The sequence below is a fragment of the Sparus aurata genome, chromosome 10, assembly GCF_900880675.1.
Source record: "Sparus aurata chromosome 10, fSpaAur1.1, whole genome shotgun sequence".
NCBI classification, from domain to species: Eukaryota; Metazoa; Chordata; class Actinopteri; order Spariformes; family Sparidae; genus Sparus; species Sparus aurata.
In genome coordinates, this window is record NC_044196.1 from 2,241,342 (window position 1) to 2,311,070 (window position 69,729).

General features: G+C 42.8%; 3 protein-coding genes and 1 long non-coding RNA gene across 4 annotated transcripts; 1 reads left to right on the forward strand and 3 right to left on the reverse strand.

Annotated features, from left to right (window-relative positions):
- Positions 1–3,646: 3,646 nt before the first annotated feature.
- LOC115590099 (uncharacterized) lies at positions 3,647–5,389 on the reverse strand. The gene is made up of 4 exons (XR_003985661.1): positions 5,374–5,389; positions 4,526–4,594; positions 4,009–4,187; positions 3,647–3,849 (listed from the first exon to the last, which is right to left on the reverse strand). It is a non-coding gene; the product is annotated as an uncharacterized LOC115590099 (long non-coding RNA).
- A 2,873-nt stretch (positions 5,390–8,262) lies between these two features.
- Positions 8,263–8,899, forward strand: LOC115590347 (pinin-like; the record flags this gene model as incomplete). Its single annotated transcript, XM_030431697.1, has 2 exons — positions 8,263–8,341; positions 8,796–8,899. Coding segments are annotated over 2 exons (183 nt in total), but the record flags the coding sequence as incomplete, so codon positions are not given.
- Positions 8,900–15,310: 6,411 nt separating this feature from the next.
- On the reverse strand, positions 15,311–33,146 carry LOC115590348 (uncharacterized). Its single transcript, XM_030431698.1, has 5 exons — positions 33,077–33,146; positions 16,057–16,410; positions 15,865–15,975; positions 15,549–15,669; positions 15,311–15,389 (listed from the first exon to the last, which is right to left on the reverse strand). Exons 1-5 carry the CDS (start codon positions 33,144–33,146, stop codon positions 15,311–15,313), a joined length of 735 nt encoding a protein of 244 aa, XP_030287558.1.
- Positions 33,147–38,544: 5,398 nt separating this feature from the next.
- On the reverse strand, positions 38,545–60,178 carry LOC115590349 (zinc finger protein 701-like). The gene is made up of 4 exons (XM_030431699.1): positions 59,791–60,178; positions 57,856–58,048; positions 56,945–57,174; positions 38,545–39,239 (listed from the first exon to the last, which is right to left on the reverse strand). Exons 1-4 carry the CDS (start codon positions 59,981–59,983, stop codon positions 38,806–38,808), a joined length of 1,050 nt encoding a protein of 349 aa, XP_030287559.1. The 5' UTR covers positions 59,984–60,178; the 3' UTR covers positions 38,545–38,805.
- Positions 60,179–69,729: the final 9,551 nt, after the last annotated feature.

Sequence of the window (69,729 nt, forward strand, 5' to 3'; positions counted from 1 at the left end):
TTTAGAGGCAAAACATTTTCAGGTAACAAAGTAATTTTTTGGACAAAGTCTATATTTTGTTTAGTATTGATATGCATATGCATATTTTGTGGTGTGGTCTCAGTTTTTAGTTCTTCAATCTCACTGTTTTACTCCCCTGATCTAGAGGAATCAGAGATATAGCATGATGTGCTTCTCCTCATTCTTCCCACTCCCAAGAAGGCCAGTGTCACAGGAACTTATAAATTAAGGTAGCATTTTTATTTTTGCTTCAGAGGGAGAGAAGGCCAAAACAACAAACAAAAGTATATATCTCCCTGCATTCCCTATACAAATCAGAAGTATTAACAAAAAGACAAAATCTAACCTAACTCCCTAAATAAGGAAAAACAGGAAGAAAACATGGTCCTGCAGCTGAAACACACTGATGAAGTGAAGATGACACAGATCCACATTAAAGACATGACGTTGGACCGAGGTGACGATCAGATCAGAGGGAGGAAGGTTATCTTACCGTGCACGAGGATCACAAACACCACAAACATCTTCATCTTCCTGTCACAACTACAACAAGCACAAAGTCCTCTTTACTGAGCTTCACTTCAGAAACACATGGAGGACATCAGTTCACAGCCAGTCGTCACTTTGCTGCTGCTGACCGTCCACTGACACCAGGACTGAACTCAACTTTCACTTTGAGCTGTTTCCAGTAAATCACCTGTTGGACGCTGCTTCCTGTGACGCCCACCTGTTGTATCCAGCAACATAGACAGGTGTTTGAGAAGGTTTGACATGAGGGATGTAGCACTCTGCAGGTTGCAGGTGACTAGAGAGTCTGCTAGTGATACAGTCAGTGCTGTATGGACTCTACCAGCCTAGTTAATGTGGTCAGTCAGGGACGTAGTGCAGAAAACAAGACTGATAGCTGAGTTTATAACACTGAGACTGTCACCTTCCCTCGTCACTCTCTTACTGAATCATCCTCTAAATGTGTAAATCACAATAATCTAATGTTAATCTCCTCTGTCAGTGGGTAAATGTCTCAGCAAGCAGCGTCTTTAAAATTACTTCCAAAGTAAATATACTAAAGTATATTCAGCACTTTTCAGATTATTTGTATGAATATAAGAGTTGTTTTTAATCAGATTGTTGATCAAATAAATGAATTTCAAAAAGTGCTGATTCAGCTCTGAGGCAGCATGTAATCTGTAAAGTAACTAAAACAGTGTTTTCAACAAATGTAGTGGAGTAAAAAGTACATATTTGCAGAAGTAAAGTACAAATACCTCAGAAGTGTATTTAGTGCAGTTCTGAAAAGTAAACCTGGGCAGAGCTCATGTCGCCCTCTGGTGGTTGTTTACGAGAACATCACTGATAAACTGAGTGTCTGACAGGAATCTTTTAATATAAAGTGCTGAGTGTTTACATTCAGATGTTTCTCAGAGTTTTAAAGTTAGTTTTTACAGAATGATTTTCCTCGCTGGCTTCAGATGAACTGACGACCTGTTAGAGGCTCAAACTGATACTGAAATGATAAAATATCACAGAATAACAGAAGAAGTAAACATGAAATAATCTAATATTTGCTTTAAAGAGGAGTCCGTGATGATCGAAGCAGCGCTAGTTACTGAAAATGGTACGAGTTTGTGCAATTCCCAATTGTGGCAATAGAATGAAGAAATATAAGAATATAAGCTTCCACCATTTGCCTCTCTCACCAACATCACCGTTGTGGCTGATCGTGCAAACTCCGTTTGAACTGTGTGCGGGTGACACACTGTGCGCTATCCTGGGACACATTAGGCTGTATGATGTCCCACTCTTTACAGCATAGGCTTTCCTCTTCTGTATCCATTTGGACACAACATCCACAAGAGCACCACCAGGTCGCCGATGTCCTTGGCCGTGAAGCCGCCTCTGCCTGTTCCGCTCTCTGCGCCTCTCTCTCCGCTCTCTCGTTCTCTAGTGCTAGTAACTCCTCATCTGTGTACTCCGGTACGAACAAATATGGACTATCGTCAAATTCAAAAGGTTTATCGTCGATGTCTTCCACTTCGACATCAGACAAGCTCTCCATCGTGACAATTTCAGAAACAGCTTCGATCATCACGGTACAGTGCTGTGAGGTGCAACAGGAATTTATTTATTCATTCAAAAAAACACACACAAAAGGGCACTTTATAATACGAGGCAAAAAGGGCAGGGGCTGAAGCACCCCTTGGGCCTTATGTGTGCACGTGCCTGTTTTGATGTCATTATCGTGGTAATATGGAGGTAAATTCAAAATTGATAAATGTGTAACATCATCATTACTCACCTAGTCACCATTAAAGTGCTGGACCTGTAAAAACACTCCAGACCAATGAGGGATGTTTTAGTGTTTCTCTTTATTTTGTGACAATTGTGAATTTGTTCTCTTTTTACAACTTTTATCTTGTGTTCTTTAGCTCAGAGAGAAACTTCACATCTCGGTGGTTTGTACAAACAACAACACAGACTTTATTCTCACTGCACTCAGTTGAAATATGTTTATTTATGATACACAGCATGTTTCTGGAGAATACTAAGAAACATATAGATTTAATATAGCCTACTTATACTACTTATGTTTATAATATAAACATAATATGTGATTTAAATATGTGTTGATTATTTTCCTAATTGATTGATTAGTTGTCTGGTCCATGAAGAAGAATATAGATCAGTGTGTTCAGTGCAGATTTCATAAATGCGTCTCAGACTTTTATTTTGTAAAGTAGAAAGCGAGCCTTTCTCAAACCGGAAGTTCCGTGCATGCTCGTGCCTTTCAAAGCCGCCATCACAGCGAGAAGGGTCTAGCTGCAGCCGCAGCCAAGCCAGAGCCACTACAAACCACGCCCATTACAAATCACGCCCCCTACAAACCACGCCCATACGACACTACGGTGGCTGTGGAGGCCCAGAGCACTTAGAAAGCAAAGACAAAGGAAACAAAGCAATAACCAGATAATTTTTAACAACTTTAACCGTTGATTCGCAACATTAAATGCTTTCCAATGCAAACAATGTGCTTGAAACAATAAATATATACAAAAATATAAAGTTAAGTAATAAAAGATTGGGATAAAAGATTAATCTGATAAAAGATTATATAGGACTGCTAAATCTGGTGCATGCATCTTTTCATTTTTTATATAAGTGACTAATGTATCTGTACAAGGTTATTTTAAACTCGATAAAATAAAATATTTACAATAATAATAATAATTAGTAGTAGTCACACTGTCACAGAGCTTGGTCTCCTACATCAGATGCCATAAATATCACTCTAAGGTGATGATTTCCTCTGGGTTAACAGAAAAGATTGTTCGCCCTTTGACACAAATAAAATGTATTTATGTATTTATAAATATGACCATACACAGGTCTTTAAAATATGTACCTCAAAACACAAAAGTTGAGACAAATGAATTAGCCAGCAACAACTTTTATTGGCAATAAAATAAAACATTATCATTTCACAGACTATTTTTTAATTCATCCTACATAAATACTAAAGCGTCTTCAAAAGCTCCTCAGAGTCCAGAGCTCTTCTGAGTTTTTCAGCATATGTTTCTAGTTGCTGTAGAGCCTCCTTGCTCATGTTGTTTGTCATGTAATAAGCCAACAGCTGTTTCACTGATGAGACAAAATGGAAGAAAATAGCGATTAGTAAAAGGAAATTCACACGGAGAGGCTGTCATAAACAATGTAAAAAACAATACTTATAGGTATTAGCACTCTCCTTATGTATGTAGCATACCTCAAGTCGTACTGCAGTCCACATTTATACACTTCTGTGGCTCTGTCAATGGAAAATGCATGGACAGCTGAAAGGGCGTGGACTGTTGCCTGTGTCATGAGGTGAACAAAAGGACATCTTTCATTTAGACATTTAAGTTGTCTGTCATGTTGCAGTTAACAAGATATTAACCATGAATTAAAGACTGACAATAATAATAATAATACAAAATATGTTAATATAATAAATAAAAAAGTTTCATAGTTTACCTCTGGCAGAAGCACATCCATAACAAATGCCACGTGATTGTGACACCTGGTTGTCTGTGCTTTAACCAGGCTTGTCAAGAAGCCCAGCACTCTGTCCAGCTGCTCATCCTCCTCAAGAAAATGATCACCCTGCACTTTGATGTTGCCCAGGTGGATGCAACTTTTCATGTGATGACCGCCTGTAAATATATATATTTCTTAGGAGAATGCTCAAAATAAATGTACAAACACTAGGCTAACAGAAAATGTTTCACTTAAATCATTCATTTAACATGTTTTGACCAAAATTAGTTAAACTATGTGACTTAAATTCCATTTTCCTTTGCATCTCCTCACCACAAGCCTGTGGAAAGATGCGTCTTCACTCAGGATCCCAACGTCTCTGGTTGTGGTGACCACATCATGTTAGTACATGCTGTCATTATAGTCCTCAAGTAATCAAGACACACAAAGTCATGACTTAATGTACAGCTGTGAACACTGGATATGTTGTTCTCTTGTGATAATCTTCACTCACATTAACATGCTCTCTGGGTGAAAAGCTGTAAGGCCTCTTGCTGTACATGTGGTCGGTGTCCTGTGGACTCTGCAGAAAGCAAACTATAACTGTGTCAGTTTGTTTTATGGGGATCCAGGGAGGATTGACATTTGCACTTAAAATTATCGCACCCCCATTGCAAATTAGGTTTATTGACAAAATGTACAAATTTTCTGCTTTTTACAATAAACAAATCAAACATGAACAATTTAAATGGATTCAAGAATACAGCTGTCATTTTTGCAATAAATGTATTTGTATGTCACTCACGCACATTTCTGACATGCACTTAAACGTCACCGTTAACAAATCTCTAGCCAGTACAGTTATTTGAAGTGATATAAAACATGACCCTATTTTCTAATGTTTTTGTGTGTCAAAATCACGAATTGATATGTTGAGTTAAATGACAATATTCTGCGTCTACGTGCCGTGTTCCCTCAATACTTCTGTTGTCATCCCTTGCTCAGTCATTAATCTGATTTTCATAATGTAAAAGACGACACAAAATGGGTTTGCACACGGACATTTTCAGTGTATCGGTTTGACGAAATGTGTTTTTTTTTTACAAATAGTCCGGTGTCTTTGAAAAACAGTCATTAATGCTCTTTCTGCCTGGCGAAAGACGTCTCAAACATTAAATTAAACGTCAACATCTTCCCAAAATGTAAACGACCTAACGTTAACCTGAACCGGCATCGCCATCTTGTCTGCCTACAGGCGCTGCTGACAACTGCGGTTGGCGAACGTACGGTTAAAATGAAATTAAGTGTTAAATGTTTACACCTCCTAACCGGGAACTTAAAAATAATATAAATGCGTCTCACCTGAACTGGCATTGCCCTCTTGTCTTCGCTGCATTTGCCTTCTTCTTCTTCTTCTTTGACTGATTGCATTTGCTGCTGTGAGTTCAATCGTCCTTCCCGGCCACCGTAGCAACACGTAGGCGTAGTTTGTAGGGGCGTGGTTTGTATGGGGCGTGGTTTGTAGTGGCTTCGGGGGTCGCAGTGGCTGCAGTTGGGTATTATTGATCACAGCGGCCGTTAACTCAACAGACTGATCAGCTGTTTTAATCACTCTGATCTGCTCCGGCCGATGATGACGTGTGGTGACGAAACGCTCGTGATATCAGGATGAACATATCGATCAGGTCCGGATCGATGTGAGCCCGCGCGGAGACTGATCAGCCTGACGATAAATCGTAGTATTGATAATGATGAAAAAACAAAACGAACATCATGGATTCTCATGGCGGACGCACTGGCGTCTGATTGGCCCGAGGTGACGGACTGCGGGCCAATCAGAGATCGCGCTGCGGGAGGCTGCCGCTCCTAGCAACAAGAGAGTTCAGACTTGTTATTGATTGATTTACTGAGACAGGTGTGTCACCTTTAACACCTGAGACACATGTTTATATATCTGTAACAGATGTGTTTCATCAGGAGGTTTAAAGATGTTATTATTATAAAACACAATCTATCATAAAGAGGAACATGTGATCAGCTGTTTAACATCATCAGATCGATCCAGATGTGACTGTTTAATCAGAAATGTCTTTTATTTTCTTTCTTTTTATGGTTTATTATCTTTATTAATAAAGTGCTGCAGCCTGCTGGGCGACATTTTTAGTGTTATTCTCTATAACATGGTGTTAAAATGTCACCCAGAGAGACAGAATCCAATCTCAGCTAAATATACTAAAGTATATTCAGCACTTTCAGATTATTTGTATGAATATAAGAGTTGTTTTTAATCTGATTGTTCATCAAATAAATGAATTCAAAAAGTGCTGATTCAGCTCTGAGGCAGCATGTAATCTGTTTTCAATAAATGTAGTGGAGTAAAAAGCACATATTTGCAGAAATGAAAATACTCCAGTAAAGTACAAATACCTCAGAAGCAGTGTTGGTCAAGTTACTTGGAAATAGTAATTAGTTACTGATTACTGATTACTTCTCCAAGAAAGTAATCCAGTTACTTTACTGATTACTTATTTTCAAAAGTAATTAGTTACTTTTCTGGTTACTTTACTAAGTTACTTTTCAAAAACACGATGCACAACCTGAATACGTTATGAAGCAATAGACCTTTCAGCCTTGTTCTATTCATTCTGCATATTCCATCATCTAAAATTGAATCAAATGACCGCTTTTGGTTGGTATTTTTTCTACGATGCGTCGGAACGATTCAGAGTCTACAGTGGAAATGTCCTTGACAATATAACTTTAGCCAGCGACGAGCTTCTTCAGTTCAGCGGCACTAAAGGCCCCCACACACCGGCCCAACTGTTGGACGTCTGAAGCGTTTGGAGAGACTCGGACGAGGTCGGGAACAAAAATGTTTGGTGTGTTCAGGTGTCGGAAGCTTTCGGAGCCGCGCGGACTTTGTCGGATCCGACTGAGCATGCAAAGTCTGAGGAGGTGGGCCGTCGGATGTCTGAGCCATTGGAATCAACGTGGTGTGTGTCATTTCTTGTTTTCATGCTTTGCAGTACTGGCACGAGACTAGTTGTTATGTCCGTACAGTTCCGTTGTGTTCGTTTGGTAATGCCTCGTTGCATGTTTAGTATGCAGCTGCTTTTGTCTGAAATAGTTAAGTTTTGTTTTGATCGAAAGTAAAGAGAGTTGCGTGCATAAACCTCTAGTCTAGCGCCTTCAACACTAGAGCCACTGGCTTATTGCATATCGCGCAAGCGCAGAATGTACATGCTACTGTGGAGCTAGCAGAACATCGAAGCGGTGTGTTCAATACAACTTTTGTGCTGAACGGGTCAGACAAGAGGCAACAGAGTGGTCAGAGAGTGGTCGGATAAGGCAGCTGGACGTCTGGGCGGTATGTGGGGGCCTTTAAGAACGACAGGACTTAAGGCCCCCACACACCGCCCAGACATCCAACTGGACTGAGCTATTTCCGCCCCATTTTCAAATTTAATATAAAGTGGCATTAAAAAGTCTTAAATGTGATGTGTTTCTATCTGTAGACACTCTGTAAAGGCAATGATACATGTTGTTACTGCGGAGACCTGCTGTCTCTACATCTGAGGTTGTATTTACACTTTACTGTCAGAGTTCAAATGATCTAAACCACATGTTTCAGTCCAAACCACCATGTGACATCACTCTGACATCACTCTGACATCACTGATCAATAGTCATCAATAGTGAGTGTGTAGACTGTGTGTGAGAGTCACAGTGAAGAAGAAGCTGACGAAGCGTCCTCCTGTCTTCATCCGTCCTCCATCAGCTCCTTCACCTCCATTTAGTCTCTGATCCAAAGTCACATCAGGTCAATAATCAAAGATTGACCAACAGACCGATCACACAGGTTGATCAGCCATCAGAGATGTTGGATCAGTGGAGCTGCTTCTGTTCCTGATGTTCCCTGCAGAGGAGACAGAGGACAGTTAGACAGAGACAAGCAGCCAATCAGAGACAAGCAGCCAACCAGAGACAGGCAGCCAACCAGAGACAAGCAGCCAACCAGAGACAAGGAATCAACCAGAGAAAAGCAACCAACCAGAGACAAGCAACCAACCGGAGACAAGAAGCCAACCGGAGACAAGCAGCCAACCGGAGACATGCAGCCAACCGGAGACAGGCAGCCAACCGGAGACAAGCAGCCAACCGGAGACAAGCAGCCAACCAGACACAAATAGCCAACCAGAGACAAGCAGCCAAGCAGAGACAAGCAGCCAACCAGAGACAAGCAACCAACCAGAGACAAACAGCCAACCGGAGACAAGCAACCAACCGGAGACAAGCAGCCAACCGGAGACATGCAGCCAACCGGAGACAGGCAGCCAACCGGAGACAAGCAGCCAACCGGAGACAAGCAGCCAACCAGAGACAAATAGCCAACCAGAGACAAGCAGCCAACCAGAGACAAATAGCCAACCAGAGACAAGCAACCAACCAGAGACAAGCAGCCAACCAGAGACAAGCAACCAACCAGAGACAAACAGCCAACCAGAGACAAGCAACCAACCAGAGACAAGCAGCCAACCAGAGACAAGCAACCAACCAGAGACAAGCAGCCAACCAGAGACAAGCAACCAACCAGAGACAAGCAGCCAATCAGAGACAAGCAGCCAACCAGAGACAAGCAGCCAACCAGAGACAGGCAGCCAACCAGACACAAGCAACCGGAGACAAGCAGCCAACCAGAGACAAGCAGCCAACCAGAGACAAGCAGCCAACCAGAGACAGGCAGCCAACCAGAGACAGGCAGCCAACCAGAGACAAGCAACCAGAGACAAGGAGCCAAACAGAGACAAGCAGCCAACCAGAGACAAGCAGCCAACCAAAGACAAGCAGCCAACCAGAGACAAGCAACCAACCAGAGACAAGCAGCCAACCAAAGACAAGCAGCCAACCAGAGACAAGCAGCCAACCAGAGACAGGCAGCCAACAAGAGACAGGCAGCCAACCAGAGACAAGCAACCAGAGACAAGCAGCCAACCAGAGACAAGCAGCCAACCAGACACAAGCAGCCAACTAAAGACAAGCAGCCAACCAGAGACAAGCAGCCAACTAAAGACAAGCAGCCAACCAGAGACAAGCAGCCAACCAGAGACAAGCAGCCAACTAAAGACAGGCAGCCAACCAGAGACAGGCAGCCAACCAGAGACAAGCAACCAGAGACAAGGAGCCAAACAGAGACAAGCAGCCAACCATAGACAGGCAGCCAACCGGAGACAAGCGGCCAACCGGAGACAAGCAACCAACCAGAGACAAGCAGCGAACCAGAGACAAGCAACCAGAGACAAGCAGCCAACCAGAGACAAGCAACCAGAGACAAGGAGCCAAACAGAGACAAGCAGCCAACCATAGACAGGCAGCCAACCGGAGACAAGCGGCCAACCGGAGACAAGCAACCAACCAGAGACAAGCAGCGAACCAGAGACAAGCAACCAGAGACAAGCAGCCAACCAGAGACAAGCAACCAACCAGAGACAAGCAGCCAACCAGAGACAAGCAGCCAACCAGAGACAGGCAGCCAACCAGAGACAAGCAACCGGAGACAAGGAGCCAAACAGAGACAAGCAGCCAACCAGAGACAAGCAGCCAACCAAAGACAAGCAGCCAACCAGAGACAAGGAACCAAGCAGAGACAAGCAGCCAACCAGAGACAAGCAGCCAACCAAAGACAAGCAGCCAACCAGAGACAGGCAGCCAACCGGAGACAGGCAGCCAACCAGAGACAAGCAACCAGAGACAAGCAGCTAACCAGAGACAAGCAGCCAACCAGAGACAAGCAGCCAACGAAAGACAAGCAGCCAACGAAAGACAAGCAGCCAACCAGAGACAAGCAGCCAACCAGAGACAAGCAGCCAACCAAAGACAAGCAGCCAACCAGAGACAAGCAGCCAACCAAAGACAAGCAGCCAACCAGAGACAAGCAACCAACCAGAGACAAGCAGCCAACCAAAGACAAGCAGCCAACCAGAGACAAGCAGCCAACCAGAGACAGGCAGCCAACCAGAGACCGGCAGCCAACCAGAGACAAGCAACCAGAGAAAAGCAGCCAACCACAGACAAGCAGCCAACTAAAGACAAGCAGCCAACCAGAGACAAGCAGCCAACTAAAAACAAGCAGCCAACCAGAGACAAGCAGGCAACCAGAGAAAAGCAGCCAATCAGAGACAAGCAGCCAACCAGAGACAAGCAGCCAACCAGAGACAGGCAGCCAACCGGAGACAAGCAGCCAACCGGAGACAAGCAACCAACCAGAGACAAGCAGCCAACCAGAGACAAGCAACCAGAGACAAGCAACCAGAGACAAGGAGCCAAACAGAGACAAGCAGCCAACCAGAGACAAGCAGCCAACCAGAGACAAGCAGCCAACCAGAGACAAGGAACCAAGCAGAGACAAGCAGCCAACCAGAGACAAGCAGCCAACCAAAGACAAGCAGCCAACCAGAGACAAGCAGCCAACCAGAGACAAGCAGCCAACTAAAGACAAGCAGCCAACCAGAGACAAGCAGCCAACCAGAGACAAGCAGCCAACCAGAGACAAGCAGCCAACTAAAGACAAGCAGCCAACCAGAGACAAGCAGCCAACCGGAGACAAGCAGTCAACCGGAGACAAGCAGCCAATCGGACACAAGCAGCCAACCGGAGACAGGCAGCCAACCGGAGACAGGCAGCCAACCGGAGACAAGCAGCCAACCAGAGACAAGCAGCCAACCAGAGACAAGCAGCCAACCAGAGACAAGCAACCAATCAGAGACAAGCAGCCAACCAGAGACAAGCAGCCAGAGACAAGCAGCCAACCAGAGACAAGCAGCCAACCAGAGACAAGCAACCAATCAGAGACAAGCAGCCAGCCAGAGACAAGCAGCCAACCAGAGACAAGCAGCCAACCAGAGACAAGCAACCAATCAGAGACAAGCAGCCAACCAGAGACAAGCAGCCAGAGACAAGCAGCCAACCAGAGACAAGCAGCCAACCAGAGACAAGCAACCAATCAGAGACAAGCAGCCAACCAGAGACAAGCAGCCAACCAGAGACAAGCAACCAATAAGAGACAAGCAGCCAATCACAGACAGACACACAGACCTCTGTTCTGTATCTTCATACTGACCTTTGACTTTAAGCTCCACTATTTTCTCTCTCAGGATGTCTCTGTCCTTATTGTAGACTGTACACCAGTATTTTCCTGTGTCTGTCTTTTTGGGGTGTTTCAGGGTCAGACTGAGGTCTCCAGTCTCCAGCAGGCCTCTCTTCATCTCTGTTCGGTCTTTGTAATCCTGGTGCTGTTCTTCAGGCTGGTCAGATCTGTTCTCATACAGGTGGACTGTCCTGTATGTGCAGTCCCACACCACTTTAGCATCCTCAGGCAGGTCAGGTATAGTTCTGAAGGGCAGCTGGACAGACTCCTCCCCCTCCTCCACCTCCACCTGACAGACTGAGAGGAAACAAAGCACAACATCAGCTGTACAGACAGCAGCAGCAGTTTTGAATAACTTTATTGACTGATTACAAAGTAGTAGAGAAAGCTGAAGGACAGAACCAGATGAGACCAGCAGGTAACAGGGGACAGAAACACAGGAAGGAAAACCAGGTTTTCAAGGTGTTGGACATGATCAGAGTCCTGATGGTGTTGTGATGTTTTGTCCCTGTGGTCTTCACAGTAATGTCTCATCTCAGTGTTCAACTGCTGTTTGTTGCTTCTCTTTGTCACTTTCACATTTCTGGACGTCTAATTTAACATTTTCTTTGATCAACTTCTTCAACAGGAAGTGAAGATTTGTTGAATCAGCTGAGAACTGATCATCAATCAATAACTAATACAAACTATTAAAGCTGCATTTCGTCTCCTACCTTCAGGCCTGAGATACAGATCCCTCACTTTTAAAACAAAGAGAGCCATGACAAGCTTTGTCCCAGCATCAATCAGATTACTGAACAGCTGACCCGGTCTGGCTTGTGTGTGGGGGTGTGTGTTCGTGTGTGTGTGAGCGTGTGGATGAGTGTCCTTCCCTTTTAAACATTTGTTTTGTACTTCTTTTGTATTCACCTGTATGTATTTATTTGCTTATTTATCTTGTCTAAAATTTGCACTGCACTGACGCTTTTTACAAATGAAGTTCCTAACGGAAAAATAAAGTTCTTTGAATTGAATTGAATTGATTTGTTCTAAGTGATGAAAAGTTTCTGAAAACTTAAAAGTTGTTTCTTTCAGCTCGTTCCTTCAACTTTCTTCTGGATCAAATCAAAACATCACATTCAGATCAATACTGTCAACTCTGATTGGAAATCAATCAGCTGATTGATGTCAGTCAATCAAAAAACAACACGGTCAATAAATGAAGATTCACAGAATCTAAATCATGTCAGTCACATCCAAAGAACAGCTGGTCATCAACAACACAACAGAACACATGTTTATAACACCACACACTGGAACACTTTACACATCTTTCATCATTCTGTAATAATTAAAATCATCCACAGCTGTCTCTGTTCTGTTTCTTCTGCTCAGATACACCAACATCTTTGTCCTCCACACAATGAAATTAAGAAGCTGCTATTTGTCTTTATTTCTCTGAGAGGACCTGCAGCCCAGAATGAACTTCTGCTTCAAACAAACTCCCCAAATAGGCTGAAAACATGTTCCAACATCACAAACAGAGGCAGCAGTGGACAACACTCCATGAAACAATGAGAAACAGTCTCAGGATGAGACAACATGGACAGACAGGACTCACATCAGAGTTAATGACAGAGACAAACACAACACATGACAGGTGATGCCATAAAGTGGACCATACTAAATTGTTGGTGATGAGAGCTCGACCTCTGTAGGACATTTTTGTTTTAATCCACTTCCACCTCGCTAGACGACCTTTAACATTCTCCCAGTTATGAAGAACAAATGAAGGATCACCTAAAAACACTCCTCAGTATTTCAGCCCCCGTCTTCCAGATCAACCCTCCAGACACACTGAGCTTCTTCTCCACTCCACCAACACTGACAGCTTCACTTTGTGACCAACAAACTTTAACAGTCAACAGGTAGACGTCTCTTCCTGGAGCTTTCCCACTCTGATGCTCTGCAGAGCAGCATAGAGCTCATCAGAGGAGAGAGCTGCTTCCAGCTCTACATGACTCTGCTGCTCAGCCTGAGGAAGACCAGTGTAGAAGCTGAGAGACGCTGCCTGCTGCTCTCTGTGCTCACATTCAAACAGCTCACTGGAAAAGTTGACAGCATGTTTGTGGAATGCAGTGTGATCAGTCAGCAGCTGCCCAGTGTCAGACCTTAAACTGTGAATGAACCTCTTCTGTCCATTCTTACGCTCCAGACCAAAGAACAAGTGTGATGGAACATCCATCTGGGCTACAGTCTGGAATAGGGCTGCACAAAAAATCGTTAAAAAATCGCGATCTCGATTCACACATACACGTGATCTCATTTCTACACACAGCGATTCTGAAGCATTTTATATCTCGAGCCGAATCACAAACAAATGCTCCTATTTTCCTCCCGGACTTTTTGAAGCGCCCCCAAACGCATCACTGCCGCTGCCTCCTCCCTCAACCTGTGGTAAATCTTTACAACACGGGATTCAGTGGAGGAAGCCCGCCTGCAGTTGAGTGTTTGGAAGGAGTGAGTGAGAAGCCATTTTTAGACGGGGTAGCAAGCCGCCAATCTGCCCGTCCTTTTGACGGCTAGGTCCGCGGTTTTAGACAGAGGGCGGCAAATTGGGGGTCTGTTTTGGTCCGCCGATTTGCTGCCTCGGACGGTACACTTATTTCCGCCTCGACTGCTAGTTTGTTGTTGTAGCGACAAGCTAGGAATGGTCGCTACTTTCAAATTAAAAGCCCCCCGCTAAGAACCCAGTTCTAAACTCCGATGGGGTGCAATGCAAAGCTCTTATTTTGAAGACAAATTCGTTGTCAACTGTTCACTGCCCAACTTCGGGCTTCACGTCACGTCACATGTTTACGCCTACCTCTTAGGCGGCTTTTGGAAAAGGAGGAATATTACGCCTCCGTTTTAGAAAGCCGACCACAGCAGCTATCACATATCACCTAGCCAAGGATATGGCCCCAATAAACACTGTACAACATGAGGGATTAGAGGATGTCCTCTCATCTTGGAGACATTTTTTTCTTTTTTACTTTTGTAAAAATCATTTCTCATCCAATGATGGAACTAACAAAACAAAAAAAAATATTGCTTTGACAGAGGCATAGTAGCATGCCTCTGCCATACCACAATGTTTTTTTTGTTTTGTTCAAGTTCATCAGTGCAATAAACATTTTGTGAAAAAAATCGTGCCAGAGAATCGTGATCTCAATTCTAAGCAAAAAAATCGTGATTCACATTTTTTCCAGAATCGTGCAGCCCTAGTCTGGAAGCTGGACCGGACCAGAACCCCCTGAGCTGAGACACCCAGCAGGAAGCTAAAAGAGACTTTTTAACTTCAGTGTCTCAGTCTGGTTCTGGTCTCTGGTAGCCTCGCCTGGGTCTCAGAGTTCCTCCACTTCAGTCTCCAGAGATTTTACTGAACTTATCAGGTCTTTGTGACATTCTGAGTGTACTGCTGACAAAGTCAATAGGGTTGATAACACAACTTTTAAACATATTAAAATGATGTTTAAAACAATAAAGCGATCCAGCCTGGCCACAGACAGTGAGTTATGTTCAGGTGTGTCCAGGTGTTTTGTCTCTCCACACATCACACAACTCCTGAGCCTCCATGAGGTGAAGCAGACGAGTGTGAGAGGCAGCGTGAGGCTCTGCATGGTTCCTGTCTGACCTGCTGTCCTCAGTACTGTTACAACCTCCACCCATAAATACATATTCCTCATTATTACATTTATCAATCACTTCATTTAAAAGATGTAGAAACACCACTCTCTCCACTCCCACAGCCGGAGCATCAATATTAATAAACACCATCTTTACGTCTTCACACACTGCTCTCACTTTTAACAGACGGCCTTTAATAACTTCTTCACTTTCTACAGACTGAGGAAGAAAGTTTGTGGAAACAACAGGTCCAGCCCCACAACTGTTAATGGTTTATGTCTTCCATAGCATAGAAAAAAAGTGTGAAAAAAAAGAGTAAACTAAGCAGACTAAAGAAGGAATAACTATTTGACTCATTCATCATCATCTAACTGCTGTTTGACCTTTTGAAGCAGTTTGTTCAGGCGGTCAGTCTCCTGGTCAGTGAAAGCTTTCTCCTCCAAAACTCCAGGACTTCTCCTAAAAGCCTTCACTGAATCAATGAACAGATATAGTACTGACCTGAATCTACAGCACTGACCTGTATCTAGAGTACTGACCTTTGACTTTCAGCACCACATCTTTCTTCATCAGGATGTGTCCCTCCCTGTTGTAGACAGTGCAGGTGTAGGTGTTACTGTCTGTGTCTGTGGGGTATTTCAGGGTCAGACTGAGGTTTCCAGGTTTCTGCAGTTTTCTCTTCATCTCTGTTCGACCTCTGTAATATCTGTGCTGTTCTTCAGGCTGGTCAGAACCGTTCTGATACACATGGACCTTGTTGTTGACTCCGTCCCTCCACTCCACTTTAGCGTCGTCAGGCAGGTGAACTGTGGTTTTGCAGGGCAGCTGGACAGACTCCACCCCTGAATCCACCTTCACCTGGTAGACTGAGAGGACAACAAACCACAACATCAGCTGTACAGACAGCAGCAGGAACTGTGATGGTAACATGACCTCACTGTCTCATCTTTCTCTCATAATCCCAGACCTCACAGTTGACAGTCTGTCTTAACAGTCAGGGAGCTACTAGAGTAAAGATGGTGCCCAGGTGCATGATGGGTAGTGTAGTAGTAGCGACATACCTGACATGAAATAGTGTCTAAAATGTAGATAGAGAGCTCCAGAAACAAGAAGTCCAACAGCCAGGAGAACCAGGAGAACCAGGAGAGCTTTGGCCCAGGATGGGAATCGTTCTGTGGGAACCAGAAACATAAAGAACATGACCTCTGACCTCTGACCTGTATCTACAGGAGGTTTTAGGGTTAGTTGCTGACCTTTGACCTGCAGCTGTACGTCCGTCACTCTCCATTCTCTCTGTCTCCCCCTTCTGAACCCTCTGACGGTGCAGGTGTAAGAGCCGCTGTCAGAGAGGTGGAGTCTTGTCAGATTGAGGCTGAGGTCTCCAGTTTCCAGAGCGTCAGTCCTCATGTATGTTCGGCCGCTGTAAAGCTGGTTTTGGTCTTTAAGTTCGTCACCTTCCTGCTGACGCTGGTGGACGGTTGAAGGATTGAGATCGTAGCGGCTCCACACCACTGAGGGCTCGTCCAGTTCAAAAGTCTGGGACTCACAGGGCAGCAGGACAAACGGGTCCCAGTCATACACCTCCACAGCTGAGGCATGCTGGGAAACTGTGAGGTCACACAGACAGAGAGGGTCAATGACAGCAGCCTTATTTCATGTCATGAGTGAATGTGGTCCTCTGCAGTGTGTGCAGCCTGTAAACTGTGCTGCTAAAGCTCAACTCAGACTCTGTGTGAATGAAGGCCAACATTTACATCCACATGTGACGCTGCTGTCAGCAAAGCATCATTATTACATTTGTGAACAGAAGCCATCAGAATGTGAGCGAGCTGCAGGGATCTAATCCTGAAGAACAGAAGTGAGGACAGTGTGACTGTACAGTCTTCTACATTCATCAGGGTTTAAAGACACAGTGAACATCTGCTGCCTTTAATCTGTTCTTCATGTGTTTCTGTGAAGAAAACATGGTCCTGCAGCTGAAACACACTGATGAAGTGAAGATGACACAGATCCACATTAGAGACATGGGGCTCTATCTTAACGATCTGAAACGCAAGTATCAAACGCAAAGCGCAAGTAGCTTTGTGGGCGGATCTCAGGCGCTGTTGCTATTATGCCGGCGGGATAAATGACTCTTGCGCCCGGCGCAAATCTAAAATGGGTTGGTCTGAAGTAGCTACATTAGTCATAGGTGTGGTTTGGGCGTAACGTGCAATAAACCAATCAAAGCTTGATCTCACATTCCCTTTAAGAGGCGCATCGCCTCAAGTCTCCAAACGCACCACCTGCTCCTGTTGTGCCCCTTCCTCCACTCCCCCCAACTCCATCTCCGTCCACCCGCTCCACTAGGAGCACATCGCGCTTTGCCACTCCCGGACCCTCACAGCAACGGCCGGCGCGTCGCATATCAGAGGGGAAAAGAATTAGTTCTTTTGTTTAAGTCCTTTAAACTTTTTTTGTTTGGTTTGCAAAAACGGGAACTGCTTCCTTGTAGATGAGAGAAGCAAAGTGTATGCACGTTAAGCACACGCTACATTATGGCCAAGCATGCGCCCTTAAAATAGTATCTGAATAACTTTCTGAAATGGCAAAATAGCACAATTGAACGTTTGCGCCGGAACACGCCTCCTCTTTTCGCTGAACCGCCCCGGGAGCGCAAAGTCATTCCCTAATTTAGGGACGTGCGTCTGTGGAGGGAAAATTCCAATGTGCGCCGAGTGCAAAATAGGAATTACACAAGCGCCAGTGTACAAAGTCAATTGCGCTGAGTGCAAGATAGAGCCCATGATGTTGGACCGAGGTGACGATCAGATCAGAGGGAGGAAGGTTATCTTATCGTGCACGAGGATCACAAACACCACAAACATCTTCATCTTCCTGTCACAACTACAACAAGCACAAAGTCCTCTTTACTGAGCTTCACTTCAGAAACACATGGAGGACATCAGTTCACAGCCAGTCGTCACTTTGCTGCTGCTGACCGTCCACTGACACCAGGACTGAACTGAAGTTTGCCTGTGATCTGTTTACAGTAAATCACATGTTGGACGCTGACTTTTGTGAGCTCGACAGCTGTGGTTCACTGTGTCTCTCTCCTCGTCTCTCTGTTCTAGTTGTTTATTCTTGGATTTCTGAGTTGCTCATAGTCCCACTGGTTTTGTACCGCAGTAAACTTTAGACTTTATACTGTATTCTGTCGAACAGCTCTTCTGTTACTGGGTAGTCTGATGCTGCCTGGTTAGCTTTCCTCAACCTAGCCTAGCTCACTGGTTTTGCCTTTCACCACAGTAACACAGCCTCGATAAAGAAGTGTCATGATGGCTGTGTTGACTGTCCTGCAGTTGTCTCAGGTGTCTCTATTAGAGAGACGTGTCCGTGAGCTACAGCAGAATAGAAAGGTGTTTGAGAAGGTTTGACACGAGGGATGTAATGAGACAACAAGACAATATATTTTACTTCAGTGAACATCAAGAAGTTCATCAGGATCCAGTTGGAGTTCATCATGAGAATATCTTTATTAAGTCATGTTTGAATACATTTTGAGATAACTGGGGTAAAACTGAGAGAAATGACAAAAGATTGCTTTGTCTCTCAGTACGTTTACATGCACAGCTTAGTCAGATTACAGCCATAGTTCGACTATGCTACTCAATCAGACAACTTCAATTATCCGAGTATACATGCCGGTGAAAAAATCAAATTGGTCAGAGCATGTCATATCCTGGTACGATAGGTGGCGCTGTCCCCATTTCAACTACTGGTAACAGAAACACCTCCGGCTGACCTCTTTACGTCACCAGCAACAACAAACTCTGCCTCGACATTCGAGAAAGATGGCGTACGAAGAGCGAGACGATGCTACATCTTTGTACATTTCGTATGTGATGTACATGATAATTACACAAACTAGATGCACAATGGCGCTCTTGCTTGTGGTGATTTTGGAGGAAAGACGCCGCCGCTGTCGTTCTACTTCCGGCTCGCGGTCCCGGGAAATAAATCTCGAGCCTGCGCAGAACGTAAAGTCCAAATCCAATCTGATGGAACATATACATGCACGGGTAATGTGACTATCAATCGAATAATCAATAATTGAATCCGACTATAAGAAATCCAATCCGGGTCCAATTTTAGTCAGACTAAGGTGTATACATGCGTCTTAAAAATCCAATCATAGTCGGACTAACACAGTAATTTGGTTTTTTGAGTGTCATGTAAACGCACTGACTAACACCTCCTACATTTGGAGACCTGAAGTGAAGCGTGACCCTCAAGCCTCAAGTAAATATCCTAAAGCATAGTCAGCAGTTTTCAGATTATTTGTATAAATATAAGAGTTGTTTTTAATCAGATTGTTGATCAAGTAAATGAACTTAAAAAAGTGCTGATTCAGCTCCGACACAGCATGTAATCTGTACAGCAAGATTTTTGTGAGGAAGGAATTAAACGCCTGTTAAAGATCTATATATCCAAGGTACATTTTCAAACTTTCAACAACTGACAGAGAAATTTAAACTCCCCAAACATAATTTATTAAAATATCATCAAATTAGACACTGGATCCACAATAACTGATCAGACTTTCCTCATATCCCCCCCGGAATCCCCTTTTTAAAAACATATAATGTGTGAAACATTTAACACTAGTAAGGGGTTGATATCCGCTATTTGTGTTATTTCAAATAATAACCTTACAATATATGATAAGATTAATACAAAGAAGAAATGGGAGTCAGATCTTAACATAAGATACGATGACAATGACTGGTGTAAAATGCTTGAAATCTCTCAATCAGTACTAATCTCAACAATTCACAGACAAATACAGCTTAATATATCTAATAGAACATATTATATTCTATATAAACGACACAAAATACACCACAACTCCTCTCCAAATTGTCAGAGATGTAGAACCTGTGAGGGGGACTTGCTTCATCTGCTCTGGAAATGTCCTAGCTTGGAAAACTATTGGAAATGCATCATTAATATAGCTTCAAAAACTACAAATGTCAAGATTCCCCCCGACCCGAGGATATGGATCCTGGGTGATGTACAAACTCTAGATGCATGCTTTACTAAAAATATTTCATATTACTTGCAGGCACAGCTGGTAAAAAGTATATTTTGCAGAGTTGGAATCAGAGTTTCCACCATCGCAGAGACAATAGTTAAATGAATTAACATCCTACAGCACACCTGAAAAAATCCTGTTCAGTGTGAGGAGGAACCCAGAGAAGTAAGAACAGATACGGGGCTCTGTCTTGGTCTTACTACCATCATTACATCAGTTTAACTAGTACATCAGTATGTAACATGCTCCCCGGTTCTATATTGTCTACTAAACTTCTATCAACTTAAGAATATTTGGACCTCATACAGCACTGGACCCAGTATTCTATTTTGCTTTTCAGATGTAACCAAAGGTGAACACATGCAATTGTTTATTTATTCATTTAATTTTTTACCTTACCAGAGCTGAGGGTGGGGGTTGGTGAGGGGTTCTGATTGTGTATGTCTGTTCCTTTGTTTGTGAAATTATATGTATAAAAAAGACTTCAACATTTTGTTTTTTAAAAGAATGTAATTTTGTCACTAACAAAAACATTCCCCCAACAGAGGAAATCAGTAAAAAAAGTATCTTTCAGTGATCTGAACTTTAAAAAACTTTTATTTTCCTTAATTCTTTAATTTAACTAGAATTACAGCCTCGTGGTCGAGTTCATCCACGCTGCAGTCAAGCTGTTCCTGAGCGTTGGTGTTGGTGTGAATAATGAACAGAACGTTTTCTGCAGAATAATAATAATATGACTTTATACTTTTGTATATCAGGTATATTCCAGGTCCAGAGCGGACAGTCGTCCACAGTAACCGGCTCTGTAGCAGCCGTCTCTGGGCTGATCTCATCTCGAAGGATCGTCCCCGGTGCTGACCCGAACCGGCTGCCTTAAATTTGTCTGCATTCATCTCATCCAGTTTGTGTATTGCTCATTTACATGTCAAGTCAATGATGTCATGTTGCCAATATTATTATGACTGAAAATACTGATTGTATTAGTTGTGCACTATTAGTTTGCACCAGCTGGGCAGATTTAATACTCGTATTTATTATCCATTAATAACAACACACTGCCACACTGTTTGTATTTGTACATATTATGTTTATAAGATTCTATCTCTATTCCTGCTCTGGCTCTTCTTCTTACCTTTTTATTGTATGGTTTATTTTTTACTATTATTATTGTCTATTGTTATATTGAACTGTGCTTTGGCTGCTGTGATGCACACATTTCACTGTTTGCAGAACTAATAAAGGCATTTCTGATTCTGGTTTCTGGTTCTGGTTCCCCTCCCTCACCTCTCCCCAGCACCAGTAGGAGAGCTGCTCACTGCACGTTAGACGATCCGCCCTGGTCGGGGAGAGTGGGGTCATTTGTGCCAATTTGTACTTAAAGTGCCTTTAAAGCAAGGGGATTACAGTAATGCCTCCAACTAAATATGTACATATAGTTTGGGATGTTGTGCGTCCCTGGGAACAATCACTTTGGATCTTAAATAAACTGTTTGAGAAATATAGCTTTAGAAAAAAAAGTGGTTTTGTGGCACAACTCTCCCCCGATGTGGGGTAAGTTGTGGCATTAGACAGAATACACTGGGGTAAATTGTGCCATTGATAACTGAAGTAAAACAGATCATTTTAATCTCACAAACGATAATGCTATATAAAAGCAAGACAAATTTAATACAAAATTACTCTTTTAACGTTTATTTAAAGTTTTAACAACATCAAAGGCCACTTTTCTATAACAAGGCCTATACCGTCACATGAACACCTAACTGACTCTTACTCTTCACAGATCCAGCCTACCCTAACACTAACCCCAACTCAAAAGCCAGTTCACAGCATTTCATGACACCTATGCCTTGAAACATTGCTGCTATTGTCTTAATATAGCCAGCTAGCTCTTCCTCCATGTTCTCGTTGAAGACTTGTTTGGCGACTGCTGTTCTTTCATAGCCTGGCATTGTTACTTCTCCTATTCTTTTTCTTATTCATATTTCTATTTATGGTCATCCTTTAGATCTTCATCTCCTCTCCAACCTGATGTATGGTCTTCCCCTGTTGCACCTCTTTCACTGCTCTTTCCATCTCCTCAAGACGAGTTGAAACCCTGTCTGTCTTCCGTTTGTATTTGTGTGGCAGGTCCTTCGGCACAAATCACCCCAAGCCCACCATTTAGAAAAAAATGCATCCCCTAGCTGTTTTGAGTTAGCCATCCATCCATCCATCCATCCATTGTCAAACGCTTATCCAAAATCGGATCGCGGGGCAGCAGCTTCAGTGGCGAGCCCCAGACTTCCCTTTCCCCGGCCTCACCGGCTAACTCTGCCTGGGGAATCCCCAGGTGCTCCCAGGCCAGAGAAACGATATATTCCCTCCACCTGGTCCTGGGTCTACCCCTAGGTCTCCTCCCAGTTGGACATGCCAGGAACACCTCCCTAGGAAGGCGCCCTGGTAGCATCCTCATCAGATGCCCGAACCACCTCAACTGGCTCCTTTCCACGCAGAGGAGCAGCGGCTCTACTCCGAGTCCCTCCCTGATGGCTGAGCTTCTTACCCTATCTCTAAGGGAGACCCCAGCCACCCTGCGGAGAAAACCCATTTCGGCTGCTTGTACCTGTGATCTCATTCTTTCGGTCATGACCCATCGCTCATGACCATAGGTGAGGGAAGCGACAAAGATTGATCGGTAGATCGAGAGCTTTGCCTTCTGGCTCAGCTCCCTTTTCATCACAACCGTGCAGTGAAGCGTCTGCAACACTGCACCCGCTGCTCCAACTCTCCAGTTAATCTTGCGCCCCATCATCCCCTCACTCGTGAACAAAACCCAGAGGTACTTAAACTCCTTCACTTGGGGCAAGGACACATTCCCCAACTGGAGTAGGCAATCCACTGGTTTCCTACTGAGAACCATGGCCTCAGATTTAGAGGTGCTGTTCCTCATCCCTGCCGCTTCACACTCAGCCACGAACTGATCCAGTGAGCGTTGTAGATCTACAGCCGATGATGCCATCAAGACCACATCATCTGCAAAAAGCAATGATGCGATCTTCATGTCACTGACCTGTAACCCCTCCACACCACGACTGCGCCTTGAAATCCTGTCCATGTATATCACAAACAGGATTGGGGACAAGTCCGACTTACTTCAGAGTACACGCACGCAGCTCTCACTTTGAGAATATAGGGATTGGATGGCCCTGAGAAGGGACCCCGTCACCCCATACTCACGGTCGTACGCCTTCTCCAGATCCACAAAACACATGTGGACTGGGAGATTGTACTCCCAGGCCCCCTCCAAGACCCCTACCAGAGTAAAGAGCTGGTCCGTTGTTTCACGGCCAGGACGGAATACGCATTGTTCCTCTTCAATCCGAGGTTCGACAATTGGCCAGACCCTCCTTTCCAGCACCTTGGAGTAGACTTTCCCAAGGTGCTGGAAAGGAGGGTCTGGAGGAGGCAGGCTGAGTAGGGAGATACCTCTGTAATTGGCACACACCCTCTGGTCCCCCTTCTTAAAGAGAGTAAAGTTTTGAGGTGGCATCATGTTAATTGTATAGACTCATGGTGTAGCTTACTAAAGCACTAAAACATGTGTGAACTGTTGTCAAAGTTGTCTATAATTGTTCAAACACAGCAATCAAAAAACCATGATCATAGAAAAAAAAAATTACTTGGGAGGGAAAAAAAATTGAATTTTTTAATTTAAATGTGCTTATCTCTGAAGCCATGTGTCTCCCATCTTGGCAGGATGAGTGACATGGATAACTCTTCGAAAATATGTGATCACATGACCAACTTCTTCTATGGTTTTCTAGATAACAGGGGCGGCACTACTTGCCCCTTGGCACAAATTACCCCACTCTCCCCTACCGGGGGTGTGTCACATTTGTGTGTGTCACAACGGTCCTACATCTAACACAAATCATAAACCAGCTCCAGATAGTGACGTCTACACTCAAAGACGTAAACAACTGGAAATTCGGACGTCATACGTGAAGAGGAACACGCACGTGCTATCTTGCGTGCGTGCATGCGCGCACACACACACACACACACACACACACACAGTCATGCACTCCTCTTACCTTAACTAACAGCGATGATCCATGAACAGGTGAGGAGGAGCGTCAGTGGAGCAGATGTGAACCTGGACATGACTGAAGAGGAGCTGGTCTCTCTGCTGCAGGTCTCTCTGCTGCTGGTCTCTCTGCTGCAGGTCTCTCTGCTGCAGGTCTCTCTGCTGGTCTCTCTGCTACAGGTCTCTCTGCTGCTGGTCTCTCTGCTGCAGGTCTCTCTGCTGGTCTCTCTGCTACAGGTCTCTCTGCTGCTGGTCTCTCTGCTACAGGTCTCTCTGCTGCTGGTCTCTCTGCTGCAGGTCTCTCTGCTGGTCTCTCTGCTACAGGTCTCTCTGCTGCTGGTCTCTCTGCTACAGGTCTCTCTGCTACAGGTCTCTCTGCTGCTGGTCTCTCTGCTGCAGGTCTCTCTGCTGGTCTCTCTGCTACAGGTCTCTCTGCTGCTGGTCTCTCTGCTACAGGTCTCTCTGCTACAGGTCTCTCTGCTGCTGGTCTCTCTGCTGCAGGTCTCTCTGCTGCAGGTCTCTCTGCTACAGGTCTCTCTGCTGCTGGTCTCTCTGCTACGGGTCTCTCTGCTACAGGTCTCTCTGCTACAGGTCTCTCTGCTGGTCTCTCTGCTGGTCTCTCTGCTGCAGGTCTCTCTGCTACAGGTCTCTCTGCTGCAGGTCTCTCTGCTGCAGGTCTCTCTGCTACAGGTCTCTCTGCTGCTGGTCTCTCTGCTACAGGTCTCTCTGCTGCAGGTCTCTCTGCTACAGGTCTCTCTGCTACAGGTCTCTCTGCTGCAGGTCTCTCTGCTGCTGGTCTCTCTGCTGCTGCAGGTCTCTCTTCTGTTATCAGCGTCCTGCTTGTCTCAGTTTTAACTTCAGCATGTGGTCACGTGGTTCACAGAAATCAGCCCTGGTAGAGAAATGCTGCGTTCAGGTTGTCTGACTTTCTGCCACCGACAGATGTTTCATTGTCATAGAGGTTCTGAACCTGCACAAGTCCTAGGAAAACTAATAAAACTGAACTTAGATAAAAGTACAAAGTAGGTCAGTTCAAATATTATTACCTTTATTTAACTCAAACAATCACAAATCAGCTCAGGGGTAGAGCCAGCCTGTTGTTATCAGAAGGTTGCTGGTTCGATTCCCCTGGTCTGCATGTCGAAGTGCCCTTGGACAAAATACTGAACCTGACGTGCATGTCGGCACCATCAGTGTATGTACGAATTACTGTAAGTCACTTTGGGCAAAAGAGTCTTTTGTGAATGACTGCAGAGCCAGTTTGAAACAGCTCCAACATCATAGAGTCGATGTGTTTGTTGTTTTTGATGTGTCTGTTGTGGATGCAGTGCCGGACCGGTCCTGAGTAATTTGGTGCCCTATAAGATCTTAGCTGGCGCCCTCTTGCATCTCAGTCAGTTTCACAATCAGTGTTCATACATTCAGACAGAAACTGGATGTACATATTCAAGATTTTATTCCTTTTAAGTCAAAATATCTCACCAAATAAAAACTGAAGAAAGAAACAGGTGATAAATACAATACAAATAAGACATTGTGCAAACATATTATCTCTCAGCCTCAGAGTGTCATCTCTCTCTTATCTATTGTCAGCCACTTTGCAAAACGACATCCAACTCCTTCCATGTTGCCATGTGGGTATTGTGCTCCCGGCTGTCCTCATGAACCTTCAGGAAGTGGCTTGCATTGTTCCAGCCTTTTAGTCCTTCCTTATTAAGTCTGTAATCTTTTGGAGAAAGAAAGCAGCAGAAGCAGTGCAAGCTATCATTTCTGTTTGAGTACGTCAGCTAGCTTCTTTTGATTTTTTCAGCATTGACTAAGACTCTGTTACAAAAGTCATGTTGACACTCTCCCATCTTAGTTTTTTGGGAAATGTGTAACTGCTTTTTAAGAGATTAGAAGAGATGTCCAGTCAGCAGATCTGTTGGTGCCTTTAGTCCTGATGCTGTGTCACTCTGCTGTGCTGAGGTAGAGGACAGGAGCACCTGATGCTGTGTCACTCTGCTGTGCTGAGGTAGAGGACAGGAGCACCTGATGCTGTGTCTCTCTGCTGTGCTGAGTTAGAGGACAGGAGCACCTGATGCTGTGTCTCTCTGCTGTGCTGAGGTAGAGAACAGGAGCACCTGATGCTGTGTCACTCTGCTGAGCTGAGGTAGAGGACAGGAGCACCTGATGCTGTGTCTCTCTGCTGTGCTGAGGTAGAGGACAGGAGCACCTGATGCTGTGTCTCTCTGCTGTGCTGAGGTAGAGGACAGGAGCACCTGATGCTGTGTCACTCTGCTGTACTGAGGTAGAGGACAGGAGCACCTGATGCTGTGTCTCTCTGCTGTGCTGAGGTAGAGGACAGGAGCACCTGATGCTGTGTCTCTCTGCTGTGCTGAGGTAGAGGACAGGAGCACCTGATGCTGTGTCACTCTGCTGTGCTGAGGTAGAGGACAGGAGCACCTGATGCTGTGTCACTCTGCTGTGCTGAGGTAGAGGACAGGAGCACCTGATGCTGTGTCTCTCTGCTGTGCTGAGGTAGAGGACAGGAGCACCTGATGCTGTGTCTCTCTGCTGTGCTGAGGTAGAGAACAGGAGCACCTGATGCTGTGTCTCTCTGCTGTGCTGAGGTAGAGGACAGGAGCACCTGATGCTGTGTCACTCTGCTGTACTGAGGTAGAGGACAGGAGCACCTGATGCTGTGTCTCTCTGCTGTGCTGAGGTAGAGGGACAGGAGCACCTGATGCTGTGTCACTCTGCTGTACTGAGGTAGAGGACAGGAGCACCTGATGCTGTGTCTCTCTGCTGTGCTGAGGTAGAGGGACAGGAGCACCTGATGCTGTGTCACTCTGCTGTGCTGAGGTAGAGGACAGGAGCACCTGATGCTGTGTCACTCTGCTGTGCTGAGGTAGAGGACAGGAGCACCTGATGCTGTGTCACTCTGCTGTGCTGAGGTAGAGGACAGGAGCACCTGATGCTGTGTCACTCTGCTGTGCTGAGGTAGAGGGACAGGAGCACCTGATGCTGTGTCACTCTGCTGTGCTGAGGTAGAGGACAGGAGCACCTGATGCTGTGTCACTCTGCTGTGCTGAGGTAGAGGGGACAGGAGCACCTGATGCTGTGTCACTCTGCTGTGCTGAGGTAGAGGACAGGAGCACCTGATGCTGTGTCTCTCTGCTGTGCTGAGGTAGAGGACAGGAGCACCTGATGCTGTGTCTCTCTGCTGTGCTGAGGTAGAGGACAGGAGCACCTGATGCTGTGTCACTCTGCTGTGCTGAGGTAGAGGACAGGAGCACCTGATGCTGTGTCACTCTGCTGTGCTGAGGTAGAGGACAGGAGCACCTGATGCTGTGTCTCTCTGCTGTGCTGAGGTAGAGGACAGGAGCACCTGATGCTGTGTCTCTCTGCTGTGCTGAGGTAGAGGACAGGAGCACCTGATGCTGTGTCTCTCTGCTGTGCTGAGGTAGAGGACAGGAGCACCTGATGCTGTGTCTCTCTGCTGTACTGAGGTAGAGGACAGGAGCACCTGATGCTGTGTCTCTCTGCTGTGCTGAGGTAGAGGACAGGAGCACCTGATGCTGTGTCTCTCTGCTGTGCTGAGGTAGAGGACAGGAGCACTTGATGCTGTGTCACTGGGCTGGTGGGGAAATATGTTAAAACTGCATCTGAAGACAGAAGAGAAGAATATGTGACCATTTTCTAACCACAGTGGCAGTGCAGTGTATATATTTAGCCTATGAATGATATGGGAAAGCTAAGGTGTGGAGTATTAACAGTAATACACTTTAACACTGATGTAACTTTAACAAACATAAACTGTGACACAATAAACCAAAGGTTTACAATGACCCTATTACAAAGGGGATGGCAAACTAACAGCATTTTAACTGACATACAAGCAGTAAAGACACCTGTAAAATAACACCTGAACAGGCCTAATGTTAACTTTCCAAACGTCCTGATGAATTTAAGGTGCTTATGATGCTGCTATCCAAAGTAAGCTAGTAAGCTAACACTCTGCTCCAACAACGGGAACTACGATCATTAAACTATTAATTTCCTTTCACTTCATCACATTGACGTTACTGTACCTGTATCTTCTTCACCTCTTCCTCATCTTTCCCTCTTTTCCTTCACTGGGCGCTAGTGTTGTGTCGTTTGTGAATGTGTCGTTCGAACAAACGAATCTTTTAAGTGAACGAAGTAAACGGAATCACTTCAGGAACTGATTCGTTCCTTTCTCAGTTCAGTTGAGCTCAGCTGCGAGCATGCCGGCTGGGAGTGGTACTGCTGCGACCCACTCAGAGAACTGTGAGGACGTGATTCACGTTCGTGCTGTGATTCGTTCATGATTCGCGAACCTACCTTTTTTTAATTTTTTTTTATTGTGGTTGATAGATATATTATAGGCACATAGATTGGGATGTTACAGAAGAAGGTAGGGTGAAGTCAGCAAAATGAGGTTACATAACATCATAGAGCGCAGGAGAAGACAAAAATAAATACATTTCATGTTAGGCAAACTCAAAATCATTTCAATAACATGCAAACAGAGAAAATAATACTAGAGTCTTCATGGCTTTCTTATTTTCAGACTGACTAATTATGTTGATGTATTGTTTGATTTCCTTTTTGAGACGCTGAGTACACAGTATCTGATTAGTGAATTTGCGGTTATGGATATGAGCTTTGGCTAAAAATAATATTAAATTAATTATATAATATTGGTCTAATTGGGAAGACGGGACTGAAAGGAAACCAAACAATACATTTTGATAATCCAAAACAAAGTTTTTGTCAATGTGTTGACGAATTAAATTAGTTACATTTTTCCAAAAAATCTGCAGGTAAGGACACGACCAAAAGAGATGGTGAAGATATTCTGGAGCCTGTTTACAGAAGGAGCAGAGTTCGCTGATGTCTTTTTTATTATCTTTGCATAAATAAATTGGAGGGATAGATACGATGGATGAGTTTTAGGGATACTTCTTTGATTTTATTTCTAATAAAATATTTGTAGGGGAGGGACCAAATGTTTTTCCAGATCAGGTTTGTGAATATATTACTCCAGTATGACACAACATTGGGAGTACTGACATTTCCTTTTTGAAATAATGCACGTACAGTATGATTGCTATTGTTTTTTGCCGTGAGGCAGATTTGACCAACTTCTGTCTGTACAGGCTCCAGAGGTGACGGGTCAAACTCAAGTAACTTAACAGTTTTCAGTAACATGATTACACCAGAGGGTATTGCATCAATTACTATTGCATATTCTTTCGGAGGAATAGGAAGTGCATATTTATTTAAAAATTCGAGTATGATAATAATGTGCCGTTAGATTTGAAAAGCTGACTAACTAGAATTATGCCATGGGTGAACGAGTTCTCTAGGAAAAGTGATTTGTGTTTGTATAGTATGTCCCTATTATTCCAAATATAATATCTATGGGACGCAAAGTTATAAATCAAAAACCAGGAGAGAAGTATCTGTTTATGAAAGTTGGCTAGTTTTGTGGGGAGTTTTTCAATATTGTAGGTGCAGAGTAACAAAAAATTAAGGCCACAGATTTTGGAGAATATATAGTTGGGAATGAATTTACAGATTGATGTTGGGTTTCTGATAAATTGTCTGATCCAGTTGATTTTGAATATGTTATTCAGAGTGGAAAAATCAAGAAAATTAAAACCTCCATTTTCATGAGAATTCATTAAAGTTGATTTTTTGATATAATGGATTTTGTTTTTCCACACAAAGTTATAAAGAATTTTGTCAGTAGCTGAGGTGGTCTGTTTATTTACATCCAGAGATATTGCTGTATATGTAAGCCGGGATAAGCCCTCTTCTTTGATAAAAGAGTTCTGCCCTGAAGGGAAAGATCTCTCTGGAGCCAAGAGTAAAATTTTGTCTGTGTTTTTTCTATGATGTGGGTAAAGTTCAGAGAGCATCTGTTGCTTGTGTTTTTGTTGATGATAATTCCCAAGTAGGAGACAGACTCTTTTACAGGTATGTTGGAAATAGATGCAATATTACAGTTTTTGAGTGGTAGCAGTTCGCACTTGCGGATGCTCTAGAAAAAAATGAAATTCAGTCAATAGCAACAGAAATTTGTGAGGCATTTTTTAAAAGTAAGGAAGTGTCATCTGCTAGTTGACTGATGACGAATTCCCTGTCTGCTATAGATATCCCCTTAATGTGGCTCTGCTCCATGAAATCAGAGAGCAACTGAGCACATATCAAAAATAAATATGGTGACACAGGGCAGCCCTGCCTGATTCCACAACTTAAGTCAAAGCGTGGAGAAGTACCTGTCTGCATTTTAATTGAGCAATTCGCTTCCTTGTACATGGTTTCAATTGCTGAACAAAAGTATTTACCAAAGCCAAATTTCTGTAATGCCTGAAACATAAATTTGTGTCCAGTGGTATCGAATGCATTGCGAAAATCCTGAAATAAAATAAAAACTGTCATCAGGGCAGTAGTCAGCATAATCAATAAGATCCAAGACAAGTCTTATGTTGTTGGATATACAGTATGACTTCCCTTCATAAATCCTGTTTGCGTTTCATCAATAATGTAATCCAGTACCGCTTTAAGTCTTTTGGCAAAAATTCCAGCTAAGATTTTATAATCATTATTGAGGAGACAGATTGGTCTCCAGATGTCCCTCTGATCATTACTGATACATTTTAACTGAGGAGGATATCCAAAAAAGTAATCTGTAGCGTTTTTATCATAGTGTGATTTATACAGGTTCTTATAGAACATTAAGTAGTGATTGGAAACCTTTTGTGGATCATCTGTGAAAGTCCCATCTATATTGAGTTTTTGAATGCAGTTTGCTCTACTGCGTGACTTTTACAATCTAAAGAAATATGCTGTGTTTTGCTCCCCTTCCTCCAACCATTGTTTTCTGGATCTCACATAAGCTCCTTCTGCTTTAACTCTGTACATTTCATCTAGCTTGAGCTGCTGTTCAATTAAATCTTGTTTGTCATCCTCTGTCAGATCTTCAGGCATACACTGAGTGACAGTAGCAATTTTGGTAATCACTTTTGTTCGTTCCTCTTTTCTTAGTTTGGCCAAAGAGGATCCATATTTTCTTAGGTATTTTGCTATCTCAAATTTTAATAGTTCCCAGTTATTAAGAAAACATTTATCATTTAAAGCCTCATGCCAGTAAGATTTTATTCAAAAGTGATTTTTTTCTATAACAACTTTATGTTTTAAGACTGAGTTGTTGAGTTTCCAATATGAATTCCGGTGGGTAGTGCTGGCATTAGGTCTAAAATTAATTTGAAGATTTATAGTTTTGTGATCTGTGAGTGGAGTGGTCAAAATGTTAACATAAATATTATTTTCATCTAGACTATTTGAGATTAACCAGTAGTCGATTCGTGATCTACAGATGCCAGTTTTGTTAGTCCATGTATAGGATTTAGTAATTGGATTCTTTTTCCTCCAGATATCTTCTAATTGGAATTTCTGCATAAATAACATTACATTAGAAGGAGAATTTGTTGTATTTTTTGGAGGCCATCTATTTATAGGGTCATCAACCGTAACACTGAAATCCCCACCAACAATAAACAGCAGGTTTGGATATTTAGATAACCAAGATAGAAAACGTGATTCCAGAGTGTCAACTAAGAAGTCATTACCAGTTTTGGTATTATAACCATATATATTGGCCAGAAGGACTATAATATCATCAAATTTAATAATTAGTTTGAGAAATCTACCGTTCAGGTCACTCTCCAAGTGTAATATAGCTCCTTCCGATTTGTTTTTCAGGGAGGTTACTCCTGCTGACCGTTCTGAGCCATGCGAAAACCATATGTCATTTCTCCACTGATTTTTCCAGAATTTGACATCATCTATGATCGAGTGTGATTCTTGTAAGAAACAGAAATCAGACTTTTGTTGTTTGATAAATAAAAATAAGGCTTTACATTTTAAGTTATCTCGTAAGCCTCTGGTATTAAGTGAAATCACTGACAGGGACATTACAAAAATGTGGGCAGATAATTCAGAAAACCAAAATTGGCCTTTATTATTTATCGCCTCACTGAGACGCCATCAGACCTCTCTTCCACACAAGCCGGGGCAGGAGTTCTTCTTCGATTCGCGAACCTACTGCATACAGAGAACTGTCGCTAAGGACGTGGTTCTCGTTCACGTACTGTGCTGAAAGTGCCGCTGTGTCACTCACTCAGGGCAGAGGAGTTGATTCACGTCCAGTAACCTACTGCTAAAACTAGCGCTGTGTTGCTAGCATCTGTGTAGCATCATGTTAAGTGATTTTACTGTGCACAGAGGACACTTTCACTGTGTAATAATTTTAGTGCATGTATACCACTCAAAGCAGCGCTGCGTCTCCAACAAATGATTGTGTACTATAGTCCTTGAACGCACCGTCCCTCAGTAAGTGAACGTGAACCTCAGGGCTGATTAATGAACTGAATGACCGATCGTTTGGCTGCTCATCAGTTCAGGGAGGTGGAGAGCACTGAACGATTCGGTGAACGAATCTTTTGAACGAATCATTTTAATGAACGGATTCTAGAGATTCAGTACAGTAAAAAGAACTGCCGTTCCCATCACTACTGGGTGCCGGATGGATTCCGTCTTTTGGACCTTGTGGTTCCGCTACAGTATCAGTAAATCTCTGCTCTGATTATTGTCTATTGTTATATTGAACTGTGCTTTGGCTGCTGTGTCGCACACATTTCACTGTTTGGAGAACTAATTAAGGCATTTCTGGTTCTGTTTTCTGGTTCTGGTTCCCCTCCCTCACCTCTCCCCAGCACCAGTAGGAGAGCTGCTCACTGCACGTTAGACGAACTGCCCCGGTACCGGAAGTGTGTCACTTTCTGACTAACGGTCCTTCAACTGACACAAATCATGAACCAGCTCCAGATAGTGACGTCAACACTCGTAAACAACAGTAACAACTGGAACTTAAGACGTCATATGTGAAGAAGAACACGTATGCTCTCTCTCTGTCTCTCTCTCTCTCACACACACACACACACACACACACACACACACACACACACACGCTCACACACACACACACACACACACACTCACACACACACACACACACACACACACACGCTCAGAGACACGCCCGCGCTCCTCTTACCTCCACTAACAGCGATGACCAATGAACAGGTGAGGAGGAGCGTCAGTGACGCAGATGTGAACCTCAACATGTCTGAGGAGGAGCAGGTCTCTCTGCTGCTGGTCTCTCTGCTCCCGTTCTCTCTGCTGTTATCAGCGGCCTGCTTGTCTCTATTTTAACTTCAGCATGTGGGTCATGTGGTTTCCCAGAAATCAGCGCTGGCAGAGAAATGCTGCATTCAGGTTGTGTCGTACATTCAGCCACCAACTGATGTTTCACTGACGTAAAGGTTCTGAACCTTCTCAAGTCCAAGTAAAACTAGTAAAGAATAACCCCTATTTTGTAAATAGTAAATGTTAAGACCTTAATAATAAAAGAAAACATTCAATCCCTTGTTGTCAAAAGCAGCACTTGATGCTGAATGGAAGAGACAATGTGTAACAATAGAACAATATTTTATTTCATGAATTATATAAAATGAACAATTATGAAGAAATAATTTAAACAGAACTCATAAATTAAGTAAATAACAACAGATATAATGTAAGGATTGTCCTCTGGAGCAGAGAAGAGCCTCTCCATCCTCTCTGCAGCCTCATGTCCTCCTTCATCCTCCTCCTCTTCCTCCTCGGCTCTGGCTCTCCTCCTCCTCTTCATCATCTTCATCCTCCTCCTCCTCTTCCTCCTCGGCCCTGGCTGGCTCTCCTCCTCTTCATCGTCTTCATCCTCCTCCTCCTCTTCCTCCTCAGCCCTGGCTCTCCTCCTCCTCTTCATCATCTTCATCCTCCTCTTCCTCCTCGGCTCTGGCTGGCTCTCCTCCTCCTCTTCATCGTCTTCATCCTCCTCCTCCTCTTCCTCCTCGGCCCTGGCTGGCTCTCCTCCTCCTCATCATCTTCATTCTCCTCCTCCTCCTCCTCCTCGGCCCTGGCTGGCTCTCCTCCTCCTCCTCATCGTCTTCATCCTCCTCCTCCTCTTCCTCCTCGGCCATGGCTGGCTCTCCTCCTCCTCTTCATCATCTTCATCCTCCCTCCTCCTCTTCCTCCTCGGCCCTGGCTCTCCTTCTCCTCATCGTCTTCATACTCCTCCTCCTTTTCCTCCTCGGCCCTGGCTGGCTCGCCTCCTCTTTATCGTCTTCATCTTCCTCCTCCTGGTCATTTGGCCCTGGTGTGTCCTCAGTGATGGAGGCAGTTAGGACAGGGGGGGCAGTGGAAGGCCTCTGTCCCAACACCTCATCCATGAGGACAAACCAGGACCCAGTAGCAGCGCTGGGCCTCCCGCTGACCCTCTGCTGTCCCTGGATATTAGCAATCCTGAGGCAGTGGAAATCAATCACGTCAGCAAAGTATTTATTAACCTTCAAACCTGCAGCTACTTTATACTTTTTCTTTAAATGGTCCCACTTGTTTCTGGCCTGCTGGGCTCGATCTTCCCCTGCAGGCCCATTGTTTCCAGAACTGTTCTGAACACAGAGAGAAGCAAGAGAAAAGGTCAACACAAGGTCACATGAACAAGCGCTCTGTTTGCTCCCTAAAACACAATGAAATGTAAAAGACGCTTTGTGTGTTGTTTTGCGGTCAACAGACAAAAGAGCTCTAAGACAGCAAGAAAATATAGATAATCATAAACTGAGCTCTTTATTCAAACGTTTAACTAGACTTAAAGCTTTACAGTCTGAAATAAAGCAGCCTGATCTGAATCTGTTCATCTTGGTCCATTTATGTACATGAAGTAAAAAGTAATCTCCAACATCTCCACAGACACAAGTAAGATATAAGATATAAGTCAACCTCTGAACATGTAACGTTTGAAAGTGAAGCTTTTCAGGCTTTACTTCCAAAGGCATCAAGCTGATTACCAACGTATTTTAACTGACATTTTGAGGTTTTAATATCCCTTAAAGTTTAACACATCTGGTGTTGGATGTTCAAATCAGTAAAAACCGAGTATAGACGCAAAATCTGAAGCACTTGAGGTCGCCATTATTTATTTATTTATTTCTTCAAGCACGCAAAGAATCTTGGGCAATTTATATCCGTGAAGGATCGTGGCGGTGCGTCCTCAGGAAGAGGGAAAAGGAGGCAGCATTTGTGGGGAGCATTTCAATTGGGACAGTCTTCATGCAGCATTGTGACGTAACTGGCCTTTAAATTAGTTGTTTTTAATCTGATTGTTGATCAAATAAATGAATGCTCTGGAGCAGCATGTAATCTGTAAAGTAACTAGTAACTAAAATGATGTTTTCAATAAATGTCGCCCTCTGGTGGTTGTTTATCAGAACATCAGTGATGAACTCTGATTGACAGGAATCTTCATCTTCTATCAGTAATATAGCACTAAAATGACTAATATGTTCCTACCTTAGCACAGTCTTACATAATAAAACACCAAAGCTAATCACTACTGCATCCCGTCCTCCCTCCTGCACAGGCAGCCAACACATACTATCACTAAAAGGCTCCTTGTTCCAGTTCCTAAATGATGTGAATGGCCGTTCAGTGGAGCTCAAGGTACGACCATCACATTGTTTTCATTTGAGGCTCTGGTTTTAAACCATCTTCATCAAGTAGTAACGTCCTCGTTCAGGGAACAGGCTTTCACCTGGTAGTCATCTACAGACCTCTGACTCCCAGTTACTAGAAGAGTTCTCTCAATCTCTTGCAGATCTTGTGACTCGTTCACATCAGATACTAATTATTGGGGATTTTATCTCCATTTAAAAAGCCTCCTGAAGCCTTCTGAACCTCTAAGTGAAGCTTTTCTGGGACTTCTTGATATTTCTGGCTTTATTCATCGTGTTCATGAACAGACTCAGTCCAGTGGAAACTCTCTTATTTAGTGACAATTTTATTCTATTTTCTAATTTCAGCAGCACTTTAAACTCCTTTTCTTACATGTTGAGGTCATTATTGTGGTAATTAGGAAGTAATTTCATGATAAACTTGATAAATACATACAAAACATCATAATTACTCGCCTACTTACCATTAAAGTTCTAGACCTGTTGATACTCTACTTATAATTAATGAGGGATATTTTAGTGTTTATTTTCTTTATTTTGTGACATATCTGAATATTTGAATATTTTTGCTCCCCCAAAATAGTTTGACACATTTCATTTGTTACATTTCCACACACACGCACACACACCTGTTGTAAACAAACCATGTTTAAAAAACACAAGTGAATTTTTCATGTTACTTTTGACCAGATTTACAGCAACATTTGTGAACTTTGTGATATTAAGTTCTCTTGTAAAAATATAATTTCAATGTTAAATCTAAATGTTAAATATTCTCTGTCTCTCTGGGGACTTTCAGTGTCAGACTGAGGTTTTAACAACTTGCAAGACAGAATCTGCAAAGAAATAAATTAAATAACAAAGACTTTGAACTAACTGGAAGCAGGAGGCTTGAAACTACAAAAAGCTCCTTTAAACACAAACATCATCTTAAGGAAGTGCAGATGTGCTCAGTGGAATCTACCAGTAAGAGTCTGACATCATTACTGACATGGTTCCCACACAGAGAGACCGTTCTGTTGAATAAGAAGATCTGTTTTGTTACCAAAAGTTGGAGAGAAGAGTTCGGAGTTTACCACGAGGATTTCCAAAGTCATGTCTCAATATTTAACTGATTCTGAGGATCATAAGGTGACCTCTCACCAGATTTCACAGTGAGACTTCTTGAACAGGACTTGTGTTTCTGGATACAAAACTAATCTTATTATTTAACAAAACGGTCTCTGTAGGAATATTTTCTGTCAGACTCTGAGAATAACAACCTCAGCCTGTCAGAGACAAAAACACTTCTAGTGGACTGAAGTTTGACGGTCGGAGTTGCCCATAAGGATCACGTTGCAGTTGTGTCATGGCTGCCAGCTGAGGAGATCAACTGGACGGATCCAAAACATTCATGAAGTATAAATCATTTGCATATCAAACATGTAAATATAGGTCCAGATTAAAAAGATCCAGAATTCCCCTTTAAACTTCACAAAAGCTCAGACAAGTAAACTCTCCTTACAGAAAAACACTCTGTACTGTGTCCACAGTAACAAATCATTGAATAAACACCAGAAAGACATTCTGTTGTTTGTGAATTCTTTATTAGACAAACTGTCGACACAACACTGGTGTCACGAATAGGACGCTCAACTGATCTGACAACAGACACACAGAGTCCCTGAAACCTCTGCTGGAAAGACAGGATAGAAGAAGAGTTCAGAGGTCTGAGGACGGGATCGAATCATCACAGTGTTTGTTGATTAAACAAAGACAGATAACAAATTTAACATATTTAAATAGAACACATTCAGTTTCCTCAACAACTCAAACACTGAAAACAACACAAAAATAACCGTGAGAACATTTAACATTTAACTCACACAGTTTGGTTGAATACTTTCCGAGTCTTGTTTCAGACTTCCCACTTTCAGTTCCATGTCCATCTGTTCAGCTGAACCTCTAAGTTTGGTTATGATGAAGCTGTGAAGTGTTACAACAATCACACTTGTGTTTATTTAACGTGCCACGTGGGCTGAATGTTTTCTTACAATCGCTGCAACAGAAGAGTTTCTCTCCTGTGTGCACAGCCATGTGTCAGGTCATACTTCTCTTATGTCTAAATGTATTATTTAATTATTTACCACATTCAGAGCAAGAAAATGTTTTTTCTCCTGTGTGAATCCTGATGTGTGTGATACGATTTTGCTGTCAGCTGAATCTTTAACAACATTCACAACAACTTTGACGATGTCTATCCTGTGTGAATCTTTGTGTGGGAGAGAAGATTTTGCTGTCGGGTAAATCTTTTACCACATTCACCACAACTAAATGGTTTCTCTCCTGTGTGAATCTTTCTGTGTCTCTGAAGATCGCCCTGGAAGTTGAATTTTTGACAACATTCACCACAACTAAATGGTTTCTCTCCTGTGTGAATCCTCATGTGTCTGATAAGAGTTGGCTGTGTGCTGAATCTTTTACCACATTCACAACAACTAAATGGTTTCTCTCCTGAGTGAATCCTTCTGTGTCTCTTAAGTAGTGATGTGTCTTCCGTGCCGAGGCTTCGAAGCGTGTGTCGAGTAGTCAAGGAAGATTTTTGTGAAGCGCGTATCGAGGCTTGTGTTGATGACGTATGTAGCGACGTTCGAAGCCTCGCGAGCCGGCTGTACCACGTGACTGATTCAGGTTTGTGGCTTTGGCATGTGATTCGAAATATGAGAGGCAACGAAACACAATGGAGGTCCCCCATCACCTCAAATCCTTTAAAAAAAAAACTGGACTGTGCGCATAAGTAGTTGAGTGGTTAGAGCGCATGTCACAACGCAGAGGACCCCGGTTCGAATCCCGGCTGGAGTACCTTTGCTGCATGTCACACCCCCTCTCTCTCCCATTTTTCCAATCTATCCACTGTCATAAATAAAGTTGTCTATGACTGGAAAAAATCTTAAAAACAAAAAAAAAGAAAAAGAAAAAGAAACTGCCCAAGCCCAGCACAGTGGAGAAGTTGTTGTTTTTAAATTAATACAATTTCCTCATTGTATGCGTTACATTTTGTCCCGAGTAACACATTCACATCACAACCCTCTCCCCAATTTGTTTCAACTTTCCCCTCTGTCATCATTATATCAGAAAAACAGACACTATATTAATGAGTATATTATTTGTTTATTTGCATTATCATTTAAGCACAATTCAATTCAAAGCTTCAAGCCCTGGTGTCATTACAATCACTCTGCCTGTTTTACATTCATTGTCCACTTGATGGCACAGTAGAGCAAATGAAGCACCATGAAGCTTTGGCCCATGTGTGAACCAATTGGATGGAAAGCTTCAATGCTTCATGAAGCTTCATCTCGCCATCACTACTCTTAAGATCACCCGGGTAGTTGAACCTTTGACAACATTCACCACAACTATATGGTTTCTCTCCTGTGTGAATCCTCCTGTGTCTGATAAGATCTTGCTTTTGGCTGAATCTTTTACCACATTCACCACAACTGAACGGTTTCTCTCCTGTGTGAATCTTTGTGTGTCTGATAAGATTTTGCTGTTGGGTGAATCTTTTACAACATTCACGACAACTAAACGGTTTCTCTCCTGTGTGAATCCTTCTGTGTCTGTCGAGATGGCACTGGTAGTTGAATCTTTTACCACATTCACAACAACTAAATGACTGAGGTTCTTTGGTCTCACTCCAAACATCATAATTGTCTTCAGCTTCAGGTTCAGGAGAGTCTTCAGCCTGAGGTTCAGGAGAGTCTTCAGTCTCAGGTTCAGTAGAGTCTTCAGCTTCAGGTTCAGGAGAGTCTTCAGCTTCAGGTTCAGGAGAGTCTTCAGCCTGAGATTCAGGAGAGTCTTCAGCTTCAGGTTCAGGAGAGTCTTCAGCCTGAGATTCAGGAGAGTCTTCAGCTTCAGATTCAGGAGAGTCTTCAGCCTGAGGTTCAGGAGAGTCTTCAGTCTCAGATTCAGTAGAGTCTTCAGCTTGAGATTCAGGAGAGTCTTCAGCTTCAGGTTCAGGAGAGTCTTCAGCCTGAGATTCAGGAGAGTCTTCAGCTTCAGGTTCAGGAGAGTCTCCTGTCCTGTCTTCAGTCCCTGATTGTAAATGTCTATCTGGAACTGAGTTCCTGGCTGGTTCTGGTCCACCACAGTCCTGTCCGTCAGATTCTGCTTCCATTTGTTCAGTTTGTCTTTGATGAGTCTGCGAGGACTGAGGTTTCACCTCATCATCATCTTCATGCTTCACAGGAACAAGAGTGAAAGTGAACTCAGTGATATCAGCTTCCTCCTGATAAGTCCACAGTTCCTCCTGTTCATCTTTAATGTGTGGGGGCTCTGGGTCCTGCTGGTCCAGACTGGAGCTCCACTCCTGCTGCTTGGGAGAAACCTTTTTCTGACCAAACAACAGCCTCTGGACATCTGCGGGACACAGTAGACAAAAAGACAAATGTTAGGACGATAATTTTAAATTTAGCCAAATACTGGAGTGGACAGGTAACCCCACATTGTTCCACTGAACATCATGAGAAATAAAAAATCTTTATGAATTCAAACAGTGTGAATATGTGTAATATTGTGCTGGAAATGTTATTCTAAAAATTCTACATTTGTCTCTGTAAATAAAAAGAAATCAACAACAATACAATCACAAGTTAAATATTGATTCAAAATTCTTGCTTATGATTTTCTGCACCTACATTTTGACGCAACATGAATAGAGATAACCATAAACACGTGGCACCCAGCCAGAGTCTGCAGCTTCCAGCGCTACCTGAAGCTAACAGGTGAACAGTTCTCAGCTGTGTAGCATCTGTCCATCTGTCTCCACTGAGTGGCAGCTTCTCAACAGATGTGTTAAATACAATAGATCTGTCTTGCCACATTGGTGTGAACCCAAAACAAAGAGATTCCTCTGTGATTTGACCGCAATCAATAAATCATACATCATAATGCAGCCTTGTAAAAAGTCTGAATTCATGCTACCTGAGGCTGGAAATTAGCATCCAGGAGGGACAGTAGAGACTGTTGAGCCCTGATTTTCACTGAGACTTGGCTGAACTCAACCGTCCCGGACACCATTTACCTGGAGGGGCTAACATCATTCTGGGCGGTCAGGAGCTGCACTCTCAGGGGTAAAACTCGGGCTGGTGGAGTGAATATACATAAATAACTACTGGTACAAATCCCACAACAGTCTCTAGTCACTGCTCTCCTACATTAAACTCCTGACTGTTATATGTTGCCCTCTCTACATACCCAGGGAATGTACTGTGATGTCATCATGGCAGTATACATTTCCCCAGTGAAGACACTGAGGAGGTCTTGAACACTCAGTACTGCTCCATCAGTGAGCTACAGTCCACACATCCTGTTGGAGAGGTCTCTGTTGCTGCAGACTTCAACCAGGCCAACATGAAGAAGGTTCTCCCTGGTTATCACCAACATGAGGACTCTGTGACTCGGGGAGTTTACACACTACACCATCAGTACACTAACATCAAGGGGGCTTTTAAAGCAGTCTGCCGCCCCACCTGGGCTCCTCTGACTGGGCATAAGTGTGTTGCAGGACTGCTTTGAATAATCAACCTCAACCTGAACTGAGCGATCAGGAATGCAAAGCAGGCTGACAGTCAAAGATCCAGAGTCACTTCCATGACTCTAGGGACACCAGACAATTGTTACAGGGTATAAATCACATGACTACAGGCCCACTCCCCCCACTGTGACAGCAACACGGACTTCCTAAATGACCTCAATAACTACTTTGGACAGTTTGATGCACTAAATAACACACCCACCATTAAAGCCCCCTTCACCAGGACGACCAGGTTCTCAGTCTCAACCCAGCTGATGTCCATTGGACACTGAGGAGAGTCGACCTACAGAAAGCTGCAGGTCCTGACAATATACCTGACCATGTGCTTAAAGAGCGGACGGACCAACTGTTAATTTCTCATCAATATATATAGTATTCAGGGTTTCCCCTACATGTAATTGACTGTGGCACACCATCACGGCAAAATAAAAGCCGCCACACCTTAAAAATTCAGGCATAAATAAATCCAGTGGAAATATTTTACCGTCGTCTTCCACAGCAGTCTTTGACGTTAACTAGCATGTTAGATATTTAGCTTGATAATTGGCTAGAGGATTTAAATGGTCACTTAGAGCAGAGTCTTGCACGGGTCACTGCATCGACCCGTTTTCCGACGGTAGCCCAGATTACATTGCGTACCAGAGCTGACCCGCTATAAATTGATATCGACGCCCGAAGGAAAATTGGACGGACGCAATTTTTTAAAGTGAAAGTAAGATAATGTTGCCTGAAAGCTTCAGATAATAACATTAAGTTAACTAACTTTACACTTAAATTTTCCCACTAGCGCATATCCGCATACATAATAGATGAATGGGGCACAATGTTACATTGATATAAAAAAAAAATCCCGCAGCCACAGCCAGTGTCGCGTCACATAACTTCAAGTTGACTGGGGGACACGATGGCGGCGGTCAACAAGCGGAGCACTGTGTGTTTTTTTAACAAACTGCCAGTGGAAATCAAGTTGAGTGTAGGCTATGTCAGGCAAAGTTGGCTTACAACAACAGCACGGGATCCATGCTAAACCACCTGCGATGGAAACACCCGAACAATTTGGAGGGAGACTGCTGCTGGCATCGGTGCTACCGCAACTGCTTTAGAAAGAGATCATAAATCTCTTTCTAAAGCATAAAATTAGAAGCCCCGTTTACACGTGTAGAAAAAAATATAAACGTTGACACCCCTAGAAGCTACCATATCCTGAGCACTACATCTGAGCCTGAGCCCACTGCTCTTCACCTTGATGACCCTCGACGGTTCTGCAAGGTTCAGTACAAATCACATCATTAAGTACACGGGCCACACAACAGTGTGGGCCTCATCAGGGTCAAAGAACAGCTGGAGTACAGAGAGGAGCAGAAGCGTCTGGTTGACTGGTGTCACCTCAACAATTTGGACCTGAATGTGGACAACACATCAGAGATCATTGTGGACTTCAGGAGGAAGCAGCTCACTCACACTCGTCTCTACATAGACGACTGGCTGCAGCTCCAGCTGCTCTGAGAACTGTAACGCCTCAGACCAGGAGGTCCTGCAGAAAGTGGTGAGACCCGGCCAGTCAATATGTGACCGTCTGGGTCAAACACCTGACCTCAGGTCAGTTCATGATGTCACTGAGTGAATGACATGTGAGCGATTGTGTCTGTAGATGGAAGTGAATCTAAAAACAGTCTTTGTAAAGTTGTAACCACAGTTTTTTTTTACAAATCAGAAGGATTGTTTTTGTGACTGGAAGGTGACACAAGTGCAAAGTACCTGGATGTGTTGATCTCACCTATAGGGAGACATTTCAGGGTGGACTTTGAGTTAAAGGGTCACATGACCTGGAAGCTGCTGGCTAAAAACACTGAATATACATGTAAACAAGTTACATCTAAGCTGATCTAATCTATTGATAAAAATGCTGATTTCCCAACAGAATATGAACTGAAAGCAGAAAAAGCACTAAAGTCCAATACAAAGAGATGTGTCTCACTCAACCAGAATCTGGACACAGTTCGGCTCTGGTTCTGAGTCAATGGGTCACATGACCCGGAAGCTATTGAACAAAGATGCAGATTTGTGTCGGTGCCGACAGTGAAGAAGGGGGAGAACGAACCTGCTCTGTGTAACCGAAGCTGAGGCGTTAAAGCAGAGTCCAGTAGGTTCCGGTGTCGCTGGTTCTGCTCTGTGGACCGACACAGTTCCTCCTCGTACTCTGCTATCGTCCTTTCAAACAGCGCACATATCTCCTCAGCAGCCGCAGTCAGTCGCTGCTTCACCAACGATCTCAGAATCTGGACTTTAGACATTTTCACACAGTCACACTGTTTACAGCTAGCATGCTAAGCTAACGTGTGTATACTTGTATCTGGCGGGAGATGAGTCTGAGAGCAAACAGCACAAAGTCCATCACACACGTTCATCCAGACTGTCACTACGTCACTACCGTGGACGGCTCATCTCTAATCGATCATCAATAATCAGAAGAAAAGCGATCTGAGCGGCGCAGCGCAGTGCGAGCCTCTGACGGTTTGCTACGGCAACTCCACTGGGACAAACCTCGCAGCTGCGCGTTAACCGAACTCCTTCGTTTTCATTCTAACGTGTGAACATGTCGTTATTTTAACACAAAGAAAGGAATATCTTCATGTGAAACGTTTGCCGAATGAACAAGAAGGCTCAAATAGTTCTGGAAGTGATGTAGATAGAGTTTCACAGAGTTTATAAAGTGTCTCTTAGCTCAACAACTCATTAAATTGAGACATTTTTTAAGGGAGTCTGGGAACTTTCTCCAAGAAGTAGCCTACATAAGTTACTTAATGAGTGAGTTTGATATGAAGAGCACAGCTACCTCTAATTCAGCCACTAGATTAATTGATAAGGAACTATCTACATGTACGTGCTCCATATATACTGTATAACATTATATCATGTAATGTAATGTAATATATCATAATATAATATAATAAATATAATATAATTTAAAAGTGACTCTGATCCATCAGATTTGATCTTCATGTCTGTGTACATGAAGATGTGTGAGTGTCGTTATTTTACTTGTCTTTATTCAGAACAGAAAACACTTTTCAAAAGCAGTCACTAGGTGGCGGTACAACGCCTTCTCAACACTGTCAAATTACTGTTTTCAACACTCCCACTTAATTTTACACCAGCATTTAAGCACTTAAGTGATTTCCACAACTAAAATCAGTGCTTGACCTCACAAATTATGTCAAAATATTAAATATTTTCAAACTTGCAAGATTTGTTTTCCTTACTTCTTTTTACCTTGCTTACAGGTTCCATAACATATTGAGCAGTAAACAGTACAGTAAGCATATGAGGCAGACTTAAACAGGGTAAAGTCCAATCTCTCCTCTGAGGTACTCAAACTTTTGTCTTGTCAGTGGCTTGGTCAAGATATCTGCCTTCATATCAACTGTTGGACAATACTGCACTCATATTTGCCCATTTTGCACACATTCACCAATGTATGGTAGCGAATGTCTATGTGTTTAGTCTGTTTTTATGTTTAGAATGATTGAAAGGATTCTTTGCGATTGCGATGTCTCCTTGATTGTCCTCCATGGTCACTGTAGGTGAATCACTTATTCCAAGATCAGTCAGCAATCTCTTCAGCCAGGTACCCTCTTGTGTCTCTCCACTCGTCCATCACTGTGATGCTTGACTTTGAACACCCACCTTGATCCCATAGCTTTGCGTTCCTTTGGCAAATCCACTAATTCCCACGTCTCATCATTCTAGCAGTGACTCATGTTCCAAGTCAGCCGCCTCCCACCATTCCTTTGCATTATGACTCCTCAATGCTTCTTTTAGTGTGTTTGGCTCTGTAACACAACACACTTTGGCAAAATGATCAACAGTTGCTATGTCAGCAAACTCATCATATCCATATCTCTTTGGACACTTTCTAATTCTGCTGCTTTCTCTAGCAGATTCACTGACAGTGGCCCCGTCAGCTGATGTCCTCTGTTTATCTGTATTGATCGATATTTCATTCTCTGAACAGGATACTTCCGCTTCCCGTTTCAAGCCGAAGTCTGATTCATTGAAGATGACATTCCAACGATTGAGAATCCTCCTTTTTTCTCCATCCAACAGATGGTAGCCCTGTGCATTGTTTGCATATCCCATTAAGCGAAGCTTCACAGCTTTCTTGTCCAGTTTTCCTCTTTCTGTGTCTGGGACATGTGCATAATCAACACAGCAAAAAACTCTCATGTGACTCAGGTCCGGCTTTTTGCCACTCCACCTTTGGTAGGGTGTCTCTTTCTTTAGAACAGATGTGGGCAACCTGTCCTGTATATAAACTTCAGTTGCTACAGCCTCTGCCCAGTACATGTTTGGCAACTTAGTATGAGACAGCATACTTCTAGCTGCTTCAATGAGTGTCCTATTTTTTCTTTCTGCAACACCATTTTGCTGCGGTGTGTGAGGTACAGTCATCTCATGGTGGATACCTTGAGCTTTCAAGTATTCTTGAAATTCCCTGGATGTGTATTGCCCACCATTATCTGTTCTCAGCCTTGTGACTTTCTGCCCACACTAATTGGAGAATGTTTTTTCAAATTCCTTGAATTTGCTAAGATCTTCACTTTTCTGTTTCAGGAAGTTCACTTTGCAGCATCTAGAATAATCATCAATAAAACTCAGAAAGTACTTAGCTCCACCTATTGACTCAGTCTGCATGGGTCCACAGACATCACTATGGATCAACTGCAACTTACATTTGGAGCGAATCTCTCCCACTGGCTTGTGTGGTTTTCTAGACAGCTTGCCCTCGACACAGGCTTCACAGATGGTAGCTTCTTTATCTGCAGTAAATTATACTCCATTTACCAGATTTTTAACTTGCTGGTGTGACCCAGGCGCTGATGCCATAGGCTGGCTGCTACTGATGCACCGTGACACACAGGCACACTTCCCTCAACATCCAGCTGATATAGCCCATCAGATCTTTGTGTTCCCATCCCTTGAAGAGCTCCATCTTTTCCACGTATGTAGCAGCGAGACTTCTTGAGCTGCACTGTATTTCCTTTTCTGGTAGCAGCTCCCAGTGAGAAAAGATTCCCAGAAAACTTCCGAACATACAGCACATCATGCATTGTGACATTTTTCACAACACTGACTTTGAATGTCATTCTGAGTTAGATGCTGCCAAGTCCTAGTGCATCCACCACCCTGCCATCACCAAGTTTTACAGACTGTGGTTCTGAAAAATGTTGTCTTGTAGACATTCTTTGAAATAAGTCATGTGCATTCATGGTCCAGAGCCAATCAACCACTGAGCCTGTTGTGACAACTATCTTCACACATCATGCTTTTGGCCTTGTGGATTTAATTTTTCCCTTTTCTTCTTCACTTGGACAGGCATGTTTTATATGACCTTCTTTTCCACATTTGTAACATCTCCATGAGTTGGATCTGTCAGCTCCCACAGCCTTAGAATTAGGCTGCATGTCTCCACTAAATTGTGTTGACATGGAAGTTGACATGGCAGAACCACCATAATTATCATCAGTTTGCACTCGCTTTTGTTCTTCATTTATTAATGCTTGCTGAACAAACTGCAGTGTCAAGTCGCCCATTTTTGTTTCTAATGCAATGACAATTGTAGCATAGCTTGATGGCAAACTACCCACGAGAGTTACAATCTGGACTTCCTCTTCAATTACAGCACCTATTGCTCCAAACTGGTCAATCAATTCCTTCATTTGTTTTAAATGTTCAGTTAAATGTTCTCCTTCCTTCATTTCAGATCTGAAGTATTTCATCTTTAGGAACAGTTTATTTGCAAGAGTGTCTCTCTCAAAATGTCCTCACAGCATATCCCACGCCTCTTCTAGAGTCTGACAGCTTGTTATCAGATACAACTGGGGTGTGCTTACATTCAGCACCAAGACGGGAAATGACTTTTCTTTCCGTCGTTCAAATTCAGCTCGTGCATTAGCATTAGCATCTGCTACTAGCACATCCATTTCCATTACAATGCCCCCAGAGATGGACAGAGTACTCGACCTCAGTACTTGAGTAAGAGTACAAATACTACTGGTCAAAATTTACTCCGTTACAAGTAAAAGTAGCTCAGTCGACATGTTAATCGAGTATGAGTAAAAAAGCACTTGCTTTTAAAGGTACTTAAGTATCCAAAAGTACATGCTTTTAAATTTACTTTAAGTAAAAGTGAGAGTAAGAGTACAATTCTTATTTTTCTCATCAATGAATTACTACATTGCACTGATGTGCTTGCTTTTAGGACCACAATGTTATATAAAGCCTGCAGAAACACCTATAAAAACTAATAAAATGAATGGGATCACAGAAGGACAGCAGATGTTGCAGATGCAGATGTTTATTAACAATCATTAAAACTGCAACCAAATGAACCTGCACCATCCAACTAACTCTCTATCATTTAGCTAAGTTGGGAACTGGAACCCCCTCAAAGACCAATGTTGTCCCCAGACCACTGGTTGAGAATCACTGGTTTACAAAAAACTACATCTGATGCAGCCATTGTCGCGGTTTTGTGTTGACAAACACAGTCGAGAGCGTGGCTACTTTGGTGGTATCCTTATGGAGAGGGATGACGTATTTCCACTTTTAAGTAGATCCCAGTGGAGAGCATGCACTGTGATAGGTTTCTTTCTTTGACAAACACAGCTTGTGTCAAATAGTATTTTAGAAAAAAAAAGAAAAAAAAAAGAGCAGACCTGAAAGTAACAAGTACTTTTCAGCCTTCCTAGAAATTAACTCGAGTAAAAGTAAAAATATTTGTCTTGGAAATGTATTCAAGTAAGAATAATAAGTACCAAAAAAATCTAATACTCAAGTAAAGTACAAATCCTCTGGATATGTACTTAAGTACAGTACTCAAGTAAATTTACTCCGTTACTGTCCACCACTGAATTCCCCACAGTCCTTTTGCTTTTAGCAGGTGCTCCATCTGAAATTTCCATGGTCTGCTCAGCTTGTCAATAAGCAATATATCTTCCATTGTGAATCCCACAACACTGTTTATATCACAAAATAGCTTTTTATTGACGCTCCTGGGCCCATAACCTGTTAATTCACATGTCTTTATTCAGAACAGAGTCACTAGCTGGTGGTACATCGCCTTCTCAACAGTAACAAATTACTGATTTTACAACAGTGTGTGTGTACATGAAGGTGTGAGAGTCTCCTTGTAGAGAAGTGAACAAATAAAAGATGAATCCACAGAAGTCGTCTTTTGTGTTATTGAATAAAGTATAAAATAGAACAACTGAGAATAAAAGAGTGGATCTATTTCAGCTGAAAGGTCAGCGCTCTGCACACCAGGGCGTTCTGGGTGAGTCTGACAAAGAGCTACAGAGAAAGTCACAGTTCATAGAAAACTACGATGATTTTACAGAACTGAGGTTTAGGTTTAAGATGCTTTGAACAGAAAGCTAACAGTTATATGTGAGGTTAAAGCAGGGGGGCCACGACTCCTTCAGAAGTCTTACAGTGTCTGAAGTTGAGATTCGACGGGTCTTAAATATTTTTGGTCACATTACTGAGAAGATTGTCAAATCAAATGGGAACAAAGACCCACATTGAGCTGTTGACAGGACTTATGCAGCAAGAAACCTTTAACCATCAGAGTACCACAAAGTTAAAATATGAAAGAATTTATTCATAGATTAAATCATCTTTTTATTTTTAAAGATCATAGCAATAATTAGCATATGCAATATGTGTATATATATTTCACTTTTAGTGTGTATTTCCATCAATGGTTTGGTCTTAAATTTAATATAAAGTGGCATTAAAAAGGTGTTTAAAAGTGTTAAATGTGACGTATTTCCATCTGTAGACACTCTGTAAATGTAATGATACATATTGTTACTGCAGAGACCTGCTGTCTCTACATCTGAGGTTGTATTTACGCTTTACTGTCAGAGTTCAAAGGATCTAAACCACATGTTTCAGTCCAAACGACCATGTGACATCACTTTGACGTCACTCTAACCTCACTGATCAATAGTCATCAATAGCGAGTGTGTAGACTGTGTGTGGGAGTCATTAGTAGGAGTCAGAGTGAAGAAACTCACGAAGTGTCCTCCTGTCTTCATCCGTCCTGCATCAGGTCCTTCACCTCCATTATGTCTCTGATCCAAAGTCACATCAGATCAATAATCATACATTGACCAACATATTGATTAAACAGATTGATCAGCCATCAGAGGAGTCGCATCAGTGTCGGATCAGTGGAGCTGCTTCTTTTCCTGATGTCCACTGTTTCATCTTTGATCTGCGTTCTCCCTGCAGAGCAGACAGAGGACAGTTAGACAGAGACAAGCAGCCAACCAGAGACAAGCAGCCAACCAGAGACAAGCAGCCAACCAGAGACAAGCAACCAACCACAGACAAACAACTAGAGACAAGCAGCCAACCAGAGACAAACAACCAGAGACAAGCAGCCAACCAGAGACAAACAACCAGAGACAAGTGTAGTTTCCCGGCTGTCTTCATCAAAGGTGTCGGCGTGTAGTATGTTGGTAAAAGAAATTCTGCGGAGGTCAGGCTAGGTGGAATGAGCAGTCTTTATTGAACAGATCTCAAGCCAGCACCCAAACAAAGTGCGGCCACGCGTCTGGTGTTCTCAAATCTATGGCAAAAGCAATGCCAAAAATGCTTTGCCCTCTGCTCTATCTGAAATCCTATCGAGCCTTCGATGTTAGGAGATCCACCAATTGCCACCCCCCTTTGTCTGGTGCGGGGGCCTTTTTAGAGTCTATTTTCCATACCCGCCTACTTCTCCTAATTGGTCACTTTGATGGGTTAAAGGTTCATCCATCCAATGGCAGAAAAGAGGGATGGGTCTGCCTCACAACCCCTATGAAATAACTCTTGTGTGTGTTACTTAACTTTGCTGATGTCAGCTAAAGTGGACAGGATGGTCTCTCTATACATAGATGACAATGTATACGTTTAGTTAGCTCTGAACCTCTGGTGTGAGCCTCTTCCTGTCGCTGCTGCACACCTCAGAACTGATAAAGGCTCCTGGTCATGGGGACCACTGCCCTTTGGCATTCCCACACTTGTCTACAGGGGAGCATCTGGTCCTGTCCCATCCTGTCATCTCACTATCCACTATTGTCTTAGAGCTCAGGATATGTAAGAAACACACAGACACTACACAAGCAACCAACCACAGACAAACAACCAACTGGAGACAAGCAACCATCCAGAGACAAGCAGCCAACCACAGACACACTCACAGACCTCTGTTCTGTATCTTCATACTGACCTTTGACTTTGAGCTTCACTGTTTTCCCTCTCAGGACGTCCTTGTTGATGACTCCACAACAGTATCTTCCTGTATCTGTCTCTTTGGGGTATTTCAGGGTCAGACTGAGGTCTCCAGTCTCCAGCAGGTCTTTCTTCATCTCTGTTCGGTCTTTGTAATCCTGGTGCTGTTCTTCAGGCTGGTCAGATTTGTTCTTATACACATGGACCTTCATGTCATCTTCGTCCCTCCACTTCACTTTAGCATCTTCAGGCAGGTCAGGTGTAGTTTGGAATGGCAGCTGGACAGACTCCACCTCCTCCTCCACCTCCACCCGACAGTCTGAGAGGAAACAAAGCACAACATCATCTACAGTATTGACCTGTATCTACAGTACATACCTGTATCTACAGTACTGACCTTTGACCTTCAGCTCCACTTGTTTCTCCATCAGGATGTGTTCCTCCCTGTTGTAGACGGTGCATGTGTAGATGTGTCTGTCTGTGTTTGTTGGGTATTTCAGGGTCAGACTGAGGTCTCCAGGTTCCAGCAGGTTTCTCTTCAACTCTTTACGACCTCTGTAACCACTGTCCTGTTCTTCAGGCTGGTCAGAACCGTTCTGATACACATGGACCTTCCTGTCATAACTGTCCCTCCACCCCACTTTAGCATCTTCAGGCAGGTGAACTGTGGTTTTGCAGGGCAGCTGGACAGCCTCCGCCTCTGAATCCACCTTCACCTGGTAGACTGAGGGGACAACAAACCACAACAAGAAAAAGAGAGACAAAGTGAGAGAGAGGATTTTGAATTTTAACGATACTTAATAAACATTCTCAACGGAGTGTCACTTCTACCATTCAGTTTGTCACTCTGCAAAAATTTGACAAACATTTTATACATTCATTTTCTATTTGCATCAGCATTGAGGAGCGTCATTGTCCATGTTTGCGCCTGCGAGCTGATCTACATGTCCCAGAGTTCCCACATTAGACATACAAAACCACCTGAGCAGAATGGATCCCACCTGAGAAGCTGGGCTAAAACGGTTCTTGGATCAGCCAGTACACTGAGCTGTGTTGTCCCAGCCTCTTCTTCTTTAGAAAGCTCCACGCCTTAAACAGTCCACAATGGAACACAGGTAATTCCTTTATGTTTGGCTGCTTTAAATCCATCAACACTAAGATCTGTTGAGTTCAAGTCAACCAAACCTACTTAAAATGGTGAAAGCCAGCAGCCTCCACTAAATCAGCAGGACCACTCAGAAACCTCTGTGGTATCCCCCTTCTGCTCAGGTGGATCAGGCTCTGTCCTTCTTCATTCCTCAGCAGATACAGCTCACTCTGAGGCACCCAGTGCAATCTGTCCCAGAAGTCCACAAGAAGAGCCTGGATCTTTGACAATTGCTGGTGATGAGAACTCGACCTCTGTATGACATTTTTGTTTCAATCTACTTTCACCTTGCTAGACAATCTTTACATTTTTTGAGAACATTCTCACAGTTATTAAGAACAAATGACGGATCACCTAAAAACCCTCCTAAATATCTCAGCCCTCCGTCTTCCAGATCAACCCTCCAGGCACACTGAGCTTCTTCTCCACTCCACCAACACTGAGAGGTTCACTTTTGTCCCAGTTGACTTTGGCTGAGGATATTTAGCCAAAATGTACAACATCTCTAACCAACACATCAGTATCCTGCTGGCTGTCCACCAGGATGACCACGTCATCTACATAGTCAGACAATTTCAAAGGTGTAGTCAGAGAATAGTCAGAACCTGAAGGTCAGCTCTAAGTTTACGACAAAGGCTCGATTGCTAAGGAGAAAAGTTGACAGCATGTTTGTGGATTGCAGTGTGATCAGTCAGCAGCTGCCCAGTGTCAGACCTTAAACTGTGAATGAACCTCTTCTGTCCATTCTTACACTCCAGACCAAAGAACAAGTGTGAGCCAGAACCCCCTGAGCTGAGACATCCAGCAGGAAGCTAAAAGAGACTTTTTAACTTCAGTGTCTCAGTCTGGTTCTGGTCTCTGGTGGTCTCAGCTAGGTCTCATTATTCCTCCACTTCAGACTCCAGAGCTTTTACTGAACTTATCAAGGTTTTTGTGATATTCTGAGTGTACTGCTTACAGAGTTGCGTAACTTGAACTTTTCAAAAAATCCCACCACTGATTTAAGGACACAGAGAAGCCAACAGGGCAGATAACACAACTTTTTAAGATAATGTTTAAAACAATAAAAGAACCAAGCCTGGCCACAGACAGTGAGTCATGTTCAGGTGTGTCCAGGTGTTTGTCTCTGTTTGTCATGAAAGCCTCTCCACACATCACACAACCCCTGAGCCTCCATGAGGTGAAGCAGACGAGTGTGAGAGGCAGCGTGAGGCTCTGCATGGTTCCTGTCTGACCTGCTGTCCTCAGTACTGCTACAACCTCCACCCATAAATACATATTCCTCATTATTACATTTATCAATCACTTCATTTAAAACATGTAGAAACACCACTCTCTCCACTCCCACAGCCGGAGCATCAATATTAATAAACACCATCTTTACGTCTTCACACACTGCTCTCACTTTTAACAGACGGCCTTTAATAACTTCTTCACTTTCTACAGACTGAGGAAGAAAGTTTGTGGAAACAACAAGTCCAGCCCCACAACTGTTACTGGTTTGTGACTGAAGAAGGTTTCAGCAGTCCACTCTGTCCTCCAGTCAGTCTGGTTATCAGCAGTACTGTGTGTCTCTGTACCAAAATAACATCCAGCTTGTTGAGAGAACACAGCTTGAAAAGAGACGCCCTTTTCCCATCATCCCTTGCTCCATTTATGTTCAAGCTGCCTATTCTTATGTCTCCCATGGCAGAGAAACAAGGTGTAAAACAAAAACGAGTGAACAAAACAGACAAAATATGGAATAACTATTTAACTACTTGACTCATTAATCATCATCTAACTGCTTTTTCACCTTTTGAAGCAGTTTCTCCAGGTGGCAAATCTCCTGGTCAGTGAAAGCTTTCTTCTCCGGAACTCCAGGACTTCTCCTAAAAGCTTTCACTGAATCAATGAATAGATACAGTACTGACCTGTATCTACAGTACTGACCTGTATCTACAGTACTGACCTTTGACTTTTAGTACCACTTGTTTCTCCATCAGGATGTCTTCCTCCCTGTTGTAGACGGTACAGGTGTAGGTGTTACTGTCTGTGTCTGTGGGGTATTTCAGGATCAGACTGATGTCTCCATGTTTCAACGGTTTTCTCTTGATCTCTGTTCGACCTCTGTAGCATCTGTGCGCTTGTTCAGGCTGGTCAGAACTGTTCTGATACACATGGACCTCCCAGTTGTCTCCATCCCTCCACTCCACTTCAGCGTCTTTCGGCAGGTGAACTATGGTTTTGTAGGGCAGCTGGACAGACTCCGCCCCTGAATCTACCTCCAACTGGTAGACTGAGAGGACAACAAACCACAACATCAGCTGCACAGACAGCAGTAGGAACTGTGATGGTAACATGACCTCACTGTCTCATCCTTCTCTTATAATCCCAGACCTCACTGTCTCATCCTTCCCTTATAATCCCAGACCTCACTGGCTCATCCTTCTCTTATAATCCCAGACCTCACTGTCTCATCCTTCCCTTATAATCCCAGACCTCACTGTCTGATCCTTCCCTTATAATCCCAGACCTCACTGTCTCATCCTTCTCTTATAATCCCAGACCTCACTGTCTCATCCTTCTCTTATAATCCCAGACCTCACTGTCTCATCCTTCTCTTATAATCCCAGACCTCACTATCAACAGTCTGTCTCAATAGTCAGGGAGCTACTGGAGTAAAGATGCTGCCCAGGTGCATGATGGGTAATGTAGTGGTAGTGACATACCTGACATGAAATACTGCCTAAAATGTGCTAAAAGAGCTCCAGAAACAAGAAGTCCAACAGCCAGGAGAACCAGGAGAGCTGTGGCCCAGGATGGGAATCGTTCTTTGGAAACTGGAAACATAAAGAACATGACCTCTGACCTCTGAACTCTGATCTGTATCTACAGGAGGTTTTAGGATTAGTTGCCGACCTTTGACTTTCAGCTGTACCCCCACCACTCTCTGATTTTCCTTTATCCCCCTTCTGACCCATCTGACGGTGCAGTTGTAGGAGCCGCTGTCAGAGAGGTGGAGTTTTGTCAGATTGAGGCTGAGGTCTCCAGTTTCCAGAGCGTCAGTCTTCATGGATGTTTGGCCGCTGTAAAGATGGTTTTGGTCTTTAAGTTTGTCACCTTCCTGCTGATGCTGGTGGACGGTGGAAGGATTGAGATCGTAGCAGCTCCACACCACTGAGGACTGGTTCAGTTCATCAGTGGGAAAGTCACAGGGCAGCAGGACAAACGGGTCCCCCTCATACAGCTCCACAGCTGAGGCATGCTGGGAAACTGTGAGGTCACACAGACAGAGAGGGTCAATGACAGCAGCCTTATTTCATGTCATGAGTGAATGTGGTCCTCTGCAGTGTGTGCAGCCTGTAAGCTGTGCTGCTAAAGCTCAACTCAGACTCTGTGTGAATGAAGGCCAACATTTACATCCACATGTGATGCTGCTGTCAGCTAAGCATCATTATTACATTTGTGAACAGAAGCCATCAGAATGTGAACTAGCTGCAGGGATCTAATCCTGAAGAACAGAAGTGAGGACAGAGTGACTGTACAGTCTTCTTCATTCATCAGGGTTTAAAGACACAGTGAACATCTGCTGCCTTTCATCTGTTCTTCATGTGTTTCTGTGAAGAAAACATGGTCCTGCAGCTGAAACACACTGATGAAGTGAAGATGACACAGATCCACATTAAGACATGACGTTGGACCGAGGTGATGATCAGATCAGAGGGAGGAAGGTTATCTTACCGTGCACGAGGATCACAAACACCACAAACATCTTCATCTTCCTGTCGCAACTACAACAAGCACAAAGTCCTCTTTGCTGAGCTTCACTTCAGAAACACATGGAGGACATCAGTTCACAGCCAGTCGTCACTTTGCTGATCCTGACCGTCCACTGACACCAGGACTGAACTGAACTTTCACTGTGAGCTGTTTCCAGTGAAGCAGCTGCTGGAATGTAAACAAACCGTTCCAAGAAGTCACCAACACGTCTTGACACGTTTTGCAATATTATCTTTTATATCTCACAGCTTCAATCTTCTGCACACATGTCTGTGTCCAGACGTGTGTTTGTGTGTGTGTGTGGATATGTAATAAAAGTCAAACAAAATGTGTCACATTATTTTTGGGGAGCATAAATATTCACAATATTCAGATATGTCACAAAAGAAAGAAAAACACTAAAATATCCCTCATTAATTATAAGTAGTGTATCAACATGTCAAGAACTTTAATGGTAAGTAGATAAGTAATTATGATGTCATGTATTCATCAAGTTTGTTATTAATTTACTTTGAAATTACCACAAGAATGACCTCAACATGTATAAAAAGGAGTGTAAAGTGCTTCTGAAGTTAGAAAACAGAATACAATTGTCACCAAATGAGAGTGTTTCCACTGGACTGAGTCTGTTTATGAACAAGCTGAATGAAATCACAGAAAAGCTTCACTTAGAGGGTCAGAAGGCTTCAGGCGGCTTTTTTAAATGGATATAAAATCCCCAATAATTAGGATCTGCAAGAGATTCAGAGAACTCTTCTAGTAACTGGAAGTAAGAGGTCTGTAAATGACCACCATGTGAAAGCCTGTTCCCTGGACGAGGCCGTTACAACCATTATCATTACGAAGTGCAGATGTGCTCAGTGGAATCTACCAGTAAGAGTCTGACATCATTACAGACATGGTTCCCACAAAGAGAGTCTGTTCTGTTACATAATAAGATCTGTTTTGTTACCAAAAGTTGGAAAGAAGAGTTTGGAGTTTACCACGAGGATTTCCAAAGTCATGTCTCAATAATTAACTGATTCTGAGGATCAAAAGGTGACCTCTCACCAGATTTCAGAGAGAGACTTCTTGAACAGGACAGGAGTCCCTGAAACCTCTGCTGGAAAGACAGGATAGAAGAAGAGTTCAGAGGTCTGAGGACGGGATCGAATCATCACAGTGTTTGTTGATTAAACAAAGACAGATAAACTTCATTCACAGGTGTCTTTCAGCTCAGAGGAATCTTCAGAATTACAAATTCAGTTTCCTCAACAACTCAAACACTGAACAAAACACAAAAATAACGATGAGAACATTTAACATTACTCACATCGTTTGGTTGAACACTTTTGGAGTCTTGTTTCAGACTTCCCCCTTTCAGTTCGGATCTCAAAATTCATTTTCAATACGCAGTAACTGGAAACATGTTTGTTTCTCGTGAAACAACAATATCCAACTTCCTACTGTGTCAGTATTTAGACAACATGTTTAACTCTACAGACACATTTGTAATTATCTTGTAGGAAAGTGCTGAACTGAGTTGTTTTCACTGGTCTCATCTCATGATGTGTGTGATATCATGTTGCTGTCAGGTAAATCTTCAACCACATTCAAGACAACTATACGGTTTCTCTCCTGTGTGAATCCTCATGTGTCTGGTAAGATTTTGCTGTTGGGTAAATAATTTACCACATTCACCACAACCATACGGTTTCTCTCCTGTGTGAATCCTTCTGTGTCTTTTAAGACTTTGCTGTGTGCTGAATCTTTGGCCACATTCACCACAACTAAATGGTTTCTCTCCTGTGTGAATCCTCATACAAATCATCAGTTTTGAGTTTTTGCTAGACCTTTCACCACAGTCAGAGGAAGTAAACTGTTCCTTGTCAGTAACCCATCCTACACCACTTACAGGGACTTCAATGTTTTTCTGAGAGTTTGAACTTGACTGAGTTTCTTTGGTCTCACTCCAGACGTCATCTTTGTCTTCATCCTGAGGTTCAGGAGAGTCTTCAGTCACAGGTTCAGGAGAGTCTTCAGCCTGAGGTTCAGGAGAGTCTTCAGCCTCAGGTTCTGGAGAGTCTTCAGCCTCAGGTCCAGGAGAGTCTTCAGCTTCAGGTTCAGGAGAGTCTTCAGTCACAGGTTCAGGAGAGTCTTCCGCCTGAGGTTCAGGAGAGTCTTCAGCCTCAGGTCCAGGAGAGTCTTCAGCTTCAGGTTCAGGAGAGTCTTCAGTCACAGGTTCAGGAGAGTCTTCCGCCTGAGGTTCAGGAGAGTCTTCAGCCTCAGGTCCAGGAGAGTCTTCAGCTTCAGGTTCAGGAGAGTCTTCAGTCACAGGTTCAGGAGAGTCTTCCGCCTGAGGTTCAGGAGAGTCTTCAGCTTCAGGTTCTGGAGAGTCTCCTGTCCTGTCTTCAGTCCCTGATTGTAAATGTCTATCTGGAACTGAGTTCCTGGCTGGTTCTGGTCCACCACAGTCCTGTCCGTCAGCTTCTGTTTCCATCTGTTCAGTCTGTCTTTGATGAAGCTGCGAGGACTGAGGTTCCTCTTCATCATCATCTTCATGCTTGAAAGTGAACTCAGTGATATCAGCTTCTTCCTGATTAGTCCACAGTTCCTCCTGTTCATCTTTAATGTGTGGGGGCTCTGGGTCCTGCTGGTCCAGACTGGAGCTCCACTCCTGCTGCTTGGGAGAAACCTTTTTCTGACCAAACAACAGCTGCTGGACATCTGCAGGACACAGGAGACAAAAAGACAAATGTTAGGCCGACAGATAAAAGTTCAAATCAGGATGATATTAGGCAAATACTGGAGAGGAAAGGTAACCCCACATTGTTCCACTGAACATCATGAGAAATGACAAATCTTGATGAATTCAAACAGTGTAAAAGTGCAATATTGTGTTGGAAATTTGCTTCTGAAAACTCTACATTTGTCTCTGTAAATAAAAAGAAATCAACAACAATACAATCACAAGTTAAATGTTGATTCAAAATTCATACACATGTCTTTCTGCACCTACATTTTGAAGCTTCATGCTCCTTGATAACCTCCAATTTAAGATTTCTTCCACCAAAAATAAAGATTTTATGCTGCATTCAGACAAAACTGCAATACTTGCACTTCTGTAATCGCAGGGTGTTAACTCTGATTCATGTCTACTCGCACAACGTGAATAGAACCGTGAACGCGTGGCACCCAGCCAGAGTCTGCAGCTTCCAGCGCTACCTGAAGCTAACAGGTGCCCAGTTCTCAGCTGTGTAGCATCTGTCCATCTGTCTCCACTGAGTGGCAGCTTCTTAACAGGTGTGTTAAACACAATAGATCTGTCTTGCCACTGTTGAAGAAATCATTCAAGTCCTGTTGAGCAGTTTGCTGCAGTGATGTGTTTTATTCAAAGAATATCGGTAAACTGGTGGACTGACGGGCACAGAGTGGATCTGAGCCGCTGAGTGGACCCAGAGCAATTGAAACAGTAGCATTTTATACAGTAAGAATAAAGAACAAGGAAGGGCAGGTTCAAACAAAAGGTAAACAAAAGGCAAAGAGAGGGCGTCTGCTCTTTGGAGAGTGTGAACAGCAGGGTGGGGGGAAGGTGTGGGGGCACATTTAACATAGTGATCAAGGTCCAGACGTCCTGAAACCAACTGGTGTTACACAAATGTGTATCTGCAGGGTGCCGGGGACAGACAGGAATCACCATTTAGGTCTAGAGGCCAAAGGGCTCTTTCCAGACGTGATTTCAAATGTGTATTTTCTTCCACATTGTCTATGGACAAAATGTTTATTTACAAAGTGTTTTGGGATCTTTATTGTAAATGTAAAAGAGAACAGCTCTCATTGTTTAGGTGGTCATACAGTGAGAATCAGATGACACAGTCAGACATAATATTACCACTATACAATCACATGTTTGTGTTATACTGAAGAATATAGAAAAAGACTATAATAATATTGAAATGTGTTTTATATTAGTCTTTTCTGAAAGCTAAAGGAAAATACTCCCGAGCTGGAGATCTGAATGATTGCAGTTGCATCACACTGTGGATAACGACTGTGTGTCACTGATGTTTGGACCAGCAAAGAGAACCTTTGTACCGGCTTTGTTACATTAAAAAGGAACCAGACTGAGAGCAAGTCCTGTGTGGCCGTGCTGTCCTTCCTGGACCCCAGACACAAAGAGGACACATCCACCACAGAACCACCACAGAACCACCTCAGACACAACCCGTCACATATACAAAAGTTATATCTAATCTAATCTATTGATAAAAATGCTGATTTCCCAGTAAAACAGTAATTGAAAGTAGAAAAAGCACTAAAGTCCAATACAAATAGATGTGTCTCACTCAACCAGAATCTGGACACAGTTCGGCTCTGGTTCTGAGTCAATGGGTCACATGACCCGGAAGCTATTGAAGAAAGATGCAGATTTGTGTCGGTGCCGACAGTGAAGAAGGAGGAGAACGAACCTGCTCTGTGTAACCGAAGCTGAGGCGTTAAAGCAGAGTCCAGTAGGTTCCGGTGTCGCTGGTTCTGCTCTGTGGACCGACACAGTTCCTCCTCGTACTCTGCTATCGTCCTTTCAAACAGCGCACATATCTCCTCAGCAGCCGCAGTCAGTCGCTGCTTCACCAACGATCTCAGAATCTGGACTTTAGACATTTTCACACAGTCACACTGTTTACAGCTAGCATGCTAAGCTAACGTGTGTATCTTGTATCTGGCGGGAGATGAGTCTGAGATCAAACAGCACAAAGTCCATCACACACGTTCATCCAGACTGTCACTACGTCACTACCGTGGACGGCTCATCTCTAATCGATCATCAATAATCACAAGAAAAGCGATCTGAGCGGCGCAGCGAAGCGCGAGCCTCAAACGGTTTGCTACGGCAACTCCACTGGGACAAACCTCGCAGCTGCACGTTGACCGAACCTCCTTTGTTTTTATTCTAACGTGTAAACATGTCGTTATTTTAACACAAAGAAAGGAATATCTTCATGTAAAACGTTTACCGAATGAACAAGAAGGCTCGAATAGTTCAGAAAGTGATGTAGACAGAGTTTCACAGAGTTTATAAAGTGTCTCTTAACTCAACATTCTCTAAATTGAGACATTTTTAAGGGAGTCTGGGGACTTTCTCCAAGAAGTAGCCTACATAAGTTACATAGTGAGTGAGTTTGATATGAAGAGCACAGCTACCTCTAATTCAACTACTAGATTAATTTAACACCTTTTAAGAAAATGTTACAACCATCCCTGAATCACAATTCACATATTTTCTCATCCTACTCCTTTTTATTTCAGTATACCAAGACAGTGAGTAAGAAAAACAAATAGGGGTGTCTACACATGTACTTAAAGTTGCATCAGATGAAGTGAGGCAGGGTAAAACTGTGAGGTCAGTCACCAAAGACTCCAAACCAAAACCTCAGAGAACAAGGTTCAAGAAAGCTGCCCAGTGAGGGATCATCGTCACAGCAGCCAAAAAGTCTTTGATGCACAGCAAATTACAGACCAAAAGAAAAGTGTAAATTGCTAAGTGTAAGTTCTAGGTCCATGAAAAACTGCACCCCTGGAAAACCTGCGTACATCTGTCACCACTGTGACTCTGATCCCTCTGATTAGATGGATTACACACACAGATACACACTCAGGTTCATGTTTGATCATTTAAGACAGACACAGTGTGCATGTTTGTGGTTTTACTAACTGTCAAACATCTTCCTGTGACTTTACGTGGATTATGAGCTACTTCCGACCTCCTGCTGAAGGTTTCCATTTTTATGTGTATAACATTCGTCGGTATTATCACAAAATGTTCTTTAGGAAAGCTCTTCTAATGTTAGGTTACACACCACTGACATGATTCTTTATTTAGCCATCGTTGAGGAGTTATTTATTTTCTTAGTGAAGTACAGTAAGATGCTTTAGTGTTGGCACATGCACAGTAAACCTTCACAGATGCATATTTTGTGGTGTGGTCTCAGTTTTTAGTTATTCAATCTAACTGTTACAATTGACCCCAGGTTGTGTTACAACAGACCCTGGTAGACCAATGGCACTCATTGCATTTGACATCAAATAACAAATTATGTGATGTAGTTGAACAACAGCTATCTGTAGTAGACAAAGAAGAGTACTTTGTGTCAAAATTTGAGCGCCGTACCGCAAACATTCTGCATGTTATAGGAGCTGAGGCAAAAAGTGTTACAACCATCCCTGGTCTCCCGTATAATAGATTTGTGTCAATTGTTTGATGGTTTGTTGCATGCTTTATTTTTGTACTGTTTATTTCATGGATTATTGGATTATTAGAGTTAGTAGGAACTTGTTTTCGACCTGTGTTGCAGGCGGGACGAATTTGGAAGCAACACGTCAAGCAGGAAGAGAAAATAGCTGTGTCTCAATTCAGGGTCTGTACACTTCGAGTGTGCGGCGAAGGGTGTCCCAATTCAAAGTGTTCTCATAATGCACCCCACAAATGCACACTCCTTTTACCTGTTTTTCGAGTGTGCACCGCTACTACACTTCGTGGTCTCACATATCCCAAGATTCATCGCGGGCCCGAAAAGAAGAAATAAATAAATAAATAATGGCGACCTCAAGTGGCGCAGAACTCGTATTTAAATGTAAGTATTGGGTTTATACTCTCTTTTCTCTTTTACTCCTTTGAACATCCAACGCCAGATATGTTAAACTTTAAGGGACATTAAAACCTCCACATTTCAGTTAAAATACGTTGGTAATGCTCAGCTTGATCCCTTTGGAAGTAAAGCCTTAAAAGCTTCACTTTCAAACGTAAGACGTTCAGAGGTTGACTTGTATTTTATATCTTATTGTTTTTGGGTTTTTTGTTATTATTTTATTCTGAATATGCCAAATAGAACACGGCTTCCTGATTGCTATTCAAGAAATTATTTACACAACATAATATGGAAATGAAGATTTTGAGGAAGCAAAATAATAATAAGATAAAAAGTAAAATAAATGACATATTCGAAAAGGAGTGAGAAGAAGCATAGCTTGTTAGCTCTCACCCCTTTGTCTAAATGAAATTAATATATTTATCTACATACACATATACACACACGCATATACATGCTTATATACATATATTTACATATATATATATATATATATATATATATATATATATATATATATATATATATACACATACACACAAAAATACACATACACACACCCACACACACATTCACATTCTCTGCCTTTCATCACCAGGCCACATCAATTCATAAATGATAATCACCAATAATCATTAATGACCATTATCCATTGTACCCGCTAAATAACATGTGTTTGTACATTTTCTTGAACTGGTTGATATTTCGACTTTGCTTGAGTTCCTCACTTAGGTTGTTCCATAGCTTGACACCAGAAATAGATATACAGAAACTTTTCAAGGTTGTTCGTCTGTTTAATCTTTTGAAGTTCTGTTCCCCTCTTAATTGATAACTTCTCTCCCGATTTCTAAATAAATGTTGTATATTTTCTGGTAATTGTCTGTTTTTTGCCTTGTACATGATAATTGCTGTTTGTAAGATACAATGTCAGTGAATTTCAGTAGTTTTGATTTTGTAAAAAGTGGATTTGTATGTTCCAAGTAGTTGACCTTGTGAATTGTCCTTATTGCTCTTTTCTGCAGGATAGTAAGTGACCGTAATGAAGTAAAGAGCAGTGAACAGTACAGTGTGGGAAGAGAATTATGATCCAGTAATTGTTTGCTTTGTGTATGACTGCAATGCTTCTTGGAACTTTGGACTGAACATGTTTGATGTGTGGTTTCCAACTCTTTCCAAGTCTGTCATCTACTATAACCCCAAGAAATCTGTTTTCATGCACCCTTTCAATTTCAACCCCATCTAATTCTATTCGCACCTTTGTGTTTCATGTGCATTTGCCAAACAACATGAACTTAGTCTTACTTACATTTAATGATAATTTATTCCAGTCAAACCATGTCTTTAGCTTTTTCATTTCCTCGTTTATAACTGTTTCCACTTGTTTAATGTTTTCTCCTGAACCAAAAATATTTGTGTCATCCGCGAAACTGACCAACCACCTAGATACTTTACACATATCATTGATATACAGGATAAACAATTTGGGACCCAATACTGACCCCTGGGGGACCCCGCAAGCAATGTCCAAATATCTCGAGCAGTGATTACCCAACTTTACAAACTGTTGCCGTCCTTTCAAATAACTCTTTATCCAGTCTAATACCAGTCCCCTTATCCCATATTTTTCCAGTTTGTTGAATAGTATGTAATGATTAATTGTATCAAACGCTTTTTTAAGATCTATGAATACTACTTGCATGTTTTTTGTTGTCTATTGCATCTGTGATTTCCTCTATTGATTCCATTATTGCCTGTGATGTTGATCTGTTAACCCTAAACCCATACTGACTCTCTGAAAATAATTTGTGTTTTTCCAAAAATGCATCCATTCTATTGTTAAAAAGCTTTTCCAATATTTTTGAGAGTTGTGGCAGTATTGAGACAGGTCTATAGTTTGTAAAGTTGTGTTTGCTCCCAGTTTTATATAGCGGAATGACCTTAGCAATTTTCATCTGGTTTGGAAATGTACCAGTTTGAAAAGACAAATTGCAGATGTCTGCTAATGGCTTTGATACCCCTTCGATGACCTGTTTAATAATGACATATCAATGCCATTGTAATCTGTAGATGTTTTATTTTTACACGTTTTAACTATGTTGATAATTTCATTTTCCTCTATTGCTTTCAGGAACATTGAGTGGGGATTCCTTATTATCAGTTCATCCATGTAGTCTCCATCCGGCCCTGGATTTGGGATGTTTTTTGCTAGCTCAGGACCAACATCTACAAAGAACTGATTAAAACTATTTGCCAACTCACCCATATTATAATTTTAGTTATTATTTATAACAAAATATTTAGGTAAATTGTTTTGTTTAGCACCATCTCTAATAATATTGTTTAGCATGTTCCATATCTCTTTCATATTGTTTCTGTTATCTTCTAATTTGTTTTTATAGTATTCTTTTTTGCTTAATCTTATAATATTAGTTAACTTATTCTTATATCTTTTATATTTATCTTCTGCTTCTTCTGTTCTCTGTGTTATGAAGTTCCTGTACAGTACATTTTTCTTTTTACATGCATTTCTTAAACCTTTAGTTAACCATGGATGGTTCTTATGTGCTAGTTTTTTATCATATCTCTTAATGGGACAGTGCTTATCATATAATGAAGTGAATGTAGTCAATAATTTATTGTATGCATTATTTACATCTGTTTCATTATATATTGCATCCCAGTCCTGTGCCATTAAATCGTGTTTTAGAGTAGCTATTGTCTCCTCTGTTCTAATTCGTCTATATTGTTTATGTTCCTCTATTTCAATTCTATAATTATTGTCATATACTGTGAATACTGGAAGGTGGTCAGTGATATCACTAATTAATAACCCACTTATTGTCTTGTTTTCTATTACATTGGTAAATATGTTATCTATCAGAGTTGCACTATGAGACGTTATTCTACTGGGTCTAGTGATAGTAGGAAAGAGACTCAAACTATGCATTGAGTTTAAAAAATCTTCAATACTTTTCTGATTGTTGGGGTTTAGTATATCGATATTATAATCCCCACAAATGAAGATATTTTTGTTACCCATTTTTATTACTATGCTTTCTATCCATTCCTTGAAATGATCAATACTAGAACCCGGAGCTCTATATATACAACTGATAATGATATCTTTTTTCTTTTCAATACAAATCTGTATTGTGAGACATTCAAGAAGGCTGTAAATCACCTGTGTCATAGCCTCTACAATCTTGAAAGTCAAGTTCAGATAAACATATATTGCAACACCACCACCCCCTTTGCTCTGTCTGTTTTTTATATATAAATTCATAGCCCTCCATCTCAAAATTCATTCCCTTTTCAGTGGTAATCCAGGTTTCAGAAATAGCGATTATGTTAAATGGCTGTTGGAATGTGTGCAGATAATCCCTGATGCTGTTAAAGTTTGTATATAAACTTCGGCTATTGAAGTGAATTATAGATAGTTTATCCTTTGCCATAATATTATCATTATACTGATCATTATTGTAGTAATAGCATGTGTTGTTTATGGTAGAGAAGAAGTTAGATCGATATCCTGTTCGTTGTCCAATGTACTGCTTTCACTGTATTCAAATGTAGTTAGTTCCAGTTGTTCTTGTTCCTGTATCCACTGCATTACGTGTCCATTGTCACTTAATGTAGGTTGAGCTCTGTCACTGAGCATTATGTTTGTGTTTGTGCTGTTACCTCCATTCGGTCTCAAGACCACTCCAGTCTATTTTCACAATGGGGATACTCATTCCAGTTTTTCCAGTTCCTCTATGTTCCTCACCATCAGTACCTTGGCCTCTTCTGGTGATCCGTTAAGCTTGATGAATATTTTGCAGTTTCTCGTCCATGTGCTCTGGATTTTTTTCATTCTTCTCAGATAACGTGCTTTCTTAGCGATGTCAGCGTTGGTCTTCATCAGATGTACACATCTGTGCCTTTGAGTATCTTGCCCTTTTTCAGGAGTGCAACTTTGTGCTTCCTGTTAATGAATCTCAGTATGACAACTGGTTTGTCATTGTTTCTTCTGGGTAGCGGATGGCAAGCTTCAACCTGGTTGAAGTCCAGAGCAATCCCTTTTGACTGCAGAAATGTAGCCACCTGTTGCTCGGTTGAGCTCGCATCCAGCTCACATCCGGGTTCCCCCTCGCTGCTTGCAGTCACCGCCCTCGCATAGGACCGTGGATTTATTGGTATTCCAGTAATGACAATATCATTCATCCTGGTGTACTGTTTGAGGTCCGCGACCCAATTTTCCAGGTAGGCAAGCCGCTTGTCCTTCTCTGCATTTTGCAAATGGAGCACCTTCACCTCTTCAACCAGCTTCAAGATGATTTTCTGCTGCGTCCTCACAGCAGAAACTTCCTCCGATAGGAAGTCGAGTGATTTTTTTATGTCATCGACTTCCTCTGTGGTCAGGGTCAGGATTTTTTTCGGCCCCATTGTGCTCTGTTTGATCGGTGCCAGCTGACGGCTTGATCAGCTGTTCACCGGCAGATCAGCTGTTAGCAGGCAGCTAGCCAACTCGGCAGTACGCGACCTGCTTCTCTTCCTGTCCTTTCTGATTTGTCCGTTTCCAAATGCCAGATGTTTCAAGTCGCGGGTTTTACCAAAGTTAGCCAAAGTCCAGAATCCAAGATTGCAAGCCAAAAAAGTCCATACAGTATTCAAAAAGCCAATATCACAGCGGACAACTCACCCAGCAACTATTGCAACTATAGTGATTGATACTGATCAATAGTGAGTGTGTAGACTGTGTTTGAGAGTCAGAGTAAAGAAGAAGCTGACGAAGCGTCCTCCTCTCTTCATCCGTCCTCCATCAGCTCCTTCACCTCCATTTAGTCTCTGATCCAAAGTCACATCAGATCAATAATCAAAGATTGACCAACAGACTGATCAAACAGATTGATCAGCCATCAGGAGCCGGCTCAGTGTCGGATCAGTTTGATCTTTGATCTGAATTCTCCCTGCAGAGGAGACAGAGGACAATTAGAGACAAGCAGCCAATCACAGACAGACCACAGACCTCTGTTCTGTATCTTCATACTGACCTTTGTATTTGAGCTTCATTGTTTTCTCTCTCCACACGTCCTTGTCGATGACTACACACCAGTATCTTCCTGTATCTGTCTCTTTGGGGTATTTCAGGGTCAGACTGAGGTCTCTAGTCTTCAGCAGGTCTTTCTTCATCTCTGTTCGCTCTTTGTAAACCTGGTCCTGGTCAGATCTGTTCTCATACAGGTGGACTGTCCTGTATGAGGGTTCATAGCAGTACCACCTCACTTAGCGTCCTTGGGCAGGTCAGATGTAGTTCTGAAGGGCAGCTGGACAGACTCCTCCCCCTCCTCCACCTCCACCTGACAGACTGAGAGGAAACAAAGCACAACATCAGCTGTACAGACAGAAGCAGCAGTTTTGAAAACTTTATTGACTCATTACAAAGTAGTAGAGAAACTGAAGGACAAACCAGATGAGAGCAGCAGGTAACAGGGGACAGAAACACAGGAAGTAAAACCAGGTTTTCAAGGTGTTGGACATGATCAGAGTCCTGATGTGTTGTGATGTTTTGTCCCTGTGGTCTTCACAGTAATGTCTCATCTCAGTGTTCAACTGCTGTTTGTTGCTTCTCTTTGTCACTTTCACATTTCTGGACGTCAAATTTAACATTTTCTTTGATCAACTTTCTTCAACAGAAGTAAAGATTTGTTGAATCAGCTGAGAACTGATCATCAATCAATAACTGATACAAACTATTAAAGCTGCATTTCTTTGTTCTCAGTGATGAAAAAGATTTGCTGTTTCTTTCAGCTCGTTCCTTCAGCTTTCTTCTGGATCAAATAAAACATCACATCAACATCAACCCTCCAGACACACTGAGCTTCTTCTCCACTCCACCAACACTGAGAGCTTCACTTTGTGACCAACAAACTTTAACAGTCAACAGGTAGACGTCTATTCCTGGAGCTTTCCCACTCTGATGCTCTGCAGAGCAGCATAGAGCTCATCAGAGGAGAGCTGCTTCCAGCTCTACATGACTCTGCTGCTCAGCCAGGAAGACCAGTGTAGAAGCTGAGAGACGCTGCCTGCTGCTCTCTGTGCTCACATTCAAACAGCTCACTGGAAAAGCTGACAGCATGTTTGTGGATTGCAGTGTGATCAGTCAGCAGCTGCCCAGTGTCAGACCTTAAACTGTGAATGAACCTTTCTGTCCATTCTTACGCTCCAGACCAAAGAACAAGTGTGATGGAACATCCATCTGGGCTACAGTCTGGAAGCTGGACCGGACCAGAACCCCCTGAGCTGAGACACCCAGCAGGAAGCTAAAAGGGACTTTTTAACTTCAGTGTCTCAGTCTGGTTCTGGACTCTGGTGGTCTCAGCTAGGCAGGGTGCTGCCAGGGATTTAGGGCCCTATGAAAAGAAATCTAATTGGGCCCTTGTTCAGGCCGGAGAAAACATGTGATGCTGTTTTATATAAAACTGCATTTTAATGCTATATTTGACTGTCATTCCAATATTAGTGAAAAGAACAACATGACAGTTACTTGGTTACTGCTCACTGTCTCCTTGTTGTCCTGCAGCTCTGATTTATCTCCACAGCTGCAGACTCACAGCTGCTGGCTTTGGATTTGGGCTGAATAAATACAGATATGAGGCTGTCTGGTTGTTGTGATTTAATCTTCTGATTTCCAGAAAATATAAACATTTCTCTGATTGTATTGAGTCACACAGTCTGCGTGCAGCAGAAATGTTCTCCAGCCTGGCCACAGACAGTGAGTTATGTTCAGGTTTGTCCAGGTGTTTTGTCTCTCCACACATCACACAACTCCTGAGCCTCCATGAGGTGAAGCAGACGAGTGTGAGAGGCAGCGTGAGGCTCTGCATGGTTCCTGTCTGACCTGCTGTCCTCAGTACTGTTACAACCTCCACCCATAAATACATATTCCTCATTATTACATTTATCAATCACTTCATTTAAAACATGTAGAAACACCACTCTCTCCACTCCCACAGCCGGAGCATCAATATTAATAAACACCATCTTTACGTCTTCACACACTGCTCTCACTTTTAACAGACGGCCTTTAATAACTTCTTCAGTTTCTACAGACTGAGGAAGAAAGTTTCTGGTAGAAAAAGTCCAACTTCACAACTGTTTCTGGTTTTGTGACTTAAGTAGGTGACTTTCGTCCACTCTGTCCTCCAGTCAGTCTGGTTATCAGCAGTACTGTGTGTCTCTGTACCAAAATAACATCCAGCTTGTTGAGAGAACACAGCTTGAAAAGAGACGCCCTTTTCCCATCCGCCCTTGCTCCATTTATATCAAGCTGCCTGTTCTTATGTCTCCCATAGCATAGAAACAAGGTGTAAAACAAAAAAGAGTGAACAAAGCAGGCAAGAGAAGGAATAACTATTTGGCTCATTCATCATCATCTAACTGCTGTTTGACCTTTTAAAGCAGTTTGTTCAGGCGGTCAGTCTCCTGGTCAGTGAAAGCTTTCTCCTCCAGAACTCCAGGACTTTTTCTAAAAGCCTTCGTGAATCAATGAACAGATACAGTACTGACCTGTAATTAACAGTCGAATAAAGTTTGACACCGTGTCTGTGTGTGAGCGTCTCCAGCCGAGGCCGGGAGATACTGATCCGCTAAAACTACAGCACAAAATACTACTGCAGTAATAAACCTAACACACAAACAAACAAAAATAGAACAGACTTGCTTGCTGAAATGCGCATCCACACTCACTAAGAGAGAGAGAGAGAGAACTGACCTCTGACC

What these genes read in the sequence shown, in the direction of transcription:
- LOC115590349 (XM_030431699.1), bottom strand. Translation starts at nt 59,983, where the DNA reads ATGTCTAAAGTCCAGATTCTGAGATCGTTGGTGAAGCAGCGACTGACT. An exon ending in GATGATGAAGAGGAACCTCA is followed by an intron (nt 57,175 to 57,855) that starts GTCCTCGCAGCT and finishes CTGTGGTGAAAG; the next exon opens with GTCTAGCAAAAACTCAAAAC. An exon ending in CACAGGAGAGAAACCGTATA is followed by an intron (nt 39,240 to 56,944) that starts GTTGTCTTGAAT and finishes GTGAGACCAAAG; the next exon opens with AACCTCAGTCATTTAGTTGT.
- LOC115590348 (XM_030431698.1), bottom strand. Translation starts at nt 33,146, where the DNA reads ATGTTGAGGTTCACATCTGCGTCACTGACGCTCCTCCTCACCTGTTCA. An exon ending in CGTACAGCTGCAGGTCAAAG is followed by an intron (nt 15,976 to 16,056) that starts GTCAGCAACTAA and finishes TGGTTCCCACAG; the next exon opens with AACGATTCCCATCCTGGGCC. An exon ending in GTCAACAACAAGGTCCATGT is followed by an intron (nt 15,390 to 15,548) that starts GTATCAGAACGG and finishes TGTCTACAACAG; the next exon opens with GGAGGGACACATCCTGATGA.